At 42.3% G+C, this 72,089-nt stretch overlaps 1 long non-coding RNA gene across 1 annotated transcript; it reads right to left on the bottom strand.

Annotated features, from left to right (window-relative positions):
* Positions 1-34,343: 34,343 nt before the first annotated feature.
* Positions 34,344-64,593, bottom strand: LOC137547438 (uncharacterized). Its single transcript, XR_011026588.1, has 3 exons — positions 64,493-64,593; positions 49,245-49,323; positions 34,344-34,567 (listed from the first exon to the last, which is right to left on the bottom strand). It is a non-coding gene; the product is annotated as an uncharacterized lncRNA (long non-coding RNA).
* Positions 64,594-72,089: the final 7,496 nt, after the last annotated feature.

Here is a 72,089-nt window from a genome sequence, read left to right as displayed (position 1 = left end):
GCTGTGTACTGATGAGGACCTAAAGTCTGAAACAGGCTGTCTACATGTGGGTTTGATATGACTGTGTAAAATTTAAAGCTATATGCTTGCTGTACACCAGCAGCTCTGGATGCTTGCTTGGCTTACCAAGGGGGAAAAGGGGCAATTTTATATTTAGTAGCAGTGCATTGTGGGTAACCACAAATGTTCACTAATAACTGAATTATTGCAGATTTCCTTCTGTTTTAAAAAGGCAAATTACACCAATACAGTGTGCGGCATTGCAGGAAGTGTAGACAGTGGACCGCATGATAAAACACGGAAGAGGTGAGTCATCCCCGCCAGCTGCCTCTTACTAATAGTGGCGGCTGCTACTGTGCTTAAGCAGGAGGGGGAGCGCACATGGGGGACCCAGGTGAGGGAGGGGGAGCTCACATGGGGGACCCAGGTGAGGGAGGGGGTTCCTGCTGAGCTTAAGCTGGAGGTAGAGCACACATGGGGGACCCAGTTGAGGGGGGATCCAACCCTCCTCCCCGCCCAATACCCCCTTCCTGCCCTCTACCCTCTTTATGCGGCGTATGCTATGCCGCGGGTCGGCTAGTTTATTATATTTTCTATGCCCATATTTTCACTTGAAGTCAAATTTGTATTTTATATAGAGCAGATATAAACATAGACCATTCCTTCTTATTTTACATTGTAGAATATATGTGAGGGGGGTTAGCAATGACAGCCTCCATGTTTCTCTTAGGATGTTTGCTATCTTGCTTGACACATATCCTGCTCACTTACCTGTGGCAACATATATGGAGTGTGATAGGGTCCACTGATGTTTCTGCTGCTTGATGTATATCTTGCTTACTTAATTGTGGCAATGTACACGGTGATGGATTGGGTCCACTGAGGAACACTATTTGGCACATATGGATGCTTGCCACATATGTATGCTTATTTTTGCTGCCCCTGATCTGTGATTTGGACAGTGGACTGTGCTATATGCCAGGCCTCAACACCAATTCTTTCCAACATTGAATTCATCTGCTTGCCAATTTTCATTGTGGAGCAAACTTTTGACCACTTCAGGTGCACATGAGTTACAGCTAAAAAACGAACTTGATGACCACTCCAGGTGCACATTAATTTCAGAGAAACTGCTTTTTCTCTCCATAAAAAAGGACTACAGCCTCTATATATTATAGTGGCCATTTTTAGGATGTGTTGTCTGTAATATTTATATGTTTGTACGTGCATTTGAATTAAACTATTTTACTAGTATTGTGAATATTATATACAATTGAATAATAAAGAAAATCAATTTGTATGCACCCAAGAGACTTTTTTTTTCTTGTTCACGTTCCCCTCCTCTCTCAGGATAGGTTTTCTGTAGAAGCCATCTTGACACATGTAGAGCAATAATAGGTGACAGCAATATGTATTTCTCTGTTAATGTAACTGATGTCTGAGAGTAAAGTTGAGTTCATTTGAATTGCAGTTGTGGTATGTTGCAAACAGTGAAAACATTAAATTGATTTTTTTTTCTCCAGAAGGCAATGCTTAGTTCTCTATCCTTATCTATATGGTAATCATAAATACAATGTTGATGGAAATTTGTCCCATTTGGATTACAGTGCTGTTTACTAGAATGCTACATTAAGCAACTTACAAATGGTGTAGAAGAAGGAATGTTAGATGTGACATGGATCTCTCTCTTTTTTTCTTTTTTTTTACTGTAATATGGTTTTACAATAATATTATTAAAAAAAATTGATTATTTAATTTTAAAGATCGGAGACAGTAAAAAGCAGTGAAAAGAATATGGTTAATCCATCTATCTATGTATCTATCTATTTATTGTGGCTGGTTAGTGTACTGGTTAAGGTACTGCATCTGACACAGGGGACCAGGGTTCGAATCTTTGCTCTTCCTGTAAAGTAAGCCTGCACCTATTGAGTATGGAGGCCTTGGGCAAGACACACTAACACTGCTATTGGCTGCAGCTCTTGCACTTTCAGTCCAATAGGAGAAAAGCATGATATAAATATTCTGTGTATTGTCTATGTATCTTTGTCTTATTTTATCTCCCTATCTCTTAATAGATTGATCTATTTCTCTTTCTCTCTTTAATGTACCACATTATCTGCATACCACTTAAAAGGACACTTAAGCCAGAAAAAAAAGAGTTTTACTCACCTGGGGCTTCTACCAGCCCCCTGCAGCAGTCCTGTGCCCTCGCAGCCACTCACTAATCCTCTGGTCCCCCGCTGCTAGCTAGTCTCGTTTTTGCCGACAGGCCCGACAGGACTGGCCACGCGTAGCTTTCTCCGCATTCCCGACTGTAATTAGTGCTATTGCGGGCCGCAACGCGTAAAAAAAAAATACGCGTTGCCGCATATCTATGCGTAGATAATGCGGCAACGTGTATCTTTGTATGCGTTGCGCAAAAGCGCTAATTACAGTCAGGAATGCTGAGAAAGCTACGCGTGGCCAGTCCTGTCGGGCCTGTCGGCAAAAACGAAACTAGCTGGCAGCGGGGGACCAGAGGATTAGTGAGTGGCTGCGAGGGCACAAGACTGCTGCAGGGGGCTGGTAGAAGCCCCAGGTGAGTAAAACTCATTTTTTCTTGCTTAAGTGTCCCTTTAAATTACTTATGATATTACTTTAGCCTGCTACTGTATGTACAAATGGACTGCTTCAGGGCCATAGAGTCTTTATTGCTTATTTCAATGGTGTATACTGTACATTTTCACATTTAAGAGCAGAGGAGGAAGTAGGAATGGAGAAGCTGTAGCTACTAACAAAACAATCATTACTCCAAGGAGAACTGAAGTGATCAGCACAAATTGTCTTACCTATTTGGTCAATCATTTTCATGAGAAAACTCAGCAAGTATGTGTCTGCCACATTTTGATAGTTGACCAATACAACACAATGGGCTCTATTCATAAAACATTTGTGGTGAAAAAAATCTTGGAGGGAAAATACCGCATCGGTATTTTAGACTTTTGTGTGCTAATTCATAAAAAAAGTTTACACTTGCAATGTAAGGTCGGGGAATTCCCGCACTAAACTGGCGGTGCTGGCTGAGTTGTTACATTTGCTGGCTGAGTTGATACATTTCTCTGTGCAGAGACAGAGTTAGTATAAAGGAAAAGGAGGCAGTCCCAGCATCCCTTTACATGTGCATTCTTTTTAAAACTGCCTCTCCTTGCTCTGAATCTTCTCTGAATCTGTCTAACAGTCTTACTAAACAATCTATTTAATTTCTGTAGCTTAGAAGAACTTCAAGAAATGTTACACATGCAGGCTTTCTGGTGTGAATTATATCTGAAAACAGGTACCCAAGGGGTTAAAAACACAGCCTTGGTATTCCAGGATGCATTTTTTGTTCTGTTCTCACTGCAGCTGCCTGGGAGGTCTGTTTCTCCATTAGCTTTGCTGTTATCCGCTGGCTTATCGCAATATCTAAACAGCCGGGTTTCTCTGCTCACATTCCGCCTGCTCTTATCTTTATGAATTAACCTTCAGTGACATGTGTTGTGATAATCTCCGCACAAGGCGGTAATTTCCCGCACTGCTCAGGAATTGTAGCTTTTCATGCAGAAACAGCTTTTATGAATGTACACTTTGCTAAATGGTCAGGAAAGTCAGCTGTTTTGAGCATTACCACGTGCGGGAATGCTTTATGAATAGAGGCCTTTTTGTTTTATGCAAAATAGATATTTGCCTTCTTTAAACAGAAGGTATTCGCGAATCGCGATTCAGGTTGGATTGAGTGTATAAGGTGTCCCACAGTGCATCACTGCTGGATATGCAAAAAATCCCTTTGATGTCCCAGAAAGTGAAATACACCTCCAGAACCGCTGGAATACAATGACGTGTAGGTGTGTTTAGCTTTCATGGAAATCAATGGAATGATTTGCATATTCAACACTGATACATTGTGGGACACCTCATATACTCACTCTAACCAGAATAATCACAAATACCTTCTGTTTTAAGAAGGCAAATTTCTGTTTTGCATAGAAATTTAGTAAGAGGGCTTCTGGGTCCTTTTTAGCCCATTACACACTCCTAGGAGTTCTGGTTCACCATAAGCTTGCTGGGCAATCTGTAAGGGCTTGTTCACACAACAAGAGCTTTTCTAAGAATGTTGTGATTTTAAAACCTCTTGCTAATGTTATCCTATGTGTGTGTTCTCACTGGAGCTATGTGATTTTGTAAAAATCTCCCATAGCACTGCATTAGCAAGAGCTTGTCAAATCACTGGTGCTTAAAAAGCTCCTGAACTGTGAATCAGTCCTAACTATTCTTATTTTTATGGGATTGTTGACATTTTTCGAGGGGGGAAATGTCAGATTGGTGTTTTCAGGACAGTGTGCTAATATTCTACAATTCTAAGCCTACAAGCTAGTAGGTTGCTATTTAAGTTAAGCACGATTTGTATTTTAAATTTAGAAAGGAAAGGGATCTTTAATTAAATTAGATACAAGCACAACTAAATGCCAAATGGCATAGTTATATAAAATAATAGAGTAAAATAGCTATGAAAAGAATTAAAATATGGTATCAAAGTAAATATGTAAATATGGCTTACTAGTTATGGATAGTAAGTCTGTGTTGCTAAGCTGGGAATTAAACAGCAAATCAGAAGCTTTGATTTATTTGTGAATGTAGCTTATGTTAAAGGAAATCTGAAGTGAAAATAAACTTATGATATAATGCCTTGTATATGTAGTACAGCTAAGAAATAGAACATTAGAGGCAAAGATATGAGTCTCATATTATTTCCAGTACAGGAAGAGTTAAGATACTTCAGTTTGTGTCTATGCAAAAGAGCTTCTCTGAGCTCTCCAACCCAACTTGGATTGGCTACAGTTCTTTTTTCTGTAGCACTTATCTCAACCTGTCTCTCACTGTTTCTTGTTTGTTTAAGGTTTTACTGCCAGGCCATTTTAAGGGTCATTAGCTCTGCTCTGTTTCATTATCTCAAACACAGAGTGCAATTTGTAAACTGCAAATATTAAAGAATGATGCAATGTTATAAAAAAGCTATATAACTATAACATATGAGATTTGCTACTAATGTACTATTAATTATCCATACTACACATTCAACAATTCATTATATCATAAGTTTTTTTTTTCACGTTAGTGTCACTTTAATGTCCACAAAAGCTCTACGTATATACAATACAATACAATAACATTTTCTATAGCGCTTTTCTCCCATAGGACTCAAAGCGCTTAGGCTCTCTCAGATTCAGTAATTGGTAGTAGGATGAAGTATTCACACAACAAAAGTTATATTTCTGCAAATGCCAAACTGAACAGGTGGGTTTTCAGTCTGGATTTAAACACGTCCAGGGATGGCGCTGTCCTGATCTGTTGAGATAAGGAGTTCCAAAATGTAGGGGCAGCATGACAGAAGGCTCTGGGACCAAAAGTTTCCAAATGGACTCTGGGTATGACTAGATTATTAGAACCTGTAGATCTGAAAATGCGGGGATTGCTACGCAGCTGCAACATATCTTTCATGTATCCAGGGCCCAGATTATTCAGAGATTTAAATGTCAGTAGGCCGATCTTGAATAGGACCCTCCATTCTATAGGTAGCCAGTAAAGGGAGTGCAGGACTGGCGTTATGTGGCAGTGACGGGGTTGGTTGGTTAGCAGTCTGGCAGCAGTATTCTGTATCAGCTGTAGGCGGTATAAGACCCTTTTTTGGAAGGCCAGTGTAGAAAGCATTGCAGTAGTCCATTCGGGAGGTAATGAAGGCATGAACTAAAGTTGGTAGATCTTCTGGGGGGATGAGGTGCTTGATTTTTGCGATGTTCTTAAGGTGAAAATAAAATGATTTCTCCACAGCAGAGATGTGAGTTCTGAAGTTTAAATCCCCATAAATTAGAACTCCCAGGCTACGCACATGAGATCAGAGCTGCGTAGATCTCCTATTCCCAGTGGTGAAGACTGCAAGTTAAGTAGTTTTGTTGTCATGCACTGCCCTCCGGTCAGAAGGACTTCAGTTTTGTCTGCATTCAGTTTCAGCCAGTTGTCATTCATCCATTGCTGTAGTTCACGTAAGCAGGCGTTTATAGTTAGAGTTGGGTCTGTCACACCAGGCTTGAAGAAAAGATATAGTTGGGTGTCGTCCGCATAGCAGTGGTATGTCAGACCATGTTTTTGGATTCGTTTTCCAAGCGGTAACATGTAAATCGTGAAAAGCAGGGGAGAGAGGATTGAACCCTGGTGCACCCCGTACTTAAGTGGTACAGGGGTGGACAGGAAGGGCCCCATAGACACTTTTTGGGTTCTGCCACTCAAGAAGGATTGAAACCACTGAAAAACTATGCCATCAATGCCGCAGTATTCCTGTAGCCTGTTTATCAAGATGTCATGGTCAACTGTATCAAAGGCTGCAGAAAGGTCTAGCAGTATGATCTAGGTCACAGGTGGTTAGGCGGAGGTGAAGGAGGATGCTTGATGTGACTTCTTCATCAATTTCTATGAAGTTTGACCAAGGTGTTATGTTGTCTCTGCTAATGGTCTTCGGCGCTATATTAGGCTCAGATGCTGTAAGTTGGATGACGGACCTTATAGCAGAGACTTTGTCTGTGAAGAAATGGGCAAATTGGTCACAGAGGTCCTTTGAAGACTCAATAATAAGTTTTTGACATGCCGGGTTGCAGAGTTTTTCCACTGTGCGGAACAGTTGGGCTGGTTTGTTAACTGCATTTGCAATCTCTTGTGATAGAAAGAATTATTTTTTTCTCGTAATTACCTTTTGGTAGTTCTTCAAGTGGAGGATTACGGCATGTTTGTCTTCTGGGGACTGAGATTTGCGCCACAGTCTCAAGTTTTCGGCCTTGTCTTTCAGCTCTTTTATAGAGTTATCAAACCACTGTGCATGATGGTGTGGAGTAAGATATTTGGTGCACAGAGGAGCAATGGTCTCAAAGGTGAAGGACACACATTTGTTGTATTTAAACACCAGAGTATCAGGGTCCAAGCTGGAGTCAGTCAATTCATCAAAGCTAAGGTTATCTTGGATATGTTGAGGTGTCAGCCCTTTTAAGCGGCGATATTTTATTTGATTCTTGAACTGGTGTTTGACAGCTGGTATTAAGAGGGAGAAGTGGATAGTGCAATGGTCTGACCAGGCAACAGGATTCATTTCCACATTGGCTATTGACAGCCCAGTATGGAATATAAGGTCCAGAGTGTGACCTCTACTGTGAGTAGCAGAGCTGATTGATTGGAAGAAGCCCAGTTCATATAAGGCACGAGGTAGCTCTATTCCAAATTGTGAAGAGGAGTCATCCACCCATGTATTGAAATCTCCAAGAACAATCCATCTGGGATGTTCCAGTGTTAGGTTGCATAGGAGATCTACAAGTTCCTTAACCACCCTGGCATTCTATTAACATCGCCAGGGTGGCAGCGCAGCACTCTTTTTTTTTTTTAAATCATGTAGCTAGCCTAGCGCTAGCTGCATGATTCCCCCCTCCCTGCGGCGTCCCTCCCTACCCTCCAATTGCCGCCAGCGCATTAGCCCGTCCGGAAATCCTGTTCTGAACGGGATTTCCTTTAGGGCTTCCCCAGTCGCCATGGCGACGATCGTGATGACGGCATCGATGTCATCGATGTCGTGATGTCATCCGGAGTCCCGATCCACCCCGCAGCGCTGCCTGGCACTGATTGGCCAGGCTGCGCGCGGGGTATGCGGCCCCCCGGGGTATGCGGCTCCATTCGCGTCGGGTAGCGGCGGATCGGCGTCGAGCAGCGATGATCGAATCCCCCATGCAGCTAGTAAAGTGCTAGCTGCGTGATTTAAAAAAAAAATGAGCAAAATTGGCCCAGCGGGGCCTGAGCGGCGCCCTCCGGCGGTAATGGACGAGCTGAGCTCGTCCATACCGCTAAGGAGGTTAAGGAAGTCTGAGTCCTTTTCTGGTGGGCGGTAGATCAGTAATATGTTAATGTTTTTTTATTTCAGCTGAAAGTTGCACCCCCAAGCATTCAAACGAGTTGGTAGGTCCTACAGTAAGTGGTCTGATTTTCAAAGCTTATCTAAAGAAAAGTGCAACCCCTCCACCCCTGCGTTCTTTCCTGTTGCAGTGTATCACGGAATAGTTTATTGGCACGGCGGCCTCCAGGGTGGGGCCAACTGGTTCAGAAAGCCAGGTTTCAGTCAGGCAGGCCAGCTCAGAAGACTCTATTAGATCATGTATGATTGCTGTTTTGTTGTTTATCGATCTGACGTTACAGAGGACAGCCTTCATGGGGCTACCCTGGGAGATAGGGTCTGAGATTGAGGACTCCAGGATAGAACAGTCTCCAGATGTGTGGCTGTCATCTCTGCTGGATTGTGCTGGATCTATTAAGGTTGTTGCCTGGGTGTACTCTGTAGATTATGTCACAGAGTTATTTTGGTTCTGCAGTGAAGAACGTCTTTTCCCATGTCCTCTGGATCCTCTTTTTGTCTTTCTGAAGATTCCAACAGACTTAAGTAGAATTATTATTGATTTGTCAATTGGATAAATATTTATCTGAAGATTCCAACAGACTTAAGTAGAATTATTATTGATTTGTCAATTGGATAAATATTTATTGGTTGGTATACAGCGAGAAGTGTCTCTGCTGAATATTGATGTTTACACATTAGAATGGACAAGAGACAGCTTAGGGCTCCTGCTGAGAAAGGCCCTATTTAGAGTCAAGGTGTGAACTCTCTCAGCTCAAGCTGGTATCCTGCAGAGATCAAAGGGCCTGTGTAGACTGAATTGTCCTTACACAAAGATGTATGGATGGACAGCATGGATTTGAAAACACAGTCCTTTGTTTAGGACTTTGAAGATATTATATATAACATATGTAGAAAAATATAGTCTATTGAGCATAGATGCTGTAGATAATTGATGAAAGTTACTCACAGGATGGGGAGAGGGTGGGCACAAATAGGCCAAAAGTTTTTAGGGTCTCAGGTCAATTCCAAGGAAGGTATATCTTCTTGGCTCATTCAGGATTTCCAGTAGTTAAGTTTTGGGGTGTTGTCTTTGATCTCTTAAAGATTAGATTAAGTCTTATCTTAATTTAAAAACATCCACAACAAAATTTTGTATTTAATTAAATAATAATAGTGCCCACAAGAGGGCCTCTAAAAGCTCTGGGATTCTACTTTGCTTGATTGAAGGCTTCTTTTATGTTTGGTAGTGTCCTAGAATTGTTTATAGTAACAGCTACATAGCATGTTGTGCTGCATCAGACAATAACTCTTGTGTCAGTTTAAAGTGGAGCAGTCAGCCATACTATCGCAGAAAAAAAAACACATATATAAGTAGATAAATAATTGCTCTACTCACTTAAAATATGTATTGCACCGTCCACGTTTTGATTTTAGTAATTTTTCTATAGTAAAAAAAGATAAAAACCGTCTTAGCAGTTCCCTTTTTAACTGTGGCTATTTTGAAGCCAATCCTGATGTCATTTCCTCCCTTACTCTCCTCTGCTTGATTCTGTATGCATTGCCCGCCCTCGTTCCAGTCTTTAGGCACTCCCACCCAGCTCTACAATAGAAAGTGCATTGTCTCAGCCTGAGAATAGAGTTGGGCGAACTGTTAGCGCAACTGCAGCCGAACTGTTCGGCTGCCCAACCTGTCATGTGGCTGTGGCTCTTACTACTTCCGGGTCACAATGACCCGGAGTAGTACATCTGCGCTGGCCCGGCGGAGCGCGTCCTAGATCGCGCTCCCGTTGCCGGGCACTCTCTGCGCATGTGTGTGACGTCACTCATGACGTCACACACATGCGCAGAGAGTGCCCGGCAACGGGAGCGCGATCTAGGACGCGCTCCGCCGGGCCAGCGCAGACATACTACTCCGGGTCATTGCGACCCGGAAGTAGTAAGAGCCACAGCCACATGACAGGTTGGGCAGCCGAACAGTTCGGCTTCAGTTGCGCTAACAGTTCGCCCAACTCTACCTGAGAAATATTGGCCAATCAGAGAGAAACTGAGGTGGGGGAGGGGAAAACAGAAAGGAAAGAGGCTTCAGCCAAGTAAGGCTGCATTAGTTAAGTCTGAAGGGAAAGTAGAGAACCAAAAAAGGACAACCAAAGCATGCCCTGCAACTTCCTTTTTGTGGCAATGTACCAAATAAGAGTTAGGTAAACTGGGGAATGATCATTTATAAAGAAGAAAAGTAGTAGTATTTTTAACTTTTGGATTGCGTAGTTAGCATCCTTATTACTTGTTTACCAGATAAAAATAAAGAATAGATTTTTGATTCTATGATGACAGTTACTCTTTAATGAATCAAAGTGAGATACCCTATCCCAAAATGGTATATTTTACCTCAATGCAACAGAGTAACCAAGCAGCTCGGGGTGACCCAAACCACTATACTCGATACATAATCTTTATTTTATCAGCACTACATACAAAGTTTTAAAGATAAACTGTGCTAAAACTTATCCTTTAATATTACAACTGCCTTGTTAGTAGCATAAAAATCATACAGTATATCTAAACTGTTTAAAATGCTGCATACGCTCTTTATTCTAATTGTTATAGGAAGAATTATGATGGAGGTCAACCATGTGTATAATTCTTTGGCACAGATTCAGAAGACAGAATTTTAGTTGTATAAATATCAGATCCTTCTCAGTTTTTTTTTTTTCTTTTCTTCTTATGAAATTGGTTTTAAAAGCTCCAGTAGTTGCTGGCATTGTACAAACAGTTTCTGCACTTAGATGGCTATAATAGTTGAAGCATCACACATTACTGTAGATGTATTTTGATAGAGCTGAATTGATTCCTGTTTCTCAGCATGAGTTCATTCTTATTTTGAGGAACAATTACAAAGGGTACACACTCCACTACACTTATAACATATGGGGAGTTATTTGATTAAATTGTTTCTTTACCTGAGCTGTTATGACAATCTTTTGGTACAGAGGAAATGTTTTAAATGAGAAGCAGGAACCAAAGGAGGTATAGAGACATGGCCTGGTCCCTCCTTGTTGTAATACCTGTAAGGGATATGTACCAAATAGATTGCATTTTATAATCAATTTTCTTCAAGGTCCAATGCAAGAGAGAACCTAACTAAATTACTACTTTGCTTACAGGAAAATATGGGAAAAATAGCCTAGTCTGGCAAGCATGACCGTAACTAGCCACTAACAGAGCATCAACAAAAATAATTTTCAATGATTATTTTAGCCATGTTTGTCTAAAATAAGGCTGTAGGATAAAGTTAGGGTCCATTGACGCATGCAGAAATGCTGTTACAGGGCTGCACCGGTAGCTACCAATTACTTACTCTAATATGAAACATCAATTAAAGAGGCTTCTGCCTTTGGTATGTAGCCTGCTAAATTAGTTATTAGAAAACCAATCCCAGTGCCTCCTGCCTTTGCTCTATGTTTGCAACCACTCCACAAGATCGGATTCGGCACCACCAAAACTCCATCTTTATTAATGAATCCCTAAAATACAGGTTAAAAGCTGTGTGGGTAAGTACAAGGGGATGCACAGGCGTTTCGGGATGCTTCAGTCCTTTCTCAAATCATCACAGACCCACATTAAACATCACATGCTAAAACACACATTTATATAGGAAACTAGTGGACCACATAAAGAACTGTGACATTACAATATATACATATGTATGAAGTACTATCCACCAATCAGAGGGTGCCCAGCAATACAGTAAGAGTATACAACACATAATCAGCACAGAAAGGCTCAAAAAATACCTGTATGTACGCCACAAATATATGGGAGAACTCTCGGCTCTCAAAACCCTGTGAAAATCACCAGGAAGTACTCAAAAATGGCTCACTGTGTCCTCACCATACAGTTGACCAATCGTAGTGCTAAGGGCGTACTGAGCCAATCAGCATCGGCACACACCGTCCATGTTAAAATAATACTTACCCACACAGCTTTTAACCTGTATTTTATGGATTAATTACAAAAAGATGGACTTTTGATGGTGCGGATCTTGTGGAGTGGTTGCAAGCACTTGTTACTCCAGAGTTGATCCCTGCACGTCCAACAACCATTGGTGCAGAAGTAATTACTAAAATTTCCTCTATGTTTACCTTATTTATTCTGAAATCTACTAAGGACGCCTCCAACTGATTTCTATCTCTATTCTGTTGCCTACTTAATATGTTTTTACAATGCAAAGATCACTTCAGGTGTCTACTGCTACTACACTATAATTTGCCTTATTTTTTGGTAAACAGGACCTTTTCCTATTGATTTTTAACCTCTGCTTTGTGTCCTCTTGTGCCCCCTCTAAGGGCCTTCTGACTTTACTCAGTGGCCTAAGTTTTTAAATGTCTTCTTCCTCTACTCTAAGATTGGGATTATTTGTAAAAAAAAAGTAGGGAGAGAACCCAAGTGATCGTCTCTTTCATTAGCTGAAAAGCAACCTTTCCCCCCATGTGTGCATTTATATATTACCTGTCCGGTGTCAGCCTCCACGTAGTTTCTGTCCATTTCGCCTGGTTCTGCATACACTCATACACACTAGTGGCACATAGTATCTGACGTCAGATGCTGTGCACCGTTAGCGTGTACACATGTATGCGGCTGTTACCCGGCAAGATGGATGGTCATCGCGCAGAGGCTGCTAAAGGACAGGTAATGTATAAATGCACACATTGGGGGGGCACATTTATACATTGGGGGGCAGCGGCGGTGCGGACACGGCAGGCTCAGCCGATTCCCTGAAGATTTCAAAATCGGCCTGCTGAAATCGGCCTGTAGTATATGGGCAGCTTCAACAAGAGACAAATTTATATCTAATCAGATTCAACTACAGATAAATTTGTCTCTTTGTCGAATCTGCCCATAATCGTCAGGTCTATGGGCACCTTTAGTCTCTGACAATGAGTGTGCTTTTCAAAATAAAAAGGTACTTAAGATGATTATGAGATTCATGTGATCAAGAGTCAATGAACATGGATTGTGATCTCTGCCAATAGCTTTCCAGTGGCATGTATTCAAGAAAAAGGAAATTTATGTGGCACTAAGAATATATTTCAGTGAAAAATGTTTGGTGTTACCACATCCTGCGTCTGTTACGGGGGACTCGAAGTTGTGTAAAGGAAGGAAGGAGCATAAGTATGCATACAAGTAGAGACAGGAGACTGCCACCATCTGCTGCAGAGTGACCTGTTTATTCCACCACTCATAGGCCACAAACCTGTAACAGACATGTAGTCACAGTGGATTACTACATGTGAACGTAAAGCTGAACCCCATGTGAACGTGTGAGAGGAGGTGGGTGCAAGGGCACTGGATGCACCAGGGATGGCCATTTCATGTCTCACTGGATGCTTGGTAACTCTTTGGTCTTTGCTTTTACGTAAACTTTGGCATGTGCGTATGATCACAATGATAACACAGTAACAGGGTATTCAACAGGGTATATGGAAAACTACCATTGCATTTTATTGCATATCTGTTGTGTTTATATATTAAAATCTATCTGGTGATCACTTCTCAGCTCTTTCTGCTTGTCAGCTCAGTACAGCTCAGTTTCCGCAGTTTGCTAATGTTTACTAAATGTATCAAAGAAATGTAAACAAACAACAATGTTATCACCACTTTTGATGCAACCAGAAGCTTTCCACTGAAGAACAAAGAGCCGTGTTTAACTGTTTGAATGCTGTTTTGCTACATTTGTTTTGCTGATGTTATGCTGTAAATAATCTTTTAGAACAAAGAGGAAATACTGAGTTTCCTGATTGAACATCATCCCAATCAGTAGTTTATAACCCTTCCCATCAGAAATCTTAACCTTTTCTAAAATAGATCACCAGGGGCATCTGTGTGGCTGATATTGTGGTAACACCCCCCAACAGTGTTATGCAATGGCTATGGTCCTGGCAGTTTGCTATCTGTGAACCTCATTGCATAATGAGAAATAATGGCTTTTTCCAACTGTCAAGCAAGTAGAATCTCCCACAGTGCATATAACTCTCAGTAAACAAACATTCTGTACAGATTACCTGGCAGAACTAAATATGTTACCACCAGTGATACATTTCAGAATGTAAATCAGGGAGAGGAAAGATTTTACAATGGGCAAACGCTGACTAAATAACCTATACATTAATATTGTAAAAAGTAAGCAATTTTATTAATTATGGTATATTTTCACTACAGTTCCTCTTCAAGTTCAGGGCCTCTATGGTACTTGTTGTTGTTGAACGTTGTTGTCTTCCTATCCTCCTTTGTGTACTTTACATGATGTGACTATGGGATACCAAGGACTTGTATCTACCTTACCAAGGCACCATACCTCTCCTTCCTTAATGACATCCTAGTGCCCTCACTGTGAATTCTCATTAGGATGATCAGCTGGTTGATGTCTTGTTTGCTTGCAGCCTACAGTTTAATGCAATTTACAAATAGGGATGTCTGAAGGGAGTTTTACTTTTTAACTTCAATCCATGTCCAGTCCTTGTTTTTTAACAGCCATCAACACAGGTTTTATTTATGAAAAACTGGGTCATCACTGCTGAACCTTTGCCAGCCTCTGCCCCCCCCCCCATGTCTCCTTAGGGAAGACAGATGATTGTCAAGTGCGACTGGTGGTGCTGTACTATGGTAGCTTCGGCTCTTGGCTTTTGGACATTATCCCCCTCCTTCCAGAACCTGTATGAACCAAGAACAATTCCGGGTACAACCCCCCATTAGTATTTGGCAAAATATTTATTCTGATTCTGATTATAGAATTTTAATTTATGCAGCATAGGCTTCCTTGGGGGATTACAATTAAAAAGATTATAATACAAGCAAATCATACAGAAATTAAAGTACGATACAAAAAAATAAAAAGTGTATTAACACACTTTGTAGGCGCACATAAATAAAAAAGTCACTAACTACAGAAATAACAAAAATACAATAAGGAATACCCAGACAGCTCATGGTGCTGCAGAACCACCTGGAAGGTATCAAGGGCTTAAGGAGACCAAAAAAGCCCTCTACTAAAAAGCAATGCTTAATGTAATCTTGCTTTCTTAAAACAGAAGACATTTGCAATATTTCATCTGTAAGTGAGCAACTGTGGTTTCCCATGATGCATCACTATGTAATATGCAAATCTTCTCGTTATGCCACAGAAGTCCTACTCTAACCAAGCAAAAAATGCTAGTTCTCTCTATATCTTTGTTATGGGGACAATGCCAAAAGCCCAAGATCCAAATTAACGGGAATGAAAATGTAATTAAAAGTACTTCACCTTCTAACTAGCTACTAACTGAGTTATTTGCATATATGCAATCTGTTTAACCACTTCAGCCTTCAGTTGTTTTTCACCTTATGCATCCAAGCAATTTTTACCTCCCAATCATTCGCCAATAACTTTATCACTACTTATCACAATGAATTGATCTATATCTTGTTTTTTTGCCACTAATTAGGCTTTCTTTGAGTGGTACATTTTGCTAAGAATAATTTTTCCTAAATGCATTTTAACTGGAATATTAGGAAAAAATGGGAAAAAATCATTATTTCTCAATTTTCTGCCATTACAGCCTTAAAATAATAATAATAATAATTAAAACCCACGTATTTTATTTTTCAATTTGTCCTGGTTATTATACAATTTAAATTATGTCCCTATCACAATATATGGCGCCAATATTTTATTTGGAAATAAAGGTGCATTTTTACAGTTTTGCGTCCATTACTGTTTACAAGCTCATCATTTAAAAACTAATAGTAATATTCTCTCTTCACATGCATATTAAAAAAGTTCAGACCCTTAGGTAACTAATTATGTTTTGTTTTTAGTTTTTTTTATTTTAATTTTTTTAAAATAAAAAACGTATTTGGGAATTTTGGGGAGTGTGGGGGTAAACAGTTTATTTTAAATATAATAAATTGTATTTATTTTAAAAAAAGTGTATGTAGATGTAGTTTTACTATTTGGCCACAAGATGGCCACAGTCAATTTTTTTAGCCCTGTAAGCAAGCTCTCTTGCTTACAGGAAGTGAAGGGAGGACAAGAACTTTTTTTTTCTTTAGAAAGATTAGTCTTTCTAACAGGGATTTCGATCAATGAATGGGAACTGTGTTCCCATTCATTGATCTCTGGGCTAACAAGCGGCTGCATGGAAGCACAAAGCCACGCACAACAGAGCAGCAGCAGCAGCCTTTTGGACATAATAGCAACGTCCAAAAGGTGAAAGTCGTTAATTATATGCCATGGCTGTGCTACAGGGGGATGTGGGTATGGACATTCAATGAAATTATAATAAATAATGCAAGGGGGTGAACAGCACAAACCAAATTGTATATACTGCTGCATGTATACATTGTATAAGATTTGGTAAGTAGATTGCATATATGGAGGTACTTTTAATTTCGGTGAACTTGAGCAAATTTATTAATGCTTTAACCACTTTACCCCTGCCCGTACGGATTTCTCCGTCCCTTTTCCCATCCTTTAACCCCCAGGGACGGAGAAATCCGTACTTTGCGCACTCCCGCCGCTGCCCGCGCTCCCGCTCGTAAACACGCCGCCCGCCGCTAGTAAACACGCCGCCGCCCGCTCGCCCAGAGATCAACGAATGGGAAAATCCATTCCCGTTCATTGATCTAAGCCCCGCAATGATCCGCTGCCGCTCGGTTGAGCAGCGCGATCATTGTGAGCAATAACAAACTCCCAGCCTCTTTCTACTTCCGGAAGGACGCTTGCAGGTCGCATGAAACAAAAAGTTACTGTTGCCATCTTGTGGCCAAATAGTAAAACTACACCCTAAGCATTTTTTACACACAAATAAACTAGTTTTACACACACTCCCCAATTTTTTTTTTTTGTAATTAAAAAAAAAATAAAAAATTTACAATTTAAAAAAAATACATAAATTACCTTTACCATTTGCCATTACCTTAGGGACTGAACTTTTTAAATATTTATGTCAAGAGGGTATAACACTGTTACTTTACAAACTATGGGCTTGTAATTAGGGATGGATGCAAAACTGAAAAAAATGCACCTTTATTTCCAATTAAAATATTGGCGGCAAACATTGTGATAGGGACATGATTTAAACGGTTTTATAACCGGGATAAATAGGCATATACATTTAATGGGTTTTAATTACTGTAGCATGCATTATTTAAAAACTATAAAGGCCGAAAACTGAAAAATAATACATTTTTTCCCACATTTTTTCCTATTTTCCCATTAAAACACATTTAGAATAAAATTATTCTTGGCATAATGTCCCACCTAAAGAAAGCCTAATTGGTGGCGAAAAAAACAAGATATAGTTCATTTGATTGCGATAAGTAATGATAAAATTATAGACGAATGAATGGAAGGAGCGCTGAAAGGTGAAAATTGCTCTGGTGGTCAGGGGATCAAACCCCTCAGTTGGGAAGTGGTTAAAGCACGACCAAGAGTTTCTGCTCCTCTTTTTTCTACTTGTATGCTAAATTAATTTTTACAAAAATGAAAATGTTAAATATATCCCTTCCTGATAAAACAGTAAAAAGGTTCTAAAAAAGATTTCCCTTGGCAAAAAAATCTCAGCGAAAGGAGGGGGTATGGGTGTAAATGGAAACAGGTAAATGGGAGAACAAAAATACATCTGCATTCAAATGAGAGAAGTTAACCTACCTGCAACCGCGGGAACGTTTTTTCCAATTTTTTTCTAATTAATTCCCCCCTCCCTGTGGCGTCCCTCCCACCCCTCCGATCGCCGCCGGCTCAATCACCCCTCCGGAAATCCCGTTCTGAACGGGATTTCCAGGAGGGCTTCCCCCGTCGCCATGGTGACGACCGTCGTGACGTCATCTGCGTCATGGACGTCATGACGTCATGGATGTCATGACGTCACAGGGAGTCCCGATCCACCCCTCAGTGCTGCCTGGCACTGATTGGCCAGGCAGCGCACGGGGTCTCAGGGGGGGAGGCTGCATCGCGGCGGGTAGCGGCGGATCTGCGGCGAGCGGCGGCGATCAGTCACAACACGCAGCAAGCAAAGTGCTTGCTGCGTGTTTTAAAAAAAATTATTCAAATCGGCCCAGCGGGGCCTGAGCGGCGACCTCCGGCGTCTCTGGACGAGCGCAGCGAAATAAAATATATGTAAGGATTTAAAGCCCCAGTAAATTCATAAGTAGCATAAAACTTAACTTTTAATTATAATGAACAATAATCATGTATGAATTCACTTAAACATACATAATTTTTGTATTCGTAGCGTAATGCATGTTTTGCGACCTATGGCTTGGTCACTTCTGCAGAGGCACAATTTTTCAGATGTATAAATCGTGAGTATGGACAAATAAAAGCATCAAAAATAGAGATTTGTATAAGTATGCATATCCATTCATATGTATAAGTATGAGTATCCAGTATAATATTTACTATAGATTTTTCCACATAAACAAACAGCATCGTTACAGTGATTAAATGCACGCTGTTGACAAATTATGGAATTTACAGTATATTGCATGCATTGATGAAATCCATACATATAAATAGTTGTGCTCTGTTTCAACATTACAGTATATGTATGGAATATACAATTAACTTATGCTGTAAATGTAAACCCTTTTTGCTGGAGTCAAATAAAATTTTGATTGACAAAAAAAATAAATATATATATAAGGTTGTATTCTAAACAGCTATAATGACAGTCTAATGTAAAATCTTTTTTTGCTGCTGAGCTGCAAAACAAACAGAAATAATGCCCCTTTGAACTTTTCAGCTCTAAAATGCTATCAGCAGACCCTCCCAGACCTTCTCTCCCAGATAAAAGAGTTTTTCTATTTACTTTTCAGGAAATCAGATTTAATTCCACAAGCTGTTAGACAAGTTCATTTGCAACTTATAACAACTATAGTTTTTAACATTTCCTGTACTGGAAAAAATAAATGGGCTTCAGATTATTTCTTAGTAGGACTAGTAGTCTGTGTGCCTATATTTATAACATCATGTCATATGTTGCTTCATATATGCTTTAAAATGTGTCTTCCATTATGCTCAAGCAGTGGAGGGGCAGATAAAATGAAAACAGCGTGTAAGGAGTGGGGAAGGGCTATCTCAAATGCCAGAGTTTGATTTTAATCAGTGAAGGGTTCAAATGAACTATTGGGGAATGTGGATCTTTTTGTCAAAGAAAATCTGATTTTATATATAGTATATATAGCTTTGATACTGTGATTTAGGCATTCAACTGTGTATAATTTGCATTTAAAGTACATTGTAAGTCGACTAATATGAGAAAGAAAAATTCATACGACTACATGACTGAGTTGTCATGTGGGTACTCTTCTGAGAAGAGATAAAAGCATGTGAAATTAGGTGGCGATAATGTTTTGTGAGCAGAAGGGATGATGAAAGACATACAGATTTGTGGTAGGTAATGGATAAAAAATAGCTTGAGGGGCATAGAATTAAAAAATGTAGAAGTCTCTAATGTGTCATGCCATCACATTAAAAGACATTCAATATTCTGCCGTGAAGCTCAATGATAACAAAGCAATATTGAATTCATTTGCTAGTGTATAAGCAAGGTTTTGTTATCCCTCTGCTATATTTTACTATTTGGTTTTTTCACTTTATCTTACATTTTTATGCATGAATGCACAAAGAACGCATAGATAAAAATGCAGCTGTTATGCTTCGGTAAAGACAATAAGAATAGCATTAACATGATAATAATTCACAATTATTTTTCAATTGGTAATACTATGGATATTTTCCCAGAGATGCTGGCATATTACTTAATTGCTTTTTGGATTTTGGATTTAAGTAAAAATAATATATAGAGAAAATATCACAGTGAAATATGTCTCTACAGCTTTAGATGCACTTTAAAGAAATAGCTTATTTGTTTATACATTTCCATAACACACTGTATAAAATGATGTTTTCAATATACTCTGTAAAGTTCTTTGGAAAATATCAGTGCTATATAAACGCATAATAATAATAATAATGATAATGATATTGATGGTGATGATGGTAAGATAAGAGGACAACCTTTACTTTGTGCAAATTTTAATAAGAGCTGGAGAATTAAAAGCCTCAGGATAGGCACACATGTTTTGATAGTCCTATGTAAGCAGTCAGTTCCATATGAAGCTGTTGCAAGTCAAATCAGTTTTAACCACTTGAGGACCTAGGGCTTTACCCCCCTTAAGGACCGGCCACTTTTTTTCCATTCAGACCACTGCAGCTTTCACGGTTTATTGCTCGCTCATACAACCTACCACCTAAATGAATTTTGGCTCCTTTTCTTGTCACTAATAAAGCTTTCTTTTGGTGCTATTTGATTGCTGATGCGATTTTTACTTTTTATTATATTCATCAAAAAAGACATGAATTTTGGCAAAAAAATGATTTTTTTAACTTTTTTCAAATAAAGTAAAATTTCTGTATACATGCAGCGCGAAAAATGTGGACAAACATGTTTTTGATTAAAAAAAACCCATTCAGCCTATATTTATTGGTTTGGGTAAAAGTTATAGCGTTTACAAACTATGGTGCAAAAAGTGAATTTTCCCATTTTCCAGCATCTCTGCCCTTTCTGACCACCTGTCATGTTTCATGAGGGGCTAGAATTCCAGGATAGTATAAATACCCCCCAAATGACCCCATTTTGGATAGAAGACATCCCAAAGTATTCACTGAGAGGCATAGTGAGTTCATAGAAGATATTATTTTTTGTCACAAGTAAGCGGAAAATTACACTTTGTGACAAAAAAAAAAGTTTCCATTTCTTCTAACTTGCGACAAAAAAAAATGAAACCTGCCACGGACTCACTATGCTCCTCTCTGAATACCTTGAAGTGTCTACTTTCCAAAATTGGGTCATTTGTGGGGTGTGTTTACTGTCCTGACATTTTGGGGGGTGCTAAATTGTAAGCACCCCTGTAAAGCCTAAAGGTGCTCATTGGACTTTGGGCCCCTTAGCGCAGTTAGGCTGCAAAAAAGTGCAATCCAAAGGAGAGGGAGGAAGCGCCGGCACTGCTGTGACAGCCTCCGTAGAAGCGCGTATTGCGCGAAACGGCCGTCAGGCACCCCACCCACTGCACCCACCGCACCTGCTACATCCACCCACGGTATGTGCCTTTACAATTTGTCTGGATGAATTCCCTTGCATTGATTTTATTGATGTTTGAATAAAGTGTTTGACAGCAGTGCCGGCGCTTCTTCCCTCTCCTTTGGATTATGCTGCAACTTGGACCTGAGCACGCTGGGGATACACTCCGTATACATCTCCGTTGGGGTTGTGCAGCGCTCCCCTCTTCCTCCTCCCCCTCCTTGGATGTGTAATGATTTTTGCAGTGCCAGCAATTTCTGCCTTTCCCTCTTACTGTTCTAACATTTGCAAAAAAAGTGCCACACATGTGGTATTGCCGTACTCAGGAGAAGTAGTATAATGTGTTTTGGTGTGTATTTTTACACATACCCATGCTGGGTGGGAGAAATATCTCTGTAAATGACAATTGTTTGATTTTTTTTACACACAATTGTCCATTTACAGAGAGATTTCTCCCACCCAGCATGGGTATGTGTAAAAATACACCCCAAAACACATTATACTACTTCTCCTGAGTACGGCAACACCACATGTGTGGCACTTTTTTGCACCCTAACTGCGCTAAGGGGCCCAAAGTCCAATGAGTACCTTTAGGATTTCACAGGTCATTTTGAGAAATTTTGTTTCAAGACTACTCCTCACGGTTTAGGGCCCCTAAAATGCCAGGACAGTATAGGAACCCCACAAATGACCCCATTTTAGAAGGAAGACACCCCAAGGTATTCCGTTAGGAGTATGGTGAGTTCATAGAAGATTTTATTTTTTGTCACAAGTTAGCGAAAAATGACAATGAAAAATCTTCTATGAACTCACCGTACTACTAACAGAATACCTTGGGGTGTCTTCTTTCTAAAATGGAGTCATTTGTGGGGTTCCTATACTGTCCTGGCATTTTAGGGGCCCTAAACCGTGAGGAGTAGTCTTGAAACGAAATTTCTCAAAATGACCTGTGAAATCCTAAAGGTACTCATTGGACTTTGGGCCCCTTAGCGCAGTTAGGGTGCAAAAAAGTGCCACACATGTGGTGTTGCCGTATGACCTGTGAAATCCAAAAGGTACTTATTGGACTTTGGGCCCCTTAGCATAGTTAGGGTGCAAAAAAGTGCCACACATGTGGTATCGCCGTACTCGGGAGAAGTAGTACAATGTGTTTTGGGGTGTATTTTTACACATACCCATGCTGGGTGGGAGAAATAATTCTGTAAATGGACAATTGTGTGTAAAAAAAATCAAAAGATTGTCATTTACAGAGGTATTTCTCCCACCCAGCATGGGTATGTGTAAAAATACACCCCAAAACACATTATACTACTTCTCCTGAGTACGGCGATACCACATGTGTGGCACTTTTTTGCACCCTAACTGCGCTAAGGGGCCCAAAGTCCAATGAGTACCTTTAGGATTTCACAGGTCATTTTTGTTTCAAGACTACTCCTGACGGTTTAGGGCCCCTAAAATGCCAGGGCAGTATAGGAACCCCACTAATGACCTCATTTTAGAAAGAAGACACCCCAAGGTATTCCGTTAGGAGTATGGTGAGTTCATAGAAGTTTTTATTTTTTTGTCACAAGTTAGCGGAAATTGATTTTAATTGTTTTTTTTTCACAAAGTGTCATTTTCCGCTAACTTGTGACAAAAAATAAAATCTTCTATGAACTCACCATACTCCTAACGGAATACCTTTGGGTGTCTTCTTTCTAGAATGGGGTCATTTGTGGGGTTCCTATACTGCCCTGGCATTTTAGGGGCCCTAAACCGTGAGGAGTAGTCTTGAAACCAAATGTCGCAAAACGACCTGTGAAATCCTAAAGGTACTCATTGGACTTTGGGCCCCTTAGCGTACTTAGGGTGTAAAAAAGTGCCACACATGTGGTACCGCCGTACTCAGGAGAAGTAGTATAATGTGTTTTGGGGTGTATTTTTACACATACCCATGCTGGGTGGGAGAACTATCTCTGTAAATGACAATTGTTTGATTTTTTTTTACACACAATTGTCCATTTACAGAGAGATTTCTCCCACCCAGCATGGGTATGTGTAAAAATACACCCCAAAACACATTATACTACTTCTCCTGAGTACAGCAGTACCACATGTGTGACACTTTTATGCAGCCTAGGTGCGCTAAGGGGCCCAACGTCCTATTCACAGGTCATTTTGAGGCATTTGTTTTCTAGACTACTCCTCACGGTTTAGGGCCCCTAAAATGCCAGGGCAGTATAGGAACCCCACAAGTGACCCCATTTTAGAAAGAAGACACCCCAAGGTATTCCGTTAGGTGTATGGCAAGTTCATAGAAGATTTTATTTTTTGTCACAAGTTAGTGAAAAATGACACTTTGTGAAAAAAAAAATCAATTTCCGCTAACTTTTGACCAAAAATAAAATCTATGAACTTGTCATACACCTAACAGAATACCTTGGGGTGTCTTTTTTCTAAAATGGGGTCACTTGTGGGGTTCCTATACCGCCCTGGCATTTTATGGGCCTAAAACCGTGAGTAGTCTGGAAACCAAATGTCTCAAAATGACTGTTCAGGGGTATAAGCATCTGCAAATTTTGATGACAGGTGGTCTATGAGGGGGCGAATTTTGTGGAACCGGTCATAAGCAGGGTGGCCTTTTGGATAGGAGTGCTAGGGGGTGACAGGAGGTGATTGATGGGTGTCTCAGGGGGTGGTTAGAGGGGAAAATAGATGCAATCAATGCACTGGGGAGGTGATCGGAAGGGGGTCTGAGGGGGATCTGAGGGTTTGGACGAGTGATCAGGAGCCCACACAGGGCAAATTAGGGCCTGATCTGATGGGTAGGTGTGCTAGGGGGTGACAGGAGGTGATTGATGGGTGTCTCAAGGTGTGATTAGAGGGGGGAATAGATGCAAGCAATGCACTGGCGAGGTGATCAGGGCTGGGGTCTGAGGGCGTTCTAAGGGTGTGGGCGGGTGATTGAGTGCCCTAGGGGCAGATAGGGGTCTAATCTGATAGGTAGCAGTGACAGGGGGTGATTGATGGGTAATTAGTGGGTGTTTAGAGGAGAGAATAGATGTAAACACTGCGCTTGGGTGGTGATCTGATGTCGGATCTGCGGGCGATCTATTAGTGTGGGTGGGTGATCAGATTGCCCGCAAGGGGCAGGTTAGGGGCTGATTGATGGGTGGCAGTGACAGGGGGTGATTGATGGGTGATTGATGGGTGATTGACAGGTGATTGACAGGTGATCAGTGGGTTATTACAGGGAAGGACAGATGTAAATAATGCCCTGGCGAATTGATAAGGGGGGGTCTGAGGGCAATCTGAGCGTGTAGGCGGGTGATTGGGTGCCCGCAAGGGGCAGATTAGGGTCTGATCTGATGGGTAACAGTGACAGGTGGTGATAGGGGGTGATTGATGGGTAATTAGTGGGTGTTTAGAGCAGAGAATAGATGTAAACACTGCGCTTGGGTGGTGATCTGATGTCGGATCTGCGGGCGATCTATTGGTGTGGGTGGGTGATCAGATTGCCCGCAAGGGGCAGGTTAGGGGCTGATTGATGGGTGGCAGTGACAGGGGGTGATTGATGGGTGGCAGTGACAGGGGGTGATTGATGGGTGATTGACAGGTGATTGACAGGTGATCAGTGGGTTATTACAGGGAAGGAAAGATGTAAATAATGCCCTGGCGAATTGATAAGGGGGGGTCTGAGGGCAATCTGAGCATGTAGGCGGGTGATTGGGTGCCCGCAAGGGGCAGATTAGGGTCTGATCTGATGGGTAACAGTGACAGGTGGTGATAGGGGGTGATTGATGGGTGATTGATGGGTAATCAGTGGGTGTTTAGAGGAGAGAATAGATGTAAACACTGCGCTTGGGTGGTGATCTGATGTCGAATCTGTGGGCGATCTATTGGTGTGGGTGGGTGATCAGATTGCCCGCAAGGGGCAGGTTAGGGGCTGATTGATGGGTGTCAGTGACAGGAGGTGATTGATGGGTGATTGATGGGTGATTGACAGGTGATTGACAGGTGATCAGGGGGATAGATGCATACAGTACACAGGGGGGGGGGGTCTGGGGGGTCTGGGGAGAATCTGAGGGGTGGGGGGTGATCAGGAGGGGGCAGGGGGCAGGGGGGGGGTAAAAAAAAATAGCATTGACAGATAGTGACAGGGAGTGATTGATGGGTGATTAGGGGGGTGATTGGATGCAAACAGGGGTCTGGGGGTGGGCAGGGGGGGTCCTGAGGGGTGCTGTGGGCGATCTGGGGCGGGGGGGAAATCAGTGTGCTTGGGTGCTACATAGGGTGGCTGCAGCCTGCCCTGGTGGTCCCTCAGACACTGGGACCACCAGGGCAGGAGGCAGCCTGTATAATACACTTTCTAAACATTACAAAGTGTATTATACACTTTGTATGCGGCGATCGCGGGGTTAACATCCCGCCGGTGCTTCCGTATGGCCGGCGGGATGTTGCGGCGGGTGAGCGGCGGCAGGCGCCGGCGGAGGATCGCGTCACAGATGACGCGATCGCTCCGCCCATGCCCTTACAAGGACCGCCGCCTCTGTGGGTGAGTTGGTCCTTGCTGGGCACACTTCCCGGCCGCCTCTGTGCGTTAGGCGGTCGGGAAGTGGTTAAGATACCTGTTTAGAATCTTCTTCAGTAGATACCTCTGGTGGCACAAGCTTTCAGAATTGTGAGCAAAAATCCACTCAGGCAGATAGGTGTGTCGTACCCAGTGATGTTTTCAGGCATAGGTAAACCAGGCAGGTACCTACATTGACACCAGCAGTAGGGGGCACCACAAAGCTGTTCTCAGCAATTGGTGCTTTATAGAATTGTACCACACAACTGGTAGTTCATTTACAACAGGGATGGATGGCATTTTAACACCTGAATGGACACTCCTGATTAGCATAACAAAGTAGGTCTGAATGGCATAACAATAGTGGAATTAATGTGGACTGGCGAGGTATATCTGATCTGGCAATAATTTCTGCATCTTTTATACATTTATTTTGGTTAACAGCATCTTTTTTATATAACCTATCACTTTGTTATTGGTAGGGATGAGATGACAAATTGATCTCTATATGCAAATTGGTTCATTTTTCCTCACCAAACTTTTCACGGTATTGCTGCATATTTAGATTTTTATTTCTCCTTTTACATTTTTTTTGCGAATTCACCAGCAGATTTTAGGGGGCTGCAACTGCATTGAAATCAATGGTGACGAGTTTTGTGGTTAACACAAAAGCTCCTATATCTATGCTACAATCACTCTATTCGCTAAGTATGTTAAGGCGAATAGTGTGGGCAAAACAACCTTGCAGTTTTTGAGAAAATCTATTTTAAAGTTAGGATAGGACATTTTTTTTAAATGTTGTTAAATGAGAGATAATACATCTACCCAATTGTATTGAAAATGTACATATATCCCTAGAAACGATAGTCAATTTCTGTGGCAAGTTGTAATGCTCTTGCTGGGGATTGATGTACAGCCGCAATACTGCTTTAAAAGGATCCATGGCAAATATTGTTTTCAGTGTAAAAAATGATGTTGCCCCCCCCCCCCCTTCAAAGCCTCTTTAACCCCTTGTCACCTATCTAGGCTTGTATAGACAGAATCCAGAGCCCAGACCACGTGGGGCACCACACCTTTGGGATCATTGGGAGTGGGAATTCTCCTCATGTTTTTACTCATCCCTAGCTTTTGGTTCCTGCAAAAAGTAGTTGAAGATCCAGTGTCACAAATATAAGGTTGATCTTTGTAAAGACATACAAAAGCAGCATTTCAATATGCAAGGGGGCACCTTTTTTCTGATTAAAGGTGGCCATACACTGAGCCGATTAGCAGCCAATTTCGATCGATTTCGATAAATTCCAATGCTGGAAAATCTAGGTCGATCTGTTGAGATGGCTTATCATTTTGCATTGGCCCTAATGGAGATCTGATGGCAAAAAATGCCATCAGATCGATTTTCAATACATTTCAAACTGAAAAAAATGTTCCTAAACACATCAGATATATCAGAAATCTATCTGATGATCTATCTGCTGCTAATCTAATGAGTGTATGGCCGCCTTTTATGCTGGAAATACCCCATACAATTTTCTGTTAGATTTTTCTGTTAGATGTTCTGTTAGATTTACTGTAATTAGATTATTTTCTGTAGAGAATGGTCATTATCTCTGGTGCATTGTCTTCTGGTTATCGCCTGCTGAGTAGAACAATGCCTAATTGCTAGGCAGACAGATCGTAAGATAGATACATTTCGAACATGTTGGACTTTATCTATCTAGCAGGTAAATCTAACAGAAAATTGTATGGTGTATTCCCAGCATAAGAGAGGAGCATTAATTGAGTCTCAGGGCCTTATCAGCACATCAATGTAGTGGATGTGTGATGTGACTGAAAGGCCCATGTGGAACATAGGCAAACAGAAGCCAGATTATCTGCTTCATGTACAGAATAGGTCTGCTGGGCAAAATGCCTTGTGTGTGTACTGGGCTTAACATTTGGGTTTTTATCAATTATTTTATTTACTGCTTTTTGATAGCTAAGCAGCAGTCCTTTGACTGCAGCAAAAAGGAATACGGGGAAGTGAGAGGAATAATGAAGTTCAGTACCTTGACTACTGATCTAATTGTAGATATTCCAGTCACATGAGAAGTGTGGTTCTAAACAACCTCACTACATCCAGTCCTAAACTTGAGAATGAGTGTCCATAAGTACCTAGATAGCACAGGGTACTGAAACATGAAGTGAAAGGGTATAGCAGTTGGAGATCTGGCTTTACTTTGACCGTTCTGGAGACAAGAGGTTGCAATGTTGGTTACAACAAAAAGCTTTTATTTGTGTAAACAGAGAACCTATCTAACATCAATAATTGTCCTCATAATTATCTTTTCTATTTGTTTCAGGAAACACATTTACCTATAGTGTATCTATAGTCAGCTATAGTCTTATTAAGGTGTACTGCTTGATTCCCTGCTGAAGAACACATGTTGAGCTATACCTGCTGCATCTATGGTGAGAAAATATAATGTCAACTGTCAAGTATTCCCTCCTGTTTGGGTTGCTGAAGAGTAGGCTGCCAAAAAAAGGCAACAAGGGGAACTCTTGTTCACACTGCAAACTGTTACCTGAAATAATTATAATTTTGTGGACCTTGTGCATCTACTATGTGTATGTCAATTACTATAAAGATTGTTTATTATGATTTGTATTATCATCATCCTTTACTTTAAATCTCCATACTAATTAATCCGTAGAGGGATATTTATGTTTTATGTCCTGCATTTATTTTCAGATCTTTCACAAAGAAGTGGTTTATGGCACTGGTAGACTGAAATAAATGCATATAAAAACAGCAGCCTTAAAGCAAACCTGAGCTAAAAATAAACTTTATGAGTTGATTAATTGTATGTGTGTTGCTAAAGGTAAATATAACATACAACTGACTCTCATATTATTATGTTCAGTTTAAGGGCTTAATTTTCAAGTTTAATTCTAAGCAGCAGCCATTACTAATCTACCTTGCTGAACTTAAAAACAAACAGCAGTAGTGACCCTGTGACCTTTCCAGCAATAAATCTAATCACAGGCCTTTATCTCACTGAAATAAAACTCTTTTCACTTCTATTTACTTTTCAGGAAACAGACAGAATTTGATAAGCTGTTTGAGAAGCTAATTTGCATAGATAACAATAGGTTTTAACACTTTAGACAATGTATTAGTAGGGCTAATACTATACGTACCTATGTTTATCTCATCATGGGATGTATGCAGTAAACTTCGTGAAGCAGAGTTATATGTCTAAAGTCTTGAGTAAAGCATAAGCTCTACTCATTGCAATTCTGTTTAACACAGTTTATTGCAAACACCCCCAGGTCATGTGTCACTTTAGGTGTGCTTTAAGCCTAAACTGCATAGTATGTGTACCAATCTATAAGACCTGAACTAACTGCGTTATGTTATGAAGCAGCTCATTTATTGCCATGACAAAGCTAAATATTTCATAGAAGTGTTCTACTTTGCTGTACACACAAAGATACCCTAATTATGACAAAAATGGTGTGTTAGTTAGCTGGTTGGGTACAACATAGCAGAATAAAAACAAAAACAAACATTTCATATATAGATCACACATATTATTTCTGTGCTGTATACCCTTGCTCTGAAAACCATTCGTGCTACCGTTAAAATTTTCCAATACAGGTATTACATCAATTATATTGTCACACTGAAAAGGTTGCTTTAATTGTACTAGTGACATGTCCATTATTTTGTCATCTAAGCTCAAACACAATTTGCATTCTGACTATTTGCAGCTTTGTATTATATTATAGAGATGTGAAATAATGCGGCCAGTAATTGGCAGTACAAAAAGTGGCATAATAACTCAGCATGAAAGCTGCCCTGCAGTTATCATCAAATGCCATGAGCTAGCACATATATAACAAAACAAACCCACAATCAAGCATTATAGGGAACTCTAATTACAAAAATGTTATAATAGCGCTATCATCTCTGCCATATCATCTAACATATTGTGTGAGAAAAACACAGGTTATTTTTAAGGCAATTAGTATTACCCCTGCCCTCTTTTCCCCTCAAGAAAGAAAAAGGAAAGGAAAGGCTCAAATTTACATCACAGGAGCCTATAGGCACAGATGTCCTGGCACCCTAGACGTCACCCTCCACAAACCTACAAACCCCGCTGAAACGCACTGCAAGTTTGCTGGCTGGCACGGCTCTCTTTTTCCTTACTTCCCTTGTCTGTAGGTAGATACAGATGTCCCTTAGCATTAGGTAGCCAGAAGTATCCTCAGTATTGAGTAGCCAGTGGTACCCGCAGTATTAAGTAGCTAGTGGTGCCCCAGACTGAACAGAGATCCCGTCAGTGGAGTGATGACAGGGGGGCAATAAACCTCTCAGGGAAGGAGTGAGGGAGGCACTAGGGGAGGGGAGTGAGCTGCCTTTCCATCATCATGCGCCTGGAGGCCCATGTCCTCCTAACATGTTTCAGGCTTACAGGAGGAGATGAGCTCAGGTAAGTCTTTACTTCACTATTTAAATGTAATAATAGTATGTAGGCTATGGGATAGCAAGTGCTTCAATACAAAATAAATAAATAAATATCAAACATATGTTGTTATAGCATTTAGACATGTTATGATTTTAACTAGAAAGTAACTTGAGTTTACGCAATTATTTTGAGTACTGTGAGGATCTTTATTAATAAACAGAAATCGCATCACCTAATGTGTAAATTGATTCTGTCAACACAATTCTGTTATGCATCTACAGTATGACATATTTAAGTGATGTTAAAACATGACAAAGTATAAATATTATTGTTAAAGCGATCTTCAGATACATAATACACATACAGTATTTACCTAGTTAGGAAATATCACAATTGTAAAACACATGTTACATAGTTACATTTATTACAAAACTAGCTGATGGCCCGGCATTGCCCTGGTATGTATTTGGCTGGTGTTGGCCCCACCCACTTTTTCTAACCCTAACACACAATTACTCAATTACTCAATGACTTAGTTTGTGAGCTTTGCGGTCTTTGGGATCAATAATTTGCATTGAAATGAAACAAATCTGATTGGATGTGGCCCCACCCCCTTTTCTAAATTTGAACCCCAGTCATCTAATGACCAACTGTACCAGGTTTGAGGCTTGTGCAAGAATGGCAGCAATGAAATATTCCCCTTGAAAATCAATAGGTGAATCTTAATTTGCTTTTGTAGGCCCCACCCACTTTTCTGAATATTAATCCCAGTCGCCCAGTGACAAACTGTGCAAAGTTTGAGAACCCTGCCATTAACAGTGTAAGAATAGCTGCAGTTTACATTTTCCCAGTGAAATTTGTATTTGTCTCCAGCCACTTTTTGGTTATGGGGATTAAATGTATCCTATAAGTTATTCCAGGTAATGTACTAGGTGTGTGCCAAATTTCATTCAAATCCGTTCAGCCATTGTTGCGGGTTTGAGTAACAAACATCCAAACTTTCACATTTATGATATTAATGAGATTATTATACAGACCTTACAGGAAAGGCCAAAGGCTTTGGAGAGATCCCCTTTATGAAACATCAAGCGCACCACAGAGCAGAGGCAGAAGATGCTAGGAGAGGTTCCTGTAGTTGTAAGAAATTATTCGGTAGGCCACAGAGCTCAGGTCAACAGCACTGGGAATGGGGTTTTGAAGTTGTAAGAATAAATGAGGCAGGGGTCAGTTAGGGAGGTCTTTGCAGTTGTCAAAAATATATCAATTCATTAATATTATAACTAATGGTTTATATATTCTCATCATCTTCCTTGATGCTGAACAGAGTATAAACAAATATAAGTACAGAAACATATGGATATTGGTGCATAATACAAAGTTGCTGGGCAACTTAATTGTCACAGTGGCAAATCTATTTTTTTTATTAACATAATGTACAGTAACTTACAAGACACAACAACAACATAATATTTGAAAAATGTTTTTTTTTCCCCATAGTATTCAATTTGCAGAAGCTTATCCCAGATCAATACATAGTAATGTGATGTACTATAGGGGGGGGGGGGAAATGTGATCATAGATGCCAGACTAAACAGGTGGCTTTTCAGTTTTAATTTCAATGTCTCCAGGGTTGGAGCTGTCTTAATTGGTTGTGGCAAGGCATTCCAAAAGGTAGAGGAAGCATGACAGAAAGATCTGGCTTCAAAGGTTTTGAGTTGGACTTTGAGGGTGTTCAAGTTATTTAATCCTGTTGATTCAAGAGTGTGGGAGGTGTGACACCATTGCAAAGAATCAGCAAAAGGGTGGGAGCGCTGCCCATTTGAGCTTACAATTTAAAAGAATAGGGACAAAGGAGGGCTTAGGCAATACATAAAGTTTGTATTCAGAGGTAGTGCCATATGCAGACAGATTGCTTTGGTCCTGACTGTTTCCGGACCAGCGTAGTTGAAATATATGCCCTGTTTAAATGGACACTTCTCACCCTGTTTACTGCCATTATAACTTACATACTTTCCTTGACTTGTAATTTATATACTGTCTGATCTGTCCTTATATTGTTTTTGTTGTGTCTGTTAAACAACTGCCAAGTCAAATTCCTTGTAAGTGCAAACTTATTTGGTCAAATATATTGATTCTGATTCTTATTCTGATCATCTTCCACCTTCCGTGCATCTGCTATTACTGTTGTTTGCTTACGTACTGCAATACTGCAGTCTGCTCACTCTACTTTCACATGACAGCAGAGTTCTATATTTTGGTCAGGAGCCATATTCATTCCTGGTTAGCAGGAATGGTTGCATGGCCACCTAGCTTTGCATCCTTCCCACCCTTGCCCTGGAATCTTCCAGACGTCAAAGTGCTGTCCTTTGCTGTGTGTGTGATTGGTGGTATAGTGGTGAGCATAGCTGGCCTCCACGCAGTTGACCTGGGTTCGATTCCTGGACAAAATATGTGAGCTTGCTTTTGACATACTACAAATCCCTGGAAGACGAGAGAGAGGGTGGTGGTGGTCATCCTCCTTTTTGCCACTGAACTTGTAATCCAGATTCGGATATCCATGAGAAATCCGCGGATATCCGGGTCGGCCGTCAAACTATCTGCAGATAGCTATCCGGATTTCTGCCTATCTATCCGGAATCCGGATCTGTCCGAATAGTGGAAAAATGGTCGGATATCCGAGTTACCCGGATATCCGAAATCCGGATAAGCATCACTGTGGATAAGTAGCAAACTGAGTGCAAGCTGAATTTTGGTGTGATAATGGACTTAAAGTGTCAGCCTTGGAGGCAGAGCTTTAAAGGAGACTCACCATTCAGATCAAACAAAACCTAGCAGCAAGCTGCTAAATAAATTAAAGGCCAAATTCTGGATAATGCCAGGGAAGGGAATTGGTGACATGGACTCGAATTTCAGAGAATAACAAAAGATGTAATACAATTAATATCAAATAGTAAAATAGCATCTTCCTTAACACCAGCAGTCAACAGTGTTGCATTCACTTCCAGTCAGCCGTCTCTCTGCATTATCCAGATGATTACGGTTCTTTACAGGTAGTGGGGTGATGTCTGTCCTCTGCATATACATTGGATGAGGTGGTAACCACCCACTGGATATTCCATTTGGAGTTATCTTGCTGAAGAAGTGTACATAAACTGCTTCGTGTCTAACCACTGACACACGTGGCTACAAGTGGTGCTAACCTATTGTATTACATATAATTCTTATGGCACATGTTCAGCTGAAAAGCAGGGACTATAATACACAGAAAGCACTCAGTTCAGCCATCCATATAAAAGTAACTGAAGGCACTTGGAGAGGTCTCCATTGTATTACTAGCAATACATTTGCCAGGCCAGACAGCAAAGGCAGTAGGCAGCTGCCAGAGGACGTGTAGTTGTATTAATGAGTAAGTACGGCTGCAGAGCACAGACAGAAGACACTGTGGTAAGTCTGTGCTATTATTATAATTATTTTGCATTGTGTGCAAAGGGATATTGCTCTGAATCCAAGCAGCACCTAACTTAAATATGACTGCAGAAAAGTCTTGTCAGCCATTTGAAAGGCACATACTGTGTAATTCCTTCTCTAGCACAGAATATGGACTCTCAGAAAATGGCCAGTAGAATCCACCATAAAAGTCATTTTGGCTGCCACCCAGAAAATGTTACTTTAGTTTCACTATGGATAATCAAAGCTATAGCTATGCATTGTAGAAAAAAAACATTACTTTAGGACCCTGAAAGCCAATGGTGTAATTGTATCTGTAATAGACAGTTGCAAAAATGTACTTTGTCAATCCCTGTTCAAAAAGTGAGCTGCAAACTGTAGAGTTTTTATGGCTTTAGCATTGTCCATGTCTCACTGGAGGAACTTTGAAATGTAGTTTAGAGAGTGAGAGTGCTGAAAATTAGTCTGCTATAGATCTCCATCAAGCCTAGATACTACCCCAAAGCTAAAAGTACTCTAACACAGCAATCATGTGTTTTCCATAAAAATGCACAATTCCAAGACTCACTGTTATTAGCTTAGAGGAAGAAATTGTCCTGCATTGTTTGAAGGTTTGAAGAAACTGCCCAAGATATTTAGTGAAAGAAACAGGACAGTGTAGTAAACATGGGAAATGTTGTAGCCTAAATCAGTGAACATCATGACATGCAGAATAAACATCCTGAAGGAGTAAATCTGACCACAGGAAGAAAATGCTTCAAGAAGCGCAGGTATGATTTGACCATCTGAATATATTTGCTTGTACGGATTATTATTTTATTTTTTATAAAGAAAAAGGTTTGTTAGATAATCCAAGGATACATGTTTTTGTCTGTAAAGTTGGGAGGGAAGTGCTGCCACACAACTCTAAAGTCGTTCTGCAGAAAGCTCAAAATATCCAAGATGATCTGATTGCAACTTCCACTTCCAGATCAATAAATCAGATTTGCCTTTGAGTTCTGCAGGTGCTGATAGATACCATACTGAGTTTCACATAACGGATGCAACTTGGCCACACAGGTGTTCCCTAAGGGTAGCAATACATAATTCATATCATTTGAAACAAATATGAAGCAGAGAAAAGAGAAAACAATAATAAAATAAAAGGGAACTCCAGGTCACCTTCACTACGCCTACAAGAGTACTTATCTCTAATCATAATTGCTTGTTTTTTTCTAGGCACATACAGTGGTGTGAAAAACTATTTGCCGCCTTCCTGATTTCTTATTCTTTTGCATGTTTGTCACACTTAAATGTTTCTGCTCATCAAAAATCGTTAACTATTAGTCAAAGATAACCTAATTGAACACAAAATGCAGTTTTAAATGATGGTTTTATTATTTAGTGAGAAAAAAAAAACTCCAAATCTACATGGCCCTGTGTGAAAAAATGATTGCCCCCCCTTGTTAAAAAATAACTTAAAGGTGGTTTATTACACCTGAGTTCAATTTCTGTAGTCACCCCCAGGCCTGATTACTGCCACACCTGTTTCAATCAAGAAATCACTTAAATAGGAGCTATCTGACACAGAGAAGTAGACCAAAAGCACCTCAAAAGCTAGACATCATGCCAAGATCCAAAGAAATTCAGGAACAAATGAGAACAAAAGTACTGTAATTGAAATCTATCAGTCTGGTAAAGGTTATAAAGCCATTTCTAAAGCTTTGGGACTCCAGCAAACCACAGTGAGAGCCATTATCCACAAATGGCAAACACATGGAACAGTGATGATCCTTCCCAGGAGTGGCCGGCCAACCAAAATTACCCCAAGAGCGCAGAGAAAACTCATCCGAGAGGCCACAAAAGACCCCAGGACAACATCTAAAGAACTGCAGGCCTCACTTGCCTCAATTAAGGTCAGTGTTCATGACTCCACCACAAGAAAGAGACTGGGCAAAAATGGCCTGCATGGAAGATATCCAAGGCGCAAACCACTTTTAAGCAAAAAGAACATTAAGGCTCGTCTCAATTTTGTTAAAAAAAACATCTCAATGATTGCCAAGACTTTTGGGAAAATACCTTGTGGACCGACGAGACAAAAGTTGAACTTTTTGGAAGGTGCGTGTCCCGTTACATCTGGCGTAGAAGTAACACAGCATTTCAGCAAAAGAACATCATACCAACAGTAAAATATGGTGGTGGTAGTGTGATGGTTTGGGGTTGTTTTGCTGCTTCAGGACCTGGAAGGCATGCTGTGATAGATGGAACCATGAATTCTACTGTCTGCCAAAAAATCCTGAAGGAGAATGTCCGGCCATCTGTTCGTCAACTCAAGCTGAAGCGATCTTGGGTGCTGCAGCAGGACAATGACCCAAAACACACCAGCAAATTCACCTCTGAATGGCTGAAGAAAAACAAAATGAAGACTTTGGAGTGGCCTAGTCAAAGTCCTGACCTGAATCCTATTGAGATGTTGTGGCATGACCTTAAAAAGGCTGTTCATGCTAGAAAACCCTCAAATAAAGCTGAATTACAACAATTCTGCAAAGATGAGTGGGCCAAAATTCCTCCAGAGCGCTGTAAAAGACACATTGCAAGTTATCGCAAATGCTTGATTGCAGTTATTGCTGCTAAGGGTGGCCCAACCAGTTATTAGGTTCAGGGGGCAATTTCTTTTTCACACAGGGCCATGTAGGTTTTGAGGTTTTTTTCTCACTAAATAATACAAAACATCATTTAAAACTGCATTTTGTGTTCAATTATGTTATCTTTGACTAATAGTTAACGGTTTTTCACACCACTGTAGCTCTGATTGGGACATGTTAACCTTCCATTACCTCTTAATTTAAGAAGTATATACATGCCATTTTTGTTATTATTAAAGTATATGAAATATAGATATAATATATGCATATCAAATTATATACACTAGTACCACTGGAGCTTATACACATATGTATACGAAATCACAACTATCAGAACATTGGCATGAAACTCAAAGCACAATAATATCCTAAAACATATAAAAAAGACTAGAACAAACAGCATAGTATGACCAAACAACAAAGCATGCCATCTGCCTCTCCAAGGTAAATGAAAGGATAGCAGATCAATAACGGTTCACCAAAATCTTCCATTTAGTTAAATATGTGTATGGGTACATAGTTCCTTAAATGAAAGAGAGAGTACTATAAATGGTACAACTACTGTTTTTCATTTAAAATAACATTTTTTTTAGCATTTGTGCTTCATTGTGAATGAGTGAATTGGTATACATATTTTTTGAGTCACTCTTAGGTCAGTAGCTGCATACTTATTGCAGGTGTGTTGTTCAAAAACAGAAACAAAAAAGACCTGCAGTGCAGTAAAGCCAGGCACATTATATTTTATAGGAATGTTGTAGCATTATGGCAGCTTCCTTGTTCTGCGTGTCAACCTCAATTTTAGCCCCGGGCTCAAGAGAGCAAGTGGAAAAGATTCATATACTTATATCATATCACTTATATCTTTTCTGATAGTTGCACAGTGACAAGATTTTAACATTATTTTGTAACTACTTAATGCCTGTTGCTGTATATGCAATTCCCTGCTGAAATTTTCTAGTCAAGAGTATAAATCTTAAAAAAAATGCTTAAAACATTCATATAAGTTAAAATATGTTTATGAATTCAAAACTAAGCCATGAATGCATGCTAAAATGTTTCCCCATTCATCTTGACTGTATGTTTCCTGTTTTGTCTACAGTACGGGCTTAGGTCACAATGAAAATGTCACAATGTAGCTTTAGCCATTTCAAGCTTGACTTCTTCAACCATATCCATTAATTAGATCTTATGTCTATCTACATAAGAAAATTACTGTCATTTTTATCAGTTTAATCTTTATTTTTACATAGTTGTTCTTCATGTCTAACTTTCTACAGCGTTTGACCTTTTAGGAAATAAAATAGCTGTATTTAATTGCTCCTTGTCATAACTCTAATTAACTGTACCTGATTTGTCTAGCCTAATTGGACATACTAGACCATCGAGTAAACTAGTTCTAAATTTAGAGGGACACATTCATACAGATTTCCCAAGAAGCAGCAAAGTAAGTATAGAAGTCTGCATTTGTATATTTTATTGCTATGTAGTACTGTGTAGTTTGATTCTGTTATTGTTCTTTGTACCTCCACAATTCCAGTGCTTTCTCTATCTAAATCATATTTATTTACTGCATTGGATCAAAGGAAATGAAGACAGCGCATAAATGTTATAATGCCTTTGCGGACTGTAGTGAGAGTTCACATAAAGCTGTTTATAGCTGACATAGAAGCTTTTTAAAACTCCAGGCATACACATTTATGATTTTTTATTTGACATTGTTTAGCTGACAACATAAATATGTGTTACTGTTGTCACAAATAGTTTTGTATGTCATAAAATATTCTTTGATATTTTGCAATCAGTGGCCCATATGCAATTAACTTTTTCTCCTGAGTCTTCTCCTAGGTGATATTCTTACACTTCATCAATAAAACCCCTTTTAAACCATCAGCAAGCAAGAAAATGCTCAAAAATGTTATGGTACTTTTTACCTACTTTTGGTTCTTTTCAATTGAAGATGGCTGAAAAGTTAGTTTAAACATAAGATGAAAAATGATCTCCCAGGAGAATACTTAGGTAGAAAGTGAATTGAATAATGGCCAGTGTGTTTATGCAGCCTTTTTATCTTGTGAATATTCCCTTGGAGTCCATTGTCGCCAACCTGTATAGTAGGAGATTGGTTAACATCCAATATACATATACATTTTGTGGATGGTGTTCTTCCTTTCTCTACAGTCATAAATCATGCCCAGATAAAGCCCCCTCATGTTGATTGATCACATGACAGCATTGGGGGTTTGCAATAGAATTGAGGATTGAGAATTGAAAAGTAAAAGAATTTGTGGACATTCCCTTGACTGAAGCCATTACTATATTTCACATGGAAATCAAACATTTGCTTTCTTAAAACAGAAAGTATTTGCAATTATTCAGATTGGAGTGAGCATTTGATGTCTCCCACAATGCATCATTGCTGAATATGCAAATTATCTATTGCTGTCTCTGTAAGCTAAACACACCTGGAATTCAATGATGTGTCAGTTGTTAAATATACAGAGCCACAATAATCCAACATGTACCATGTATTTTACATGGACAGAGATATATTTTTTTCTGCTTTGATGCATTTTGTTTCATAAGCACTTGGTGTAAAAACAAACAAACAAACAAACAAACAAAAAAGCACTCTCTGCCCTTATAAAATGGTATTATTTTTTGTATGCTATGTAAACAATAAAGGAGCTAGGGGCCATCTTCACAAAAGTTTAGTGAAGTTACCATGCACAGAGAGCACACTGCAATTTTGCAATTATTAATGTTGTTAGCGCATGTTGCACAATCAGAACAACCCTCATTGTCTAAGGCAGGGCTTTTCAACCCTGTCCTCAAGTACCACCAACAGTGCGTTTTGTGGAAATCCACAGAGGTAGTTAATCAGCTCTACTGAGACACTAATTACCTCACTTGTGCATGTTTGTGGTTTTCTGCAAAACATGCACTGTTGGTGGTACTAAAGGACAGGGTTGAAAAGCCCTGATCTAAGGTAATGCAAGCATTGTTAGAGTAACACATGCTACACAAGTTTAGACGTTGTGCACTCTAGAGGAGCTTTTAGCACTCTTTTGGAAATGTATTGGGGCAGCTTTAGATTCTTAGCAGAAGTGGGTCAACTGACCATTGGCCAGCTCCTGGCAAGTTTAAAGTTTAGTCTAATGCATATAAGGCTTCAGTGCACACTATGTGTACAGTGCATGTGTGTTCAATGCATGGGTAAATAAACAGCGTTTTGGTATAAAGCATATATGTAAATGTAAAACACATGTTTATTCAGTGCATGAATAAATGTACAGCAGGCATGTGTACAGTGCATGAGTATGTGTACTGCACATTTGTGTGCAGTGTGTAGGTAAGTGTATAGGGCATGTTTGTATGGTGTATGTACACCATGGGTAAATGTACATGCAAGAATGTGCGCCGGAAAAGGATGCTGGAGATAGCCGCTAGTATAACATTGATAAAATGAAGGTAATGACGATAGTAAAATATTGTAATTTTTACCAATATTTTACTATCACTGACCTAACCTGACTCTATTCTCACTTGAACCCTTCCTTATTGATCCCGAACCCTAATTGACCCCCCCAACCAACACCTTACCCTAACCGACTCCTAACGACCCCCCCACTGTGTAACTATAACTGACCCCCACATCCAATGCCTAATCCTAACTATCCCTCACTGCAATCACCACCTTATTCACGCCCCTATCTATGCCTAATCCTAATCAAACTGTATCTAGAAATAGTGGGTGCCGGAGGTGTCATGGAAGTTTGGACATTTCCATAGGTGCCCATGTTGATGTGATTATTGACTTTAACTAGAAATTTGGGCTCCAGAGGCCCCTGATAAAATAGCAGGGGTCACCTGCTATACAAACTGCAGCTAAAAATAGTGGGTGCCTCACGGCCCACTATTTGTAGCTGCAGTTTGTATTTTGCATGCAAGTTTTCAGTTATAGCCACTAGTCACCGTCTAAATGTGGCCAGGCCTGGATTTTTATGACCTTACGTTTGGTGACCCTATTGCGTCATTGGGAGAGTGAACTTTTAGTTCATTCAGCTCTTTTATCAGTGGGCGGATGCATTGATAAAAATTGCATGTGAATAAAAGATCATGTGAAATTTGATGTGTGTAACAAGTTAAGAATTTTCATCTTCATTTGGTATACTTTTCAAATATCTATACCAAGCTCGTTGTTTATTTAGCAATAAACAAGTTTATCACATTTGTGTTCTAATCTGGCTGAGGGTGAGTTGTTCATTAAATTTACAGTAAATTGATGCTTTAAAATTACACTTGTGGAATGCAGCTAGCGTGACAGCAGCCTCTGAGCTGAATTTGTTCCCCAGGGCAAAATTTCCTAGTTCTGCTGTGTTCTCCAAATGTGCTTTGCTTATGTTTTCCAGAGAGTAAGCTAAGTGCCTCAAACTTCTGTATTACTTACAGATTGTAACTTCCACTGATACCAAGAATAAGAGTGCAAAGCAACTAGGAAAATGAATTGTTTAAGCTGACATTTCTAATGTTGTACCATATAAAAAGTGTCAAGTCTCTGCATATATCTGTATTATTTAGTTTAATTTTGTACTATAAAAGAGTATTTCTTTCTACATGGTACCCACTAAAGCTATGATGGGATGGAGACATAATACATCATTTCAGGAGAGTGAACAAAATATGCAGTTATTATTTTTTATCCTTATAAGCCACGGCTTATGGGGTTTTACATTTCTGACTATAACCTTTAGCTGGGTAACCTTTGACTGGGTAGTGTAATGGTTAAGGGCTCTACCTGTGACATAGGAGACCTGGGTTCTTGGGCAACACTCCCTAACACTGCTACTGCCTACTGAGTGCAGTCTAGTGGCTGCTCTGCAAATGCTTTGTGTCCAGCAAGAGAAGAGCACTATACACATAATGGAATTATTACTTTAACTATACATATTTATATGATCCAAACTGCACAAAGTTGTTTCAGGCAGCTCAGGCCTTCATCAGTGCAAGGCAAATAATAGATATTACTGTGCTTAAGGCTTCTTCTGTGAAGGGGTTTACAAGGTAACCAGTTACGGAAAACTACAAACCTGCTGTATTTTTTACTCTTTAGACTATATTACCAATTAGAATGACATCATTATTATCTGTAAAATGTAGATTTAATAGCAATAATAATTATTATAAATATCCAGAACTGGACAGTTTCATACATAGTTCCACAATATACATTAAGTTATACAACAGTGTTGGACTGGGAAAATACTGAGAAAATCCACCTGTTGGCCAAGCAACAGTAACCCTGTGTTATCATTCCCAATAGAAACTTGCAGCAAGTCTTCACTGTGAGCAGCAACACCTGATTACTGCTGCTTTGTCAGCAAGTGGATTTCCTCAGCTTTACAACCTCCCAGTCCAACACTGTTATACAATGTGATAAACACATACAAACATTGTTCCATTATACTGTATTTAAAATAAACAAATACTGATGTATTAAAGATATCAGTACATTATTAATTCCCTGTCAGTAAAATAAAATAGCTTGTTGTAAATAATAATAACACATATTAAAATTGCAAAGACATGCAAAAAATGCAAAAAGTTGCATTGCAAAAAGCATAACTTGCTCTTAAGAGCACCTGACGTGTGTTAAAAAAAGTAAAATTAACCACTTCAGTACCAGCGGTCTCTGGCCCCTTTAAGGACCAGAGATTACTGGCACACAAAACGGTGCTTGCCGATGTCATGCCGCATAGAATCGCCGTTCATCCATCGCTTCAGTCCACTCGCTCTGCCATCACTATGACAGCAGACTCTGTGAGCTGGTCAGGAGCCAGTTTCATTGGCTCCTGATCCTATGATCAGTGAGATTGGCTCACATTGACCACTGAGTAAGGAGCCAATGAAATCGTCTCCTGACCATCTCACAGAGCTCTGCCATCATGTCAATGGCTGGGCTAGTGGGCTGCGGTGAGGGAGAGAACGGTGTGATCAACTGTAGCTGTGAAAGCAGCAAGAGCGTGTGGCAGTGGTTAGTAAAATGTATTCCTGGCATGCATAACAGCTCCTAAACAGGACATAGATTTCAATTAGCATCATCTGAAAGCCATTAAACATGTAATAGCCTTCTAAAGAACGCGCATATAATAATGGTTCCTTTTAACAAGGGAGTCAGATAATGATATTCAGTTTATCATTTATGAACATGGGTGCCAGAATATGCTGTAAAATATAATTTATAATACTGATATTGTACTATTCCCCACTGTAACCTCTATGTTTACATCTACTAAAATGGCCACCAGGAAAAGTGATAAAATATCGGTTTATTTCCTGATATTGTACTACATCATTTATATAGTAAAATATCAGTAATATTTACCAATATTTTAATATGACCTAGCCTCTACCTACTCTCACACAGAACTCTCCCTTGGTGGTCCCTAATCTTATCCCCAACTGGTGATGTTATGTAACATAAAATAAAGAAAATCATAATTGAGGAGGCAAAACATAAAAATATACATTTTTTCATATATGTTTAAGTGATATATCAAGAGAGCAGTAAGCCCTTTTTAAAGCTGCACTACACATGCATGTAGATAGGTATCAGCATATTTATTAAACCGTAATCAACATTCTTAGAAAAAAATAAAACCAATTAAAACATGGACATACCTCCTGCAATATTAATAGTACATAACAGCAAATATACTGTATATCATAGTAATGGCACCTTATAAAATAACATTGGTACAATGGTAAGTAATATGATGAGGAAACTATCACCTGCAGTGCTCACATAGAGCTCCTTCAGTATTAGAATCCATGTTCAGTAACCACTGGTATGATATAGTGTATAGGTAGTGTGAGCACATCTCATATAATGAGCAAAGATGTAAAAAGGGAGATCCCCGCTCTGTGGAAAAGTGTTGTGACTGCCGCAATACCGATGGAGAAGTCCACCGAGGGCCTGCATCTCCTATACCACCGTTGCCTGCACCTCTATGGGTAAGTATACCGCTGTCTGTTGCACCTTGTGTCCACAGTACATTTTGTCTAACTGTCTCATTCAAACTCAGCATGGTTATTGATTGATGCTCACTACATTCTTTATGATTCATGTGCATTTTTTTTCATTTTTTGTTTTGTTTGATTGGATTATTTCTATTTTGGATGATTTTACACCCTTGTTCATTATATATTTACTAGTGCTACTTATACACTATATTATATCAGTGGTTACTAGAGATGTCGCGAAAATAGAATTTTTGATTCGCGAACAGCGAACGCGAACTTCTGCAAATGTTCTTGAACATGATGTAAACCCAGCAAACCACTATAGACTTCAATGGGCAGGTGAATTTTCAAACCTACAAAGACTGTTTCTGGCCACAAAAGTGATGGAAAAGTTGTTTCAAGGGGTCTAACACCTGGACTGTGGCATCCATGCCAAAAGTCCCACCAAAAATTACGGAGTTGACGCAAAATCGGGCTTTAATCCCTAAAGGGAAGAAATCACATTGCATTCCTACAAATAATGCACTGGAGTGGTACTGTGCTTGTAACTTAATGTAGCAACAGCAGTAGTGTGCACACAGCTCTGGGTGTGGGCTGTGGAGTTTCACCCCGAAAAAAACCCCCAGGAAACTAATGTACTAGCCCTCAAAAGGGCTGGTTGGGGTGCTTTCACAGCAAGCGAGGAACAAAAACAAAGGCCTAGCTAATCCTTTCCCTAGTCCCTACCTATCTACAGCAAGTCTGACCCTGCTCTCACTAATAGTCAGCAGCCAGCAGAGAATGAATCCAATATGGCCACTGCAACTGCTTATTAATAGGGGGGTTAGGGGTCCAGGAGGGAGTGCTAGCTGACTGGCTGCCATGTGTCTGCTGACTGTGAAGTAAGGGGTCAAAGTTTGGCTCCATGATGATGTATAGGGGGCGGGTCAAACATGCCACATGTTCGCAGTTCACCGAGAACGCGAATAGCAGAAATTCACTGGGACCTGTCTGCTGGCTAACTGTGTAGGACATCTCTAGTGGTTACTGAACCAGGGTTCTAATCCTGAGCGAGCTCTATGTGAGCACCTCAGGTGATAGTTTCCTCATCATATGACTTACCATTGTACAATGTTATTATATGAAGTGCTATTGATATATGATATATATTTGCTGCTATGTACTATAAATATTCCAAGTGGTATGTCCATGCATTAATTGGTTTTATTTTTTTCTAACTGTGTTGATTATTCTTTAATAAATATGTTTATACCTTTCTTCAGGCATGTGTAGTGCTGCTTTAAAAAGGACTTACTGCTTTCTTGATATATGGTTATTTATTTGGCACTAGCACTGTGTGTGGTGTGCAGTGATTACGCTCTTGGTTTCTATATGTTTAAATCCGCTGGTGTATAGCAAGCCTATAGCTTTAAATTTTACACAGCCACATCAACCCCACATATAGACAGCCTGTTTTGGACTTTTGGTCCTCATCAGTACATGGCAGAGATTGATATGGCTGTATGGGATAGAGCTTGGACCAGTACAACAGATTAACCAAACAGTTCGGGGTGACCCAGACCCCTAGGAATGTACAGGAGACTAAAAGAGACCTAAAAGCCCTCTTACTAAAAAGCAATGCTTGGCAGGAAGCTTGAATGACGAAGCTCTGCTCTGCCATCAGCCTCCTTGAACCGATCGGCGCTAGGAGACTGTTAGATGGCGAAACCGCCATCTAATTAGTCTGTACAGCGCTGCGATCCACGGCAGCACTGTACTGGGGACAGCCATGTGACACGACTGTACTCCTGGGGGAGACAGAAGTGATCCGCTGTAGCTAAAGCCTATGACAGCCGATTGCAGTGATTGGCTGGCTGTGAGAGGGAGGAGGGAACACATAAATAAGAAAAAAATGAACTTTTTATTGAAAAAAAATATTTGCCAAAAAATAAACAAACATCTGGAGGGGCGATCAGACTTCACCAACAGAAAGCTCTGTTGGTGGGGAAAAAAAGGGGGGGGGGGAATCACTTGTGTGCTGAGTTGTGTGACCCTGCAGCGAGGCCTTAAAGAGAAACTCTGACCAAGAATTGAACTTTATCCCAATCAGTAGCTGACAGGGCCGGCCTTAGGTTTCACAGCACCCTGAGCGAAACCTGATTTTTGTGCCCCCCCATTCATCCTCTTCCCGCATGCGCGCACACACACACAGGCCCATATGCAATTTACTTTTTCTCCTGAGATATCTCCTAGGACAGTGGTTCCCAACCTTTTTGACATTGTGACACAAATGCTCAGATCTACGTGACACGTCACACATGTATAATAGAAAAAATACTATTAATAACCACAAAATGGTTGGAAAGAGTGCATTACCCTGAATATACTTAAAAATGAAGGCTAGACCCCTTTAGGAATATTGATAAAAACAATCAGTGGGACAGTTAGCCCCCCCCATTTAGAATGATAGCACAGCAGTGACAATTTGCACCACGCGTTATGGCAGCAGTTTTCCCCCCCTTCAATGCCCTCAGACTCAGTATAGGTAGGTAGCCAGGTATAGGTGCCCCCAGTATAGGATCTTATGAGAAGGTGCCCACAATATAGGTTGCCAAACATAGGTGCCTCCAGTATAGGCAGTCAGATGAAGGACTCTCCATCCCCCCCATAGGTAGCCAGGCGTAGGTGCCTCCAGTATAGGTAGCCAGGTGTTGGTGCCCTCAGTAAAGGTAGCCAGCAATAAGTGCCCCCAGTATAGGAAATCAGGTGTAGGTGCCCTCATTTTAGGCAACCAGCTATAGGCGCCCCTTAGAAGCCGGCGCCCTGAGCGACCGCTCCGGTCGCTCAGGTCAAAGGCCGGCTATGGTAGCTGATACCCCCTTTTACGTGAGAAATCTATTCCTTTTCACAAACAGACCATCAGGGGGCTCTGCATGACTGATATTGTGGTGAATCCCCTCCCACAAGAAACTCTGAGGACCATGGTACACCTGGCAGTTTCCTGTCTGTGAACCTTATTGCATTGTGGCTGTTTTCAACTGCCAAAAAAGCATGCAGCAGCTACATCACCTGCCAACAGTAAAAATGTCACCATGTAATAAATGTCAGAATGGAAATCAGGGATTTAAAAAGATTTTACAATGGGCAAACACTGACTAAATCATTTATACATAATTATTGTAAAAATGAAGCACTTTTTTATTGCATTATTTTCACTGGAGTTCCTCTTTAAAGCTGCACTGGCCCTTTTAGTGAAAAATGGCCTCGTCTGTAGGGGGGTTTAACACTGTGGTCCTCAAGTGTTTAAATAATACCCCTCTAGTGGGGATAGTGGCTAAATCAAAGCTTCTTTTGAAACTTTCTGAAAGACTTCTAAATCTTATCCAAGATTAAGTGGGACAAGATGATGCATTGATTACTGCCACCTATCTTTACTGTAGTTTTTAGTAGTTTTTACTACTTTTTTTCTGTAAAAACTGCATGACAAAATGAATATTTTGCTAGAGGAATGTCCAGGATAAAAACATGCAAAGGAAGGAAATCATATAGTAACAGGAGCAATTCCTTCCTCTTTGACTTCACGCATCACAAATGTTCAGCTCACAAAGTAAATTTCACTTTGCCTAATTAAATTTGCTTCGATCTCTGTTACTATTAACAATATACAGTAGTCATACATGTTTCATATAGGCATATTCTAATTCTGTATCATCTGATAAAATGTTTTGTTTCACGTACCTGGGTTTGGTTCAGGTTTGTTTTGAAGCTCAACACTAATCAAAATTTAATTTGCACCTACTATCCTAAACGATGTTTGATTACTCTTATAAAAGAGATGTGCTCCTCCTACTGTCTTACAAGTTGTCACAGGGACAGAAGAAAGATACAAGTTCTTAGCAATGAGAACACAAGCAACAAAAAACACAAAAGAGGTTCTAGCCCCTTGATCAAAACAAAGCTAAAATACTAGCATGGCAGATATTTACCTTGGATTAAATCACATTTGAATTAAATGGTCCCTCACTTTTTCCCATCTCTACCTGTCAGCCCAAGGCAATAAAACTAAAAAGGTCTTTATCCCTAACTGACTTGATGCAAGCCAATACACACATCATCTCCAATAAAACACTTAATTGAAATCTCTTTCCACAACATGTGTAAGTGTTTTTTTTGTTGTTTTCTTCACTTTTACCCATATATGGTAAAAAGGGAGTAATATGTTATAGAGGGAGTTATAACTGCACCTTTTAACCAGAAAGTTGCAGATAAACGTGAGCTTTCTATTAATGGGTCCTTCCAGATTCCACATAAGCACCCTCCTCCCCTTGTCCTTAAATTAAGTGAAGGGTGTTTTGGAAAGCAGAAAAAGCCTTAAATAAAGTGTGGAAATTCTTCTTTTTACTGTTCATTTATCTTCAGCAATATGGCTATAGGTGAAACGCTGCATTGCCGCAGCAGAACAATGTATTTAAACCTCAGAAATCCCGACGCAAAAATCGACAACTTTCCAGTTTATGGATTTTGCTGCCCAGGCGAGGCAGAGCTTTGGGCTGTAGTTCTGCCTCTGCTAGAGTCAATAAGTGCTGATCTCCGCCTCTCCCTGCCCCTCTCAGTAAAGTAAGACTGAGAGGGGTGGGGAGAGCCGGCGATCACAGAGATTGACTCCAGCAGAGGCAGAGCTTCAGCACAAAGCTCTACCTCTAACAGGAAAGGATCCCCAAAATGTTCCCCGGTGATTTGGGGGGTTTAAATAAAAACATTCTGCGGGGGAATGGAGCGTTTCACCTATGCTCATATTGCTTAAGATAAATGAACAGTAAAAAGAAGAATTTTGAATGGCTTCAAACTCTCTTTAACAGTTCCCTATTTTTAATGGGTTTCCCTTGTGTTACTGACCATGGTGATATGATGGCTTAGAGGATAAAGCGCCCTGTTTGCCAATTCCACAAAAAAACTAAAATATTTGTACATACATAGTCTGGGCTTAAGAGAAGTTAAAATATTTGCTTGTTTTTCTTTTTCTCTCTCCTACCAACAACAACAACAACAACAATATGGTCTATGTAGTTTAAAGGAATTGATTTTATGGATTTATGTTAGGCTTTACACATTTAGGGCTAACACCCGGATCTTTCATTCCCTTTATTCTTTTTTTCAAGTGCTCTGAACTTACAGTCTACGATACACTATAAATACACTGGTTTGTATTTTATCTGAGGAGGTGAACTGTGCTCCACGAAACACGTTATGATTTATAATGTGTGATGAAAAATAAATCTTTTGTTTGAAATTGGCATTGCCCTTTCTTTTAGAGGTAAGCAATTTCTATTATTTATTTTTTATTATTTTAGTCACATAATATATAGTAGATACACCTGTCATTGACTATCACCTATTTTTGGGGTGCCTTCTCCATCCCTGTTGTTATGTCACAGCCCCCGGCTGCTTTGAGGAGTTAGGCTAGTGTTCACTTCTGAACTATTGCTTTTTTCCGGAGTGGGACCAACTCATCTGACAACCTAAAAAAGTGAGGGTGGAGTTTCCTCTCCTGCCTTCATACTGTGGTTGCTAGTTGTGCAACCCACACTTGTGATAATTATGTTGCTCTTTAAGACTACATGATCAGCACTTGTTGACATACTACACTATAAGGGGCTCCTGGTGTCTCTGTTTTTTCCTGTCTCCCTAGGAAGTCTGTTGAATCAACTGAGATAACACACACCTTTGAACATGTTTTATGTTTTTGCTAAAAAAAAGAGTTGTGAAATTACTTGTAGACTGAAGTGCAATAAACCTCATTCATGAAAATCTTAATCATTATAAAATATTTGTACAAACACAGTCTGGGCTTAAAAGAAGCTAAAGTATGTGCTTGTTTTTCTTTCTCAAACTCCAACCAACAACAGCAATATGGTCCATTTAATTCAAAGGAATTGATTTTATGGCTTTATATTAGGCTTCACACATTTAGGGCTAACCCCAGGGTCTTTCATTCCTTTTATGGAAAAGTAGAATAATACAAATGAAATCTTGTTGTGGGGAAAAAAAGAAAAACATTTTACAGTCAGCTTTCTGTAGAGTATAAAAAATGCTCTTGTTTTTCAAACACACCAAGAGACTTACATTTTCTTAAGACAATATTTCCTCTTCTCATACTTCCTCTTCTTTTTAATTAAATAATATGCTGTAAATATAAGGCTGCCTGTAGGAAAGAAGCAAAAATAAAAATCCTTTTTTCTGTGTGTCACATCTCTGGTGATGTTAATGTGACCATGCATGGCTTTTTACATGAACCGCAAATGCCTGAAGCAAGTGCTTGCTGTTTGCCCTATAAATTAATCAACTGGGAGTATTTGTAAACACATATGTATAAAAGGTAAAAATAATGCCGTGTTATGTCTTGCTCAGATGTACATGCATAGGGCAGATGATTCACCACACTGGAGGCTTGAAGCCACCTTCAAGCACCTAGTAAATAAACAGGAGTGCCTGGCGGTAAATGTATCACTACCAGCCAACCATATGACAAAACCCATAGGAGAGGTGGATTTTATGAATGACAGACAGTGAGACATTTCACTGTCTGTCTGTTTTCCTACAGATATATATACAGGCTCTGATATATAGATGCAGGGTAAACACCATCCGTCCAAAGACTGAAATCCATTGCACAGATTTTATAGAGGGTAAACATTGGCCCAGTTTATTAAATCCAAGACGATCTACAAATTTAGATGTTATATTAATGAATGCTGACGATGGAAACACTTAATAAATCGTATTGTACAGTAGATTAATATTATTTGGTGAATCTTTCCTGGATCCTAACTGGCTCTTTACAGTATTGCATGTGAACACTGATATTTACAGTATACAGTAATACTATGCAAGCATACATTTATGTCTCTTAATGTTCAAAAATTGCTCAAAGGTAGATAAATGCTAATACAATTCAGAAGGCATTGCTGTGAGTGTTAAAAGTAGAATAACTTCAAAGTGCCAACCAAGGGTAAAACTGCTTACTGTGCAGCTATAAGATATAGAGGCACCCACACAATGAGTGCTCTAACTTAGGCACTTTATATTGACCTGAGGAAGTTGGCCAGTAGCCATGAAATGCATTGTCTTATGTGCATCAATAAATATTTGTTCCTTGATGGAGGTAAGATCAAACTACTCCTAATTTGTATATTCATGTTTTAAATTACAAGTATTTCTAGGGTGCCTACCATAGTTATCTTTTAGCATTAGTCTAACCCTTCAGGGTATAGTATTGTACACCACGTGTATCAATAATCTGAGGAGAGCGACCAGGCCTGCACCTGCACAGTAGACCTTGGTTACCGAACAGGAACGGTTTAATTTCCCACAGGCTCTGACGGTGGTTGCAGGAGTGCAACCCACTTTTGTGAGTTTAACTTACTACTCTGCTGAAACCCCACTTATCCTAATGACACTGCACCATTGGGTTCCTAGTATCTCTCATTGAGTCTTGGAGGTCAAATCTTTAACCACTGAGAGTCATCACATAGTTCTAAGTGTGTTAAAGGCATTAATATACTAAAATAACCACTAACTCTTCAAAAAAGCAGTCTGAACACCCTATGGAGTAGTATTGTAGCTGTTGATTGCTGTTCCCTCCTTTACTCCATGTCCTCCATTGACCAATCCCACCACATTTAGTGTTACCCAATTATTATTTACCTGCATTTCCATTTCTGTGATTGACTATCTACATGTCAGGACTGATCTAGGCACAGAATGGCAGGAAGTGGATTACTGAGAGGACTGTCCAGTCTGGTAATAAAAAATGGCAATAATGGAATGCAGGACATAGATAAAAAAGTATTCAAAAATACAACGGTGATGAGTGTGTGTGGCGAAAGGAGGTGGGAGTAGCCTGTTGCAGGCGAACATTTAAAAAATATGCACGATAAAATGGGCATGGATTTACCCATTAGTAGAATACTGGTAAATGTATTGATATTCTACTATAACTAAACCCTAACTTAACTTTCAAATGACCCTTCCCCTACCTATGTCTAACACATAAACCATACACCAACCAACCACACAACCCCACCAACCACACACACACTTACTCCTAACACTAACCTTCGGTGCTCTAAGCTGTTATAACATAGTGAAACTTCAGCACCTGCCATAGCCACAATTTACCCAGTGCCCAAATTACGCTCCTGGCGCTGGTTACCACTGCTAAATTTCAAACTCAAAGTTCAGATATAGTATAGCAAAACTCTGGCTCTTGCCATCTACGCTTATTATCTTGCACCCACATTATTGCCGCAGCACCACCATAGCTGCAATTTGTACAATGGTCTATGGTGATACCAAAATTATCATTTGGCAAACCATAGGCAGGCAGCTTAATTAATCTCATTGTTTATTTAAACTGACCACAAAACATATTACATCCCTGTAAAAATGTAATGAAAACTGGCATTAAGGCTCATACGCACGCTCAACAAAAGTCTTTGAAATGCACAATTATCAAACAACTTTTGTTGCTGAAACAAACCATAAAAGTTGTTTGCTATTGTTCAAACAACTGATAAGACGCAGCTCAAGTTAATCCAACAAATTTGTTTGATAATTGTGCATTTAAAAGACTTTTGTTGAGCATGTGTATGAGCCTTTAGAGAAGTAAAACGAATAATTGATTATAATTATATATCATGAGAGTATTTGGGGTTAAAGGGACGTCGAGCACCTCTCATGGGCATGCCTTTAAGCCAGATGACTTCCAACAAAGTCGTGCTATGACCCCTCTGGAGGAGCCTCTTGCAATGGCCATGCATGTCACTTCCTCTTCCGGCTTCATTCAGTGATGCACTTCTCTAACAGAGAAGACATGGATGACCGGGAAGTTATAACATAGCCAAGATGACAGCCACGATTTTTAAATTAAAATCGAACTGAAACTATTTGGTGTAGAATGGCAATTCAGGCATCAAATGAAAGAGGAGATGTCAAGCAACAGAATGGTATGCATATTTAAGTACTTTGCAGTATTGGTCGGAGTCTCTTTAAAGGCATACCCATGAGAGGTGCTAGGAGTCCCTTTCATTTAGCATATGTATGCTATATGTTCTTTTATCTCTTATTCTTTTTTCGTGGTCACAAATATAGTATGTTCATGTTCTAGCTGAAATAATTTCAGCACCAAAACACAGCTTTCTGAAAGAGATTATTCTTGTCTGAATGTTCTGCAGATCCAGTGTTGAACTTATACCCCTAAAGCTATATATATTGTATATATAAAAAAAATAACATGATAACCAAAGTCGTGTCAGAAGACAAAGAGAACTGAACAACGTTCCCTCATTAATCTGTAAGATATCAGTTAAAGCGGAACTATTTTTTCCACTACAGAAAATCAAATACTTTATTGATCAGGTAAATAAACAAAGCAGCAATCTGGTCCGTGGATGTAGAAAGCACATCATGTTATGAAATTAGATGTTTTGAAAATAAATAATGTAAGTCCTTTGCTATTTCAGTGTCAACATAATAAAGTTTAGAACTAAGGCCTATCAATAAAAACATGTCATTTGCACAAATTGCACAGATCTATACATGTACTCACTAATACATTCATCCATTTGTTTCTTTCAATGTTAGCATGTTGATTCTTCAAAGATGTTTAGATAACCATGTTTCACTTTGTAAATTTTTAAACCAGCTATTCAAATGTGAACTGGTATAGATTAGTGCACTTATGAGCTAATGTGTACAGATTAAAGTTTATCCACAACCAGAAAAAGAAGGTCCCAGTCTTTAAACAGGCACACTACTGCTGCCTAGTGTTGGGCGAACACCTAGATGTTCGGGTTCGCGAACGTTCGCCGAACATCGCCGCGATGTTCGGGTGTTCGCGCCGAACTCCGAACATAATGGAAGTCAATGGGGACCCGAACTTTCGTGCTTTGTAAAGCTTCCTTACATGCTACATACCCCAAATTTGCAGGTTATGTGCACCTTGGGAGTGGGTACAAGAGGAAAAAAAATATTTGAAAAAGAGCTTATAGTTTTTGAGAAAATTGATTGTAAAGTTTCAAAGGAAAAACTGTCTTTTAAATGTGGAAAATGTCATGTTTCTTTGCACAGGTAACATGCTTTTTGTCGCCATGCAGTCATAAATGTAATACAGAGAAGAGGTTCCAGGAAAAGGGACCGGTAACGCTAACCCAGCACCAGCAGCAGCACACGTGATGGAACAGGAGGAGGCGCAGGAGGAGAAGGCCACGCTTTTTGAGACGCAACCCAGGCCTTGCATGAGGACAAAAAGCGTGCGGATATAGCAATGCTTTTTGCCGCCATGCAGTCATAAATGTAATAAAGATGAGAGGTTCCATAAACAGGGACCGGCAACGCTAACCCAGCAGCAGCAGCAGCACACGTGATGGAACAGGAGGAGGCGCAGGAGGAGAAGGCCACGCTTTTTGAGACGCAACCCAGGCCTTGCATGAGGACAAGAAGCGTGCGGATAGCATGCTTTTTGCCGCCATGCAGTCATAAATGTAATAAAGATAAGAGGTTCCATAAACAGGGACCGGAAACGTTAACCCAGCAGCAGCACACGTGATGGAACAGGAGGAGGTGCAGGAGGAGAAGGCCACGCTTTTTGAGACACAACAACCCAGGCCTTGCATGAGGACAAGAAGCGTGCGGATAGCATGCATTTTGCCGCCATGCAGTCATAAATGTGCGGTATTGAGTGGGTTTTCTTAAGTGCTCCCCTGTGGCCTGTACGTGAACCGTCAGGGCCCAGGGAAACACCTCTTCCCTTGCCCCTCCCTCTTTCACCGGATTTCTTCCTCATTTCACTTATCCTTAAAGTACACACTGACTGGCAGCAGTACAGTGGCAGTACAGAAATGCTATACAGTGGTGGGTGAGCGGTGTACCACTATTCCCAGCAGCGACACAGAGCACAATGCTATACAGTGGTGGGTGAGCGGTGTACCACTATTCCCAGCAGCGACACAGAGCACAATGCTATACAGTGGCGGGTGAGCGGTGTAGTACTGTTCCCAGCAGACACAGAGTGGCAGTAAACACAATGCTATATAGTGTGGCTGAGCGAGGTACACAGAGTGGCAGTAAACACAATGCTATATAGTGTGGCTGAGCGAGGTACACAGAGTGGCAGTAAACACAATGCTATATAGTGTGGCTGAGCGAGCGGTGTACTACTATTCCCAGCAGACACAGAGTGGCAGTAAACAGAATGCTATATAGTGTGGCTGAGCGAGGTACACAGAGTGGCAGTAAACACAATGCTATATAGTGTGGCTGAGCGAGGTACACAGAGTGGCAGTAAACAGAATGCTATATAGTGTGGCTGAGCGAGCGGTGTACTACTATTCCCAGCAGACACAGAGTGGCAGTAAACACAATGCTCTATAGTGTGGCTGAGCGAGGTACACAGAGTGGCAGTAAACAGAATGCTATATAGTGTGGCTGAGCGAGGTACACAGAGTGGCAGTAAACAGAATGCTATATAGTGTGGCTGAGCGAGCGGTGTACTACTATTCCCAGCAGACACAGAGTGGCAGTAAACACAATGCTATATAGTGTGGCTGAGCGAGCGGTGTACTACTATTCCCAGCAGCGACACAATGACTGGGGGGACCCTGGCTAGCGTGGCTGGAGCGCGAACTACCCTGCCTGCCTACCCAAAGCTAAACCCACAGACAAATGGCGGAGATATGACGTGGTTCGGGTATTTATTTACCTGAACCACGTGACAGTTCGGCCAATCAGAGCGCGTTCGGGTCCGAACCACGTGACCCGTTCGGCCAATCACAGCGCTAGCCGAACGTTCGGGGAACGTTCGGCCATGCGCTCTTAGTTCGGCCATGTGGCCGAACGGTTTGGCCGAACACCATCAGGTGTTCGGCCGAACTCGAACATCACCCGAACTGGGTGATGTTCTGCAGAACCCGAACAGTGGTGAACACTGTTCGCCCAACACTACTGCTGCCATGTTGATAATAACAATAACATTTGTGAAGTGCTTATCTCCCATAGGACTCAAAAAACGGAATGTTACACAACACAACAGGCAATAGTTTTAGTAGAACTTTAGTCACGCAATATGCTTTTTTTTTAACCATTTCCTACTTTGATATTGGACTACCTATCTGCAATTTTGTTCAGTTTTAAAATGAATATACTTCATTATAGCCTATAGTACAATAAAACCAGTTAATTTTCTAATCTGCAAAGTTTTACTGTCAGATAACTAAGGGGGAATCCAATGATGGTGAGGGATTTCTCTTATGCAAAATTGTCACCTAAGCACATTACAAACAATCTAGCATATATACAGGGATTACAGTGTTAAGTAAAAACCTACCCCTAATTACAGTATATTAACCTTTGACTTCTACAGTTGGTGTTCTCCTTAAGAACCAGAGCAATTATCAGATTTCAGCTCTCCTCCAATTCATTTGCTAATACCTTTATCACACCGACATTATCTATATGTTGTTTCTTCACCATCAATTAGGCTTTCTTTGTGGGGTACTTTTTTGCTAAGAATTATTTCATTCCTATATGCATTTTAACGGGAACAATAAAAAAAATGTAAAAAAAATGGCTGATTTCTCCGTTTTCGGCCGTTATACAAGTAGCTTTAAAATAAAACATGCTACTGTGGATAAAACTCACACATTTTATTTGTCCATTTGTCCTAGCTATTACAAAGTTTAAATGATATCCCTAGTACGTACGTAGTAGTATGGTGACAATATTTTATTTGGAAATAAAGGTGTATTTTTTCAGTTTTCTTCATTTACACCATAACACTAATAACAAGCCCTTATTTGCAAAAACAACAGTGATATACCCTCATGACATACATATAAAAAACTGAGACCCTAAGGTAACTATTTATGTATTTTTTTACATGTCACTTTTTTATATTACAAGTGATTTATTTTGGTAATTATGTGTGTGTGTGTGTGTGTGTGTGTGTGGGGGGGGGGGGTGGTAAGGGGTTAATTAATGGGTTATTTCATTTATTTTAATATGCAGTAAGGTGTACTTTTACTATTTGGCCTTTGACCACTAGAACACACACACACACACACACACACACACACACACACACACACACACACACACACACACACACACACACACACACACACACACACACACACACACACACACACACACACTTTATGCAGAAAACACTCTAAATTATGAACTGAACTTTTAGGATATTTTACACACCTCCTAACACATTAAGAAGATAATCTCAGGCATCAAATACCCACTGGAATACTCTTCAATGCAATTAACTTAAACTTGAGGCTTTCATGCATATAAGATCTTCATGTTGGGTTATCTGTTCTCCTTTCTTCCAAGCCTTACACATACAATTTTTACATACTGCCATGCGCTATATTCTAAATATCCTCCAGCTTTAAACAGAGGTGAGCAATACAGGGGAGACAAGAGCTCTGCCACTGCTGTGGACCACCAACTGCACACTACATTACAGGGGTCACAGTGGGCAGCCCTCCCCAGTGCACTCACCACCAGAGAAACCACCCACCAGTACTACTCACATTATATGTACAACCACCCCTGGAGACTGGCTGCTTTCACCCCCCCCTGTACCACATTACTATGTGAAATGGAAGGTCTCAATTGAAGCATTGCCTTTCGTTGTGTTTTTGCATTTAATTTGGGTAGTAATGGTGGGTGGCTTCTCTGCTGGGGAGGGCACTGGGGAGGGCCGTACACTCTGTCCCCTATAGTATAGCATCCCATTGGTGGTCCCGAGAGGTTGTAGTGCCCCCCCCCTGCATTGCTCACCCCTGTCTGAAAATTATAGCATCCCACTAGCTACCTGTATCACCTGTGCTCCCACAATACTATGTGAAACTGAAAGTATATTTGTAGCATACAGGAGATAGTGTAATTCTGTTCAGTCCATGCTATATTCGGTACTACATGTCTGGACACATTAACCACTTCCCGACCGCCCCCAGCCGGGCCCAAATGACCGCAATACGCCCATCGGCGGAGGCGGCTGCGGGAGTGGCTATGCGGCGATCGCGTCATTCGTGACGCGATCAGCCGCCGGGGACTGGCTCCGCCCACCGTTCGCTGTAACCCGCCTGCCGTTCGGAAGCGCCGGCGGGTTACTAGCACCCGGATCGCCGCATGTAAAAAGTATAATAGGCTTTGTAATGTATACAAAGCCTATTATACTGGCTGCCTCCTGCCCTGGTGGTCCCAGTGTCCGAGGGACCACCAGGGCAGGCTGAAGCCACCCTAGTCTGCACCCAAACACACTGATTTCCCCCCCTGCCCCCTGATCGCCCACAGCAACCCTCAGACCCCCCCCTGCCCACCCCCCAGACCACTGTTTGCACCCAGTCACCCCCCCTAATCACCCATCAATCACTCCCTGTCACTATCTGTCAACGCTATTTTTTTTTGTCCCTAATCTGCCCCCTACTCCCTCCTGATCACCCCCCCACCCCTCAGATTCTCCCCAGACCCCCCCCAGACCCCCCCCCCCCAGACCCCCCCCCCTGTGTACTGTATGCATCTATCCCCCCTGATCACCTGTCAATCACCTGTCAATCACCTGTCAATCACCCGTCAATCACCCGTCAATCACCCGTCAATCACCCCCTGTCACTGCCACCCATCAATCAGCCCCTAACCTGCCCCTTGCGGGCAATCTGATCACCCACCCACACCAATAGATCGCCCGCAGATCCGACATCAGATCACCTCCCAAGTGCAGGGTTTACATCTATTCTCTCCTCTAAAAACACCCACTAATTACCCATCAATCACCCATCAATCACCCCCTATCACCACCTGTCACTGTTACCCATCAGATTAGACCCTAATCTGCCCCTTGCGGGCACCCAATCACCCGCCCACACGCTCAGATTGCCCTCAGACCCCCCCTTATCAATTCGCCAGTGCACTATTTACATCTGTTATTCCCTGTAATAACCCACTGATCACCTGTCAATCACCCATCAATCACCCCCTGGCACTACCACCCATCAATCAGCCCCTAACCTGCCCCTTGTGGGCAATCTGATCACCCACCCACACCAATAGATCGCCCGCAGGTCCGACATCAGATCACCTCCCAAGTGCAGTGTTTACATCTCTTCTCTCCTCTAAACACCCACTAATTACCCATCAATCACCCATCAATCACCACCTGTCACTGTTACCCATCAGATTAGACCCTAATCTGCCCCTTGCGGGCACCCTATCACCCGCCCACACGCTCAGATTGCCCTCAGACCCCCCCTTATCAATTCGCCAGTGCAATATTTACATCTGTTATTCCCTGTAATAACCCACTGATCACCTGTCAATCACCCATCAATCACCCCCTGTCACTGCCACCCATAAATCACCCCCTGTCACTGCCACCCATCAATCAGCCCCTAACCTGCCCCTTGCGGGCAATCTGATCACCCACCCACACCAATAGATTGCCCGCAGGTCCGACATCAGATCACCTCCCAAGTGCAGTGTTTACATCTCTTCTCTCCTCTAAACACCCACTAATTACCCATCAATTACCCATCAATCACCACCTGTCACTGTTACCCATTAGATTAGACCCTAATCTGCCCCTTGCGGGCACCCTATCACCCGCCCACACGCTCAGATTGCCCTCAGACCCCCCCCCCCCCTTATCAATTCGCCAGTACAATATTTACATCTGTTATACCCTGTAATAACCCACTGATCCCCTGTCAATCACCCATCAATCACCCCCTGTCACTGCCACCCATCAATCACCCCCTGTCACTGCCACCCATCAATCACCCCCTGTCACTGCCACCCATCAATCAGCCCCTAACCTGCCCCTTGCGGGCAATCTGATCACCCACCCACACCAATAGATCGCCCGCAGGTCCGACATCAGATCACCTCCCAAGTGCAGTGTTTACATCTCTTCTCTCCTCTAAACACACACTAATTACCCATCAATCACCCCCTATCACCACCTGTCACTGTTACCCATCAGATTAGACCCTAATCTGCCCCTAGGGCACCCAATCACCCGCCCACACCTCAGAACGCCCTCAGACCCCAGCCCTGATCACCTCGCCAGTGCATTGCTTGCATCTATTTCCCCCCCCTAATCACACCTTGAGACACCCATCAATCACCTCCTGTCACCCCCTAGCACACCTACCCATCAGATCAGGCCCTAATTTGCCCCGTGTGGGCTCCTGATCACTCGGCCAAACCCTCAGATCCCCCTCAGACCCCCTTCCGATCACCTCCCCAGTGCATTGATTGCATCTATTTTCCCCTCTAACCGCCCCCTGAGACACCCATCAATCACCTCCTGTCACCCCCCTAGCACTCCTATCCATCAGATCAGGCCCAATACATCCTGTCATCTAAGAGGCCACCCTGCTTATGACCGGTTCCACAAAATGTGCCCCCTCATAGACCACCTGTCATCAAAATTTGCAGATGCTTATACCCCTGAACAGTCATTTTGAGAAATTTGATTTCCAGACTACTCACATTTTTGGGCCCGTAAAATGCCAGGGCAGTATAGGAACCCCACAAGTGACCCCATTTTAGAAAGAAGACACCCCAAGGTATTCTGTTAGGTGTATGATGAGTTCATAGAAGATTTTATTTTTTGACAAAAGTTAGCGGAAATTGGATTTTTATTGTTTTTTTCACAAAGTGTCATTTTTCACTAACTTGTGACAAAAAATAAAATCTTCTATGAACTCACCATACCCCTAACGGAATACCTTTGGGTGTCTTCTTTTTAAAATGGGGTCACTTGTGGGGTTCCTATACTGCCCTGGCATGTTAGGGGCCCTAAACCGTGAGGAGTAGTCTTGAAAACAAATGCCTCAAAATGACCTGTGAATAGGACGTTGGGCCCCTTAGCGCACCTAGGCTGCAAAAAAGTGTCACACATGTGGTATCGCCATACTCAGGAGAAGTAGTATAATGTGTTTTGTGGTGTATTTTTACACATACCCATGCTGGGTGGGAGAAATCTCTCTGTAAATGGACAATTGTGTGTAAAAAAAATCAAATAATTGTCATTTACAGAGATATTTCTCCCACCAGCATCTGTATGTGTAAAAATACACCCCAAAACACATTATACTACTTCTCCTGAGTACAGCGATACCACATGTGTGGCACTTTTTTGCACCCTAAGTGCGCTAAGGGGCCCAAAGTCCAATGAGTACCTTTAGGATTTCACAGGTCATTTTGCGACATTTGGTTTCAAGACTACTCCTCACGGTTTAGGGCCCCTAAAATGCCAGGGCAGTAAAGGAACCCCACAAATGACCCCATTTTAGAAAGAAGACACCCCAAGGTATTCCGTTAGGAGTACGGTGAGTTCATAGAAGATTTTATTTTTTGTCACAAGTTAGCGGAAATTGATATGTATTGTTTTTTTTTTCACAAAGTGTCATTTTCCGCCAACTTGTGACAAAAAAAAATCTTCTATGAACTCACCATACTCCTAACAGAATACCTTGGGGTGTCTTCTTTCTAAAATGGAGTCACTTGTGGGGTTCCTATACTGCCCTGGCATTTTAGGGGCCCTAAACCGTGAGGAGTAGTCTAGAAAACAAATGCCTCAAAATGACCTGTGAATAGGACGTTGGGCCCCTTAGCGCACCTAGGCTGCAAAAAAGTGTCACACATGTGGTATCGCCGTACTCAGAAGAAGTAGTATAATGTGTTTTGGGGTGTATTTTTATACATACCCATGCTGGGTGGGAGAAATCTCTCTGTAAATGGACAATTGTGTGTAAAAAAAATCAAATAATTGTCATTTACAGAGATATTTCTCCCACCCAGCATCTGTATGTGTAAAAATACACCCCAAAACACATTATACTACTTCTCCTGAGTACGGCGATACCACATGTGTGGCACTTTTTTGCATCCTAAGTGCGCTAAGGGGCCCAAAGTCCAATGAGTACCTTTAGGATTTTACAGGTCATTTTGCGACATTTGGTTTCAAGACTACTCCTCACGGTTTAGGGCCCCCAAAATGCCAGGGCAGTATAGGAACCCCACAAATGACCCCATTTTAGAAAGAAGACACCCCAAGGTATTCTGTTAGGAGTACGGTGAGTTCATAGTAGATTTTATTTTTTGTCACAAGTTAGCGGAAAATGACACTTTGTGAAAAAAAAAACAATTAAAATCAATTTCCGCTAACTTGTGACAAAAAAAAAAAAATCTTCTATGAACTCACTATACTCCTAACGGAATACCTTGGGGTGTCTTCTTTATAAAATGGGGTAATTTGTGGGGTTCCTATACTGTCCTGGCATTTTAGGGGCCCTAAACCGTGAGGAGTAGTCTTGAAACCAAATTTCTCAAAATGACCTGTGAAATCCTAAAGGTACTCATTGGACTTTGGGCCCCTTAGCGCAGTTAGGGTGCAAAAAAGTGCCACACATGTGGTATCGCCGTACTCAGGAGAAGTAGTATAATGTGTTTTGGGGTGTATTTTTCCACATACCCATGCTGAGTGGGAGAAATATCTCTATAAATAGACAATTGTGTGTAAAAAAATTAAAAAATTGTCATTTACGGAGATATTTCTCCCACCCAGCATAGGTATGTGTAAAAATACACCCCAAAACACATTATACTACTCCTCCTGAGTACGGCAATACCACATGTGTGGCACTTTTTTGCAGCCTAACTGCTCTAAGGGGCCCAAAGTCCAATGAGCATCTTTAGGCTTTACAGGGGTGCTTACAATTAGGCACCCCCAAAATGCCAGGACAGTGAACACACCCCACAAATTACCCCATTTTGGAAAGTAGACACTTCAAGGTATTCAGAGAGGAGCATAGTGAGTCCGTGGCAGATTTCATTTTTTTTGTCGCAAGTTAGAAGAAATGGAAACTTTTTTTTTGTCACAAAGTGTCATTTTCCGCTAACTTGTGACAAAAAATAAAATCTTCTATGAACTCACCATGCCTCTCACTGAATACTTTGGGATGTCTTCTTTCCAAAATGGGGTCATTTGGGGGGTATTTGTACTATCCTGGAATTTTAGCCCCTCATGAAACCTGACAGGTGCGCAGAAAAGTCAGAGATGCTTGAAAATGGGAAAATTCACTTTTGGCACCATAGTTTGTAAACGCTATAACTTTTACCCAATCCAATAAATATACACTGAATGTTTTTTTTTTATCAAAGACATGTAGCAGAATAACTTCCGCGCTCAAATGTATAGGAAATTTTACTTTATTTGAAAAATGTCAGCACAGAAAGTTAAAAAAGTAATTTTTTTGACAAAATTCATGTCTTTTTTGATGAATATAATAAAAAGTAAAACTCACAGCAGCAATCAAATAGCACCAAAAGAAAGCTGTATTAGTGACAAGAAAAGGAGGTAAAATTCATTTAGGTGGTAGGTTGTATGAGCGAGCAATAAACCGTGAAAGCTGCAGTGGTCTGAATGGAGAAAAAGGCTCTGGTCCTTAAAGGAATACTATTAAAGTATCTAAATTTCTGGAAGCAGCATTAATCAATATGGCAATATGAGTCAGAACGAGCACAGCATATGTTTCTGCTGTGCAGTTTGTCTTTTTTTAGTATACCTTGCAGACAGCGTCCCCTGACAAACTGACGGCGACAGGTTTTTGGGGCAGACCATTATGCTAGAGGTGATGCCTCTTGCTGAGTGCAGCTGTGAATTATACTGTTTTATGCTCCCCAACTTCAGTGCAAGTTATGCAGCATGTTACTATGAGGAGGGAGAGACAACAGCTCTCCCTCCCTCTCACTCCAAGTCTGCCCGGCCAATAACATCATGCTTACTTGTCCCCTTCTGTTTGTGTGTGAAGAGAATCGTCAGAAGTTTCCCTTCACACTAGTGAAGCCCGGTTCATGAGGGATTGGCTCATTTGAGCCGGTTCTTTCCTGTGAGTCGAGTGATCTGACTCATCACACTGAACTGAATCAGTTCAATGGATAAGAAAGGATTCCTTTCTCATCCACTGGACTGATTCTGTTCAGTGTCTTTCTCATCCACTGGACTGATTCGGTTCAGTGTCTTTCTCATCCACTGAACTGATTCGGTTCAGTGTGGTGAGTCAGATCACTCGACTCACAGGAAAGAACCGGCTCAAATGAGCCAATCCCTCATGAACCGGGCTTCACTAGTGTGAAGGGAAACTTCTGACGATTCTCTTCACACGCAAACAGAAGGGGACAAGTAAGCATGATGTTATTGGCCGGGCAGACTTGGAGTGAGAGGGAGGGAGAGCTGTTGTCTCTCCCTCCTCATAGCAACATGCTGCATAACTTGCACTGAAGTTGGGGAGCATAAAACAGTATAATCCACAGCTGCACTCGGCAAGAGGCATCACCTCTAGCATAATGGTCTGCCCCAAAAACCCGTCGCCGTCAGTTTGTTCAGGGGACGCTGTCTGCAAGGTATACTAAAAAAAGACACACTGCACAGCAGAAACATATGCTGTGCTCGTTCTGACTCATATTGCCATATTGATTAATGCTGCTTCTAGAAATTTAGATACTTTAAAAGTATTCCTTTAGGGGGCGAAAAGACTGTGGTCCTCAAGTGGTTAAACGTCTATAATTTGCTGACTGGCTTTACCCTGCTGACCAGTTAAATAGCAGGTGCTGCTTGGTGAGTAACCATTGCCTTCCAATGTGTTTTTGCACTAGATATCCTCTAGATCAGATAAACAATAAATACTTGAAGGATACTGATTATTTACCTGGAGAACACTATGTGCTATTTTGTATTCCATCCAGTGTCTTCATGCCATACCATACTCACAGAATACCAGAGTTCTACCACATCACCTTCAATGGTGAGACTGTGCAGACAGCATACTGTAGCTTTATGGTGGGCATACACGGTTCGTTTTTTCCACTCAATTCTCCACTCAATCTATCCTGTCGCTCGATTCTCCACTTGATTCTCTTATCTTCCTCCCCTTTTTCTTATCTTTTTCCAGTCTTTTTCCAGTTTTGCCGGTCGATACCTGATAGAAGTATCAGGTATCGACCGGCAAAACGATTGAACGGGAGATCGGACATGTTGGAAATGATCTATCTAACCATCTAATCACCTCAAAAATGAACCGTGTATTCCCAGCATAAGACTGTATGTCACCCTTCTTCTGCATGTATTGCAACTGTCTTCTGGCATTGCATTGTCCAGGAGGTGGAAGTAAGAGATAAGCACTGTAACTAAATCAAGCAGTCTTTGAACCTAATCTCTACTGATACAATCAAATGTCAGTGTACTAAAAAGGCAACATCACAAGAAAAATCAAAGTACCATATACATAATTTACCTCAATGGCTGACTGACCTCTATTGCTCTGTCAAATGACTGTGATCCCCTGCTGAAAGGCAGCTGTTTGGCCTCTTGCCACTGTCATGATCATGATCTGTTATCCTGATCATCACCTGCAAACATGTCCACTTTTACAGTTAGTTACATATTCCAGGACTGTTTTCAATAAGGTACAGCATACAGCCAGTGATGCTCGGATACCCCCAATCCCAGATTCAACTAAATTCGGCCACGGCTGAATCAAAATCCGGATCAGCCGTGATTGCAATCTGGATTTGAAATGGACTTATGAATTTGACTCAGATTTTTGCCTTGATTGCATGTAAAATCTGAATTCATGGCCAGTGATCCGGATTTTCCTTTAACGTTAAAAGCAATGCACCCATACCTGCTACAATTACCAAAATTGCATAGATTATAAAGGCAATCAGTGGCTACAACTTTTCAAAGTTTCCAGTGAAAAAGTATTTGTGATTTAATTCCGCCAAAACCCGCCTACAAAGCCCCCTTACATGCTATAAACACCAAATTTGCAGGATATGTTAAGTAGAACAGTGGGAACAAGGGAAAAAAGTTTTTCAAAAAGCAGTGGTGCTCACCGCCAGGTCGTGATCACGCTTACGCGAGGATTCACAACCATTTTGACGCATTCCGCCTCGGACACGCTAAGCCGTGAATAGATTTTCAACCACGAAAATCTACTTCGGCTTCGCGTGAATGCGGACAGAAATCCGCATTCACGCTCGTGAAACCCGGCGCTGAAGTCGTGGTTTGCGGAAATGCGTCAAACTATGCGGAAGTGACACATTGCAGGCCAATCAGAGTGCCCCAGCCAGGCCCTAGCAACCAATCACAGGAGGGGAGCTATGCCCTCCCCTCCTGAATATAAAGCGGCGGCCATGATGGAAAAGCTCTGTCCTTGCTAGACTGTGGTGCTGAGAGGATTATCTCCAGGCCATTGTTGTTTGAGCAAGTGCATTTATTGTGTTAAAAACAAAGCGTTTTTTTTTTAACACTGCTCTTATACTGTACACAGTTAGCTAGTCAGTGAGTGATTGCTGTAGTTAGTTGTAGTCAGTGTAGTGTAGTGGGAGTGTGGGAGTCTAGTGATTATTTAACTGTGTGTAGTGCAGGCAGGTTCAGTGCTGCAGTGTAGTCAGTGTAGTGGGAGTGGGGATTATCTGTGTGTAGTGCAGGCAGGCAGGTTAGTGCAGCTGCAGTGTTCACTTGCATATTCCAGTGACAGTTATACACTTGTACTATTTGCAGGCAGCCAGTCACACCACCGGCGCCGCCACTCTCTGCCAGCGCTGTTCATTCATTCTGTCAGTGACCTTGTGCAGTGCCCACTGCTCGCTCGCTGGCATATGAGCATCTCATTACACAGTGTGACATCCTTGTGTGCCCACTGCATCCTTCAGTGACCTAGTTGTATATCCAGTGCCCACTGCTGTGCCCACTGCATCCTTCAGTGACCTTGTACTGTGCCCACTGCATCCTTCAGTGACCTAGTTGTATATCCAGTGCCCACTGCTGTGCCCACTGCATCCTTCAGTGACCTTGTACTGTGCCCACTGCATCCTTCAGTGACCTAGTTGTATATCCAGTGCCCACTGCTGTGCCCACTGCATCCTTCAGTGACCTTGTACTGTGCCCACTGCATCCTTCAGTGACCTAGTTGTATATCCAGTGCCCACTGCTGTGCCCACTGCATCCTTCAGTGACCTTGTACTGTGCCCACTGCATCCTTCAGTGACCTTGTACTGTGCCCACTGCATCCTTCAGTGACCTAGTTGTATATCCAGTGCTCACTGCTGTGCCCACTGCATCCTTCAGTGACCTTGTACTGTGCCCACTGCATCCTTCATTGACCTTGTACTGTGGCCACTGCATCCTTCAGTGACCTAGTTGTATATCCAGTGCCCACTGCTGTGCCCACTGCATGCTTCAGTGACCTTGTACTGTGACCACTGCATCCTTCAGTGACCTTGTACTGTGCCCACTGCATCCTTCAGTGACCTAGTTGTATATCCAGTGCCCACTGCTGTGCCCACTGCATCCTTCAGTGACCTTGTACTGTTCCCACTGCATCCTTCATTGACCTAGTTGTATATCCAGTGCCCACTGCTGTGCCCACTGCATCCTTCAGTGACCTTGTACTGTGCCCACTGCATCCTTCAGTGACCTAGTTGTATATCCAGTGCCCACTGCTGTGCCCACTGCATCCTTCAGTGACCTTGTACTGTGCCCACTGCATCCTTCAGTGACCGTGTACTGTGCCCACTGCATCCTTCAGTGACCTAGTTGTATATCCAGTGCCCACTGCTGTGCCCACTGCATCCTTCAGTGACCTTGTACTGTGCCCACTGCATCCTTCAGTGACCTTGTACTGTGCCCACTGCATCCTTCAGTGACCTAGTTGTATATCCAGTGCCCACTGCTGTGCCCACTGCATCCTTCAGTGACCTTGTACTGTGCCCACTGCATCCTTCAGTGACCTAGTTGTATATCCAGTGCCCACTGCTGTGCCCACTGCATCCTTCAGTGACCTTGTACTGTGCCCACTGCATCCTTCAGTGCCGTTGTACTGTGCCTGTTGCATCCTTCAGTGACCTTGTACTGTGCCCACTGCATCCAGTGATTCATTACTAGCAACATGTCTGGCAGGGTTTCGCGGGGTGAGAGGAAAGGGAGTTCAATTGCCTCAGCCACTTCTGGGACTGCTCCACGTCCAGGGAGAGGACGCCCAGCTGTACGTGGTCGTGATGCAGCAGAAAGGGGGGCAGCAAAGCCTGGGCCGAGTCAGCGGACACCATTGTCCAAATATTTTAAAGTTTCTGGTCCCCGTGTGGTGGTTGAGCAAATTGAACCTGACGTACTCATGGACATCATGACTTCCTCCCAGACCTCTACTGTGAGCACCACTCCAAGCAGCAGCAGCAGCAGCCAACGTCCCACGCTTGTTGTGACATCCACCCCAGCACCCACTGGTCAGCAGCCCTCCCAGGATGACAGCGTTCTGTCCCTCAGTCCGGCTTCTGGGAACCTGCTGATGCAAGAAGCTCAGGACTTACTGGGGACTGATGTGGCAGAGATTGAGATCGGGCCACAATCACAAGCGTTGTTGAGTTCTGGTGATGAAGAAGAGGGGTCTGTGTCTGGGGATGTAGGGACAGAAGAGGAGGCGGGGGAGTCAGAGGAAGAGATGGATTATGATGATGCTGCTGATGATGACGACGTTGTGGACCCTAACTATGTGCAGCCTGCTGAGTCCGTGGAAGAATGGTCAGAGGCAGAGCAGGATGACAAGTCACCTCGGCCTAGGCAAGGATATCGCCATATGTCAGGCAGGGGCAGGGGCATCGGCAGCAGTGGGCGTGGAGGAAGTAGACAGGACACTGCTTCAGCCGGCACCACCACCATGCAACCCCCGGCAACTACTACCACACATTGTTCCACTGCACCCTCTGCTAGTGGGGGCCGCAGTAAATTAAAGTCACCAGTGTGGGATTGCTTTGAGGAATGTACTGATGACAAAAGGTATGCGGTGTGCAGGTTATGCAGCAAAAGATTGAGCCGTGGGAAAAGTCTGAGCAAGATGGGTACCTCATCCCTCCAGGGCCACCTGAGAAGCCGCCACTGCCGCGAGTATGCGGACTTTAAGAGGAAGCAGGCACTGCTGGCAGGGGTTCCTGAGAGCAGAAGGCCCACCAGCGCAGCAGCATCATCCCTCCCTCAGGGTCGTGAATCCCCCACAGCAGCAGCAGTAGTAGCACGCAAGCGCTCTTCCACCTCGGCTACTCAGGACAAAGACATTAAGGCTGGCAGCCAGTGTTCGTCTCTCTCCTCTGTCTCCCCTGCATCCCAGCATCGTCAGACCCTGCTGAGCGACACCTTTCAGGGTCTGACCAAGCCTCTGCCTCCAAGCCACAGGCGGATCCGCAAACTAAATGGCTTGCTGGCCCGGGCCATGGCATCACAGCTGCTTCCCTACTCCCTGGTGCAGGAGGGGAGCGCCATGCGGACGCTGCTCCAATTTGGCATCCCCGAGTGGCAAGTCCCCAGTCGCCACTATTTCAGCAGGAGTGCGATCCCAGCACTCCACAAGTTTGCGGTGGAAAACGTGGCCCGTTCCCTGGACTACTCTGTGGGCAAGCGGGTCCACGTGACCATGGACTCGTGGAGTAGCAGATTTGGGACAGGTCGCTACCTGTCCTTTACGGCCCACTGGGTGACACTGATGGAAGGGAGGGAGGACAAGAGCGCATCAGCCCAGCTAGTGGTGCCACCACGCGGGATCAGGGGGGATGCAGAAGGGTCCTGTCACGACACTCCCTCTGCACCCGGAAAGCAAGCCCGCCTCGGCAGCAGCAGCGCCAAGCCTCGGCACTGCCAAGCCCTTTTAAAATTGGTGACCGTGGGGAAGGAGAGGCTTACGGTCACCAACGTCCTGGCCGCCCTCAGGAAGCAGGAGCGGAGGTGGCTGACCCCCAGAGGCCTGGAAATGGGGTATGTGGCAGCCGATAACGGGGCCAACCTGGTGGCAGCAGTGCAGCAGGGAAACCTCCAGCACATCCCCTGCTTGGCCCACGTGCTCAATCTTGTGGTGCAGCGCTTCTTGCGCACCTACCAGGGGATGAGCGAGCTGCTGCAGGATGCCCGGGCGGTGGTACGCTTTTTCCGCCTGTCAGCCACTGCCTCTGCACTCTTGTCCACCTTACAGCAGCAGTATGGAAGGCCACAACACCGGATGATCATCGACATGCCAGTTCGCTGGAATTCGACTCTGGCCATGTTGGAGCGGCTGTGTCAGCACAGGCTGGTTCTTAGGGCCTACATGCTAGACCCAAGTGTCCCCAGCAACCAGCAAGTCCCCATGATTACTGCCACTCAGTGGACACTGATGCAGCAAGTATGCCTGGTGCTGAGTCCCTTCCTGGAGGCAACCAAGATGGTCAGTGAGGAGCGGGCCTCTGTGTGCCAGTGGGTGCCCTTGGTTTGTCTACTGGAGCAGGCAATGGACAATTTAATTGAGCGTGGGGATGAAGCCCTGAGGCAGTTGGAAGAACAGGAGCAGATGGCAGCACAGTCCAGCTCAGAGGAGGGCTCACAGCAGGTAGTGGAAGAGTTGGAGGTCCCTAACCTGAATGAGGAGGAGGAGGAGGAGCAGAGTGCAGCAGGCGTTGTACGTGGATGGCGGTTTGAGGAGGACAACGACATGGCACAGGAAGAGGACAGGCATGCGTTATGGGACAATGGCGAGGACGAGGAAGATCTTGCTGGCAGGGCCCACTTGTTTCCCATGGCTGTGCACATGTTGCGCTGCCTTCGCAGGGACCCCCGGGTGATCCAGATGCGTTCAAGGGAGGACATCTGGATTACCTTGATGCTTGATCCCCGTCTGAAGGGGAAGCTGGGAGACTTAATGACGCCATCCACCACCGAGCAACGCACAAGGGAGTTGAAGGAGGCCCTTGTGCGCAGACTACTGGAAGCATTCCCCCAGCCTTCCACCCCCACTGGAACTGCTCTGCCAAGCCAGCAAGAGGTGCCTGCCATTGCCACTAGCAGCACAACAACAACCACCAGCAGCAGCAGCAGCAACTGGCACCCCGGAGACCTGAAGAGCCTAAGCAAGAGCCTGTATGCAGTGCAGCAGCCCAGAACAGAGGTGCCCGCCACAGCATCCACCACCAACCAGCACAAGCAACGACTGACCACCATGGTGTGACTATATGGGGTCATCCAGCGGGCTCAATGACACCGACAGCCCCGTGGACCCCTTGGAGTACTGGGTCAAGAGACTGGACATCTGGAGCGAGCTTTCCCAGTACGCCCTGGAACTCCTATCCTGCCCTCCTTCCAGTGTCCTCTCAGAGAGATGCTTTAGTGCGGCCGGTGGCGTGGTCACAGAGAAGCACTCTCGGCTCTCCCACGCCTCTGTGGACAAACTCACCTTCCTGAAAATCAACCAGGCTTGGGTGGAAGGTGAGTTCCTGGCCCCTATTGTCGGACACAGGGGGACATGAAGTGGCTGCTGCATGTGCTGTTGTTAACTATGCCTGCCTTTATAAAGACAGTTACTACCTGCCTAGTGCCTACCTTGGTTAATTTTTGGGTGTTATGGTACTACTACCAGTAACTTGCCATGGTCCTCCTTCTGAGCTGCTGAACTGACCGCCCGCTTTGTCCTCCTGACTCAGTCGCTACTACACTCTGCGTTCACACTGCCCGGGTCACTGGGTGCATTTAATTTTTTGGCCAGCACTATGACGCTGTGCTACTACTACTACCACCAGTATGTTGCCATGGTCCTTCTGTGCTGCTGAACTGACCGCCCGAATTGTCCTCCTCCTCCTGACTCAGTCGCTTCCACCAATGTACTCTGTCTGCGTTATCACTGCCCGGGTCACCGGGTGCATTTAATTTTTTGGCCAGCACTATGACGCTGTGCTGCTACTACTACCACCAGTATGTTGCCATGGTCCTTCTGTGCTGCTGCTGCTGCTGAACTGAACGCCCGCTTTGTCCTCCTCCTCCTCCTGACTCAGTCGCTACCACGGTACCACCAATGCACTCTGTCTGCCTTATCACTTCCCGGGTCACCGGGTGCATTTAATTTTTTGGCCAGCACTATGACGCTGTGCTGCTACTACTACCACCAGTATGTTGCCATGGTCCTTCTGTGCTGCTGCTGCTGCTGAACTGAACGCCCGCTTTGTCCTCCTCCTCCTCCTGACTCAGTCGCTACCACGGTACCACCAATGTACTCTGTCTGCGTTATCACTGCCCGGGTCACCGGGTGCATTTAATTTTTTGGCCAGCACTATGACGCTGTGCTGCTACTACTACCACCAGTATGTTGGCATGGTCCTTCTGTGCTGCTGCTGCTGAACTGACCGCCCGCATTGTCCTCCTCCTCCTGACTCAGTCGCTTCCCGCTGCTGCACTCTGCGTTCACACTGCCCGGGTCACCGGGTGCATTTAATTTTTTGGCCAGCACTATGACGCTGTGCTGCTACTACTACCACCAGTATGTTGCCATGGTCCTTCTGTGCTGCTGCTGCTGCTGAACTGAACGCCCGCTTTGTCCTCCTCCTCCTCCTGACTCAGTCGCTACCACGGTACCACCAATGTACTCTGTCTGCGTTATCACTGCCCGGGTCACCGGGTGCATTTAATTTTTTGGCCAGCACTATGACGCTGTGCTGCTACTACTACCACCAGTATGTTGGCATGGTCCTTCTGTGCTGCTGCTGCTGCTGCTGAACTGAACGCCCGCTTTGTCCTCCTCTTACTCCTGACTCAGTCGCTACCACGGTACCACCAATGTACTCTGTCTGCGTTATCACTGCCCGGGTCACCGGGTGCATTTAATTTTTTGGCCAGCACTATGACGCTGTGCTGCTACTACTACCACCAGTATGTTGGCATGGTCCTTCTGTGCTGCTGCTGCTGAACTGACCGCCCGCATTGTCCTCCTCCTCCTGACTCAGTCGCTTCCCGCTGCTGCACTCTGCGTTCACACTGCCCGGGTCACCGGGTGCATTAAATTTTTTGGCCAGCACTATGACGCTGTGCTGCTACTACTAGCA

The sequence above is a fragment of the Hyperolius riggenbachi genome, chromosome 1 (assembly GCF_040937935.1).
Source record: "Hyperolius riggenbachi isolate aHypRig1 chromosome 1, aHypRig1.pri, whole genome shotgun sequence".
NCBI classification, from domain to species: Eukaryota; Metazoa; Chordata; class Amphibia; order Anura; family Hyperoliidae; genus Hyperolius; species Hyperolius riggenbachi.
This window is presented reverse-complemented; position numbering and strand designations above follow the sequence as displayed.